Source organism: Rana temporaria, chromosome 10 (assembly GCF_905171775.1).
Source record: "Rana temporaria chromosome 10, aRanTem1.1, whole genome shotgun sequence".
NCBI classification, from domain to species: domain Eukaryota; kingdom Metazoa; phylum Chordata; class Amphibia; order Anura; family Ranidae; genus Rana; species Rana temporaria.
Window position 1 is genome coordinate 74,661,250 of NC_053498.1, and position 72,089 is coordinate 74,733,338.

General features: G+C 42.9%; 2 protein-coding genes across 2 annotated transcripts in view; one reads left to right on the forward strand and one right to left on the reverse strand.

The window, feature by feature from the left end:
- Window positions 1-5,403: 5,403 nt before the first annotated feature.
- Window positions 5,404-25,686, reverse strand: DPAGT1 (dolichyl-phosphate N-acetylglucosaminephosphotransferase 1). Its single transcript, XM_040325500.1, has 9 exons — window positions 25,407-25,686; window positions 20,038-20,158; window positions 18,974-19,187; window positions 15,417-15,563; window positions 15,117-15,201; window positions 9,653-9,841; window positions 9,416-9,503; window positions 7,748-7,900; window positions 5,404-5,902 (listed from the first exon to the last, which is right to left on the reverse strand). Exons 1-9 carry the CDS (start codon window positions 25,550-25,552, stop codon window positions 5,837-5,839), a joined length of 1,209 nt encoding a protein of 402 aa, XP_040181434.1. The 5' UTR covers window positions 25,553-25,686; the 3' UTR covers window positions 5,404-5,836.
- A 6,450-nt stretch (window positions 25,687-32,136) lies between these two features.
- Window positions 32,137-72,089, forward strand: part of C2CD2L (C2CD2 like) — a 53,891-nt gene continuing 13,938 nt past the window's right edge. Inside the window, exons 1-9 of the mRNA XM_040325501.1 lie at window positions 32,137-32,519; window positions 53,395-53,490; window positions 58,542-58,661; window positions 61,612-61,719; window positions 67,131-67,241; window positions 67,321-67,423; window positions 69,715-69,835; window positions 69,996-70,060; window positions 71,149-71,276. Of these exons, the coding sequence (XP_040181435.1) occupies window positions 32,256-32,519; window positions 53,395-53,490; window positions 58,542-58,661; window positions 61,612-61,719; window positions 67,131-67,241; window positions 67,321-67,423; window positions 69,715-69,835; window positions 69,996-70,060; window positions 71,149-71,276 (1,116 nt within the window). The 5' untranslated portion in view covers window positions 32,137-32,255. The remainder of the gene's footprint in view (window positions 32,520-53,394; window positions 53,491-58,541; window positions 58,662-61,611; window positions 61,720-67,130; window positions 67,242-67,320; window positions 67,424-69,714; window positions 69,836-69,995; window positions 70,061-71,148; window positions 71,277-72,089) is intronic.

Genomic DNA, 72,089 nt, shown 5'->3' on the forward strand with positions numbered 1-72,089 from the left:
CATGAACTCGAAACTGCTCTAGTCGAGTGTGCTTTAACAAATGGGGCTTGTAGGCCCTCTAACTCATAAGCCTTCTCTATTGCCATTCTGATCCATCTGGCAATAGAGGATTTTGATGCCTTATGACCCTTCTTACTACCTGAAAAATTAACAAAAAGGGAATCACTCTTCCTAAACTCTTTGGAAGCTTCTAAGTAAACTAAAAGGCACCTCCTCACATCTAGTAAGTTTTGGGGTGCTCCCTCTGAGTCTGAGGTGGAACAAAAAGAAGGAAGGACAATGTCCTGTGTCCTATGGAACTTGGACACAACTTTAGGAAGAAAACTGGGGTCTGTTTTCAAAATAATCCTATCATCAAAAATCAACAAAAAAGGCTCCAAGATTGAAAGAGCCTGTAGCTCACTCACCCGTCTGGCTGAGGTCACTGCCACCAAGAGGACCGTTTTAAGTGTGACCCATTTCAGGATGGATTTCTCCAGAGGTTCAAAAGGTTTGCCTGAGAGTGCTCTGAGCACCAATGAAAGATCCCAAGAAGGACAGGTCGAGACCCTCACTGGCCTAGATCTTGATAAGGCTTTGAAAAAACTCCTAACGTATGAATTCTGCTGAAGGGAACACTGCAAGAAGACACTCAGGGCTGCTACCTGTACCTTTAGAGTGCTAGGGGAGAGACCCAGATCTACCCCAGCCTGCAAAAAATCCAGAATAGCTGGAATACCTGGATGATCTAACTCTTGTTCTCTCATCCAGGAACAAAATCTCTTCCAAAATTTTGCATAGATTGCTCTTGTAACTGGCTTTCTGCACTGTAATAGGGTGTTTATTACTTTCTCTGAGAAACCCTCTGCTCTCAATAACTCTTCCTCAGATACCACGCAGTTAGACTCAATCTGTCTATCTGCGGGTGTAGGATCGGACCCTGCGAGATCAGATCCTTCCGGACTGGAAGGGGAAATGGAGGAAAAATGCATAGTTCCTTCAGGATTGCGAACCAAGGCCTCTTTGGCCACCAGGGCGCGATCAAAATCAAGTCTGTCGCCTCCAACCGAAATTTCTGGAGCACTGCTGCTATCATCCTTACTGGGGGGAAGGCGTAGCAAATGTTGAACCTCCAGGGATTGGAAAATGCGTCTATCCTTAAGGCCTGATCTCTGGGATCTATTGAGAAGAACTGGGTTACTTTCCTGTTCTTTTCTGAGGCAAAAAGATCTATTTCCGGAAGACCCCACCTTTGTGTTATCTGAGCAAATACTTCTTCGTTCAGGGACCATTCGTCCTGTTTCACTGGCTGGCGACTTAAATAATCTGCCAGAGAGTTTTGAGTACCCTTTAGGTGAACTGCTGTCAGCGAAAACAAGTTGGTCTCCGCCCAGGAGAGGATTTTGTTGGATATTTCTTGCAAAGCCGGACTTCTTGTCCCCCCCTGTTTGTTCAGGTACGCAACAGCCGCTGCGTTGTCCGAACGAACTTGCAGGTGATGTCCTACCAACTTTCCCTGAAATGACTCTATGGTTCTTAGAATTGCCAACAGTTCTCTTTGGTTGGAGGAACGACTTGCCTCCACTGGAGACCATGCTCCCTGGGCTACTGCTTCCCCTAGATGGGCTCCCCAGCCCCAGGCACTTGCGTCCGTAGTCACTATTACTTCCACCGGGAAGGACCAGTCTAGACCCTTGCTCAGGTTGTGATGTCTTCGCCACCACCACAACTTCCTTTTTACTTTGGCTGAGATTGGAATCAGTGACTCTAAATCTTGACTTTGGCCGCTCCAGAGACGGAGCATAAGTTCCTGTAATGGGCGTTGATGATGTCTTGCCCAAGGAACTGCAGGGAAGCAGGATGTCATGAACCCCAGGACTCTCATTACCTCTCTGATTGAAATCCACTGATTGGACTGTAGTTGGGCAACAGCCTGACTTACTTTGATAACCTTTTCCTCGGGGAGATACATTTTTCTCCTTACCGAAGATATCCTGTACCCCAGGTAAACCACTTCCTGGGATGGCACCAACTGGGATTTGTCCCGGTTGATTATCCACCCGAGTGAGGAGAGATATTCCTGTGCCACCAGTAAATCCTTCCCTAACTGTTGAGCCGATCTGGCTACAAACAGCAGATCGTCCAGATATGGGATTACCGTGATAGCTTGATCTCTGAGAGGGGCAAGAGCTTCTGCCAGAACCTTGGTAAAAATTCTCGGAGACGAGGATAGACCAAAGGGCAGAGCTTGGAACTGGAAGTGTTGAATCCCTAAAGTTGCCCTCACTGCTACCCTGAGAAATTTCTGGTAATCTGGATGTATAGGGATGTGCAGATAAGCATCCCTGAGATCCAGGGTCGCCATGTAACACCCCGGGAACAGACATCTTGCAACTGTAAAGATCGACTCCATCCTGAACCTTTTGTACTTTACAAACCTGTTCAGGGGCCGAAGGTTCAGGATCATCCTGAACTTCCCTGATGGTTTCTTTACTATGAAGACATGGGAATATACTCCCTGTCCCTGCTCCTCCAGGGGTACCGGAATTAGAACTCTCTGATCGACTAATTCTCCTAGCGACAGCATTAGAGCTTCTGCTTTTGCCTTTTCTCTGGGTGGATGAGTCACCCTGAAGTTCCATTGAGGCAGTGACGCAAACTCCAGTTTGTATCCGTTCTCTATTAAATTTAGAATGAACGGGCTTGAGGTTGCCTTGGTCCATTGTGGGAGGAACTGCCCCAACCTTCCTCCCACGGGGACACAGGAGTCATTGCGGTTTTGGGGGGGGTTGAGGAGGATTAAACAGGATTCCTCCTCTACCACGCCCCTTGTGGCCTGCCCAATGCTTCTTGGGTTGGCCTTCCTTTTTCTGGTTTTGCCAAAAGTTTGAACCCCTGAAGCCACGAAAAAAACTCTTTCCTTCGGCTTTTTTCTTTTTCTCAGGAAAGGCCTTCTTCCTGTCCTGAGTACGTTCTAAAGCCTCTTGGAGGCCGGGTCCAAAAAGGTGATCTCCTGAAAACGGAAGACCACACAATTTTAATTTTGAGGCGGCATCTCCCGTCCAAGTTTTTAGCCATACTGATCTTCTGGCTGCATTGACCAAGGCTGCTGACCTGGCAGCCAACTTTACTGACTCCTCTGAGGCGTCGGCTAGAAAACCCACTGCCTTGAACAAGAGTGGAAAAGATTTTAAAAGCTCTTGTCTAGAGGTACCGGCCAAGATGTGTGCCTGTAACTGGGTGAGCCAACACTCTAAGTTTCTTGCTACACAAGTAGCCGATAGAGCTGGTTTTAAACTGATCGCAGAGGCGTCCCAAGCTCTTTTCAAAAGTAGGTCCCCCCTTTTGTCCATTGGGTCCCTAAGGGAACCTAGGTCATCAAATGCCAAATCTGTCCTCCTGGAGACCTTGGCTAAAGGGGCATCCAGTCTAGGAACCTTGTTCCAAGGATGAGACACATCTGATTCGAATGGAAAGCTACGTTTGAGGCTGCCTGAAAAAAAGGGTCTTCTTTCAGGTTGTTCCCACTCTCGCAGAATCATATCAATCAAAGACTTATGAACCGGAAAAACTTTGGTTCTGGTCGCATTCCCCTGATACATGAGGTCATGCCGTGAGAGCTGAACCTGTTCCTCCTGGATATCTAAAGTGTCATAGATGGCATTCAGGAGATCCCCCACATCATCCAATGACAATTTGTATCTGGCCGCCCTGGAGGAATCCTCCTCTCCCTCTGATTCAGATGCTGAACCTGCCTGAGAGGAAACAACTGATCTGGGAGTTCTGTCTCTAATTTCCTCCTCTTCCTCCTGAATTTGTAAGGAAGGAGTACTAGAGGCCCTAGTTAGGGACGGGGCTGGAACCTGCATCCTATCAATCAGTCCCTTAAACGACTGAAATGTGGATGCCATCTCATCTTTAAAAGATGATAACATTTGGTTACAAGTGGTTAACGAACTTTCTTTAACCAAGCTATTAACACAGTCAGGACATAAAGGCTTATCCCAATTAGAACTTAGCTTTGTCCCACACACTGCACATTTCTTCCTAGGAGGCTGGTTCTTATCATGGGCCTTGACCTGTTAAAATAAACAACACAGTTTGACCACATTACAACCAGCTAAACCTTCATTCACCACTGTGACAAGGTTCCTAGAAGGTGCAAAAGAAAAAACCTCCACCAAACAGGTTCACCACCTAGGGGGGGGGTATCTGGGGTAAAAATCCCCTACCTATCAGAGTAAGCCATGTGCCGTCACCAGGCCTTACCTGAGAGGTACCGGTGCCTGCTGGACCAGGATCGGAAATAGCCGCTGCTGCCTCCATGGTCCTGTGTAATCGTTTTCAGTCTCCCTGAACAAACACCAGCGCCGGGTCCTTCGAGTCTCCTCCGCGCCCTTTTTTGAAGTAGGAACGATACTTCCGGGCGCCCCCTGATGACGCGCTTCCGCCGAGAATACTCCTTCCTCTCTTTGGAACGCATGGAACCCGCCCCCTCAACGAATACCGGAAGCGGCGCGCCGAATCGATGGCGTCTCTCACCCTCGCGGCCACGCCACCCGGATCACCACAGGGAACGGATCCCACCGTCAACGGGGTCCGACTCTCGCCGAGCTCACGGCGGAGGAGACTCCAGCTACGCTCTCTACCCCTAGGGCCAGAGGAGTGCTGAAGGCTGAGGTAGGTTCTCTCACATAAAAAACAAAAACACGTTCCCTGATTGTATCTCCTCCCGTCCGGCAGGAAACACAAAAAACTGAGGAGAGGACCTGGAGGACCGCCTTTTATGATTGGGGGTGATTGTGTTTCCTGTCCCGGAGGGAGGAGCTACATCTACAGGGCTGTCCTGGAAGACGAAAGGGTAAAAACGTGTGCTGAAAACTGCCACCACCAGGCTCCCTTTTGATGAAAACAAATATATTATAAATGTTCCGATTTTGGCTCGAACACAGAGAGGGTAAACAAGATGGCAAATTTCCAAAATTTAAAACGCTAAAAGATAATTAGTGATACCCTGCTCTCAGAACAGCACACTATGAATGCACTCATAGTAGGTTGAGACCGTCTATATGAATTCTGCACCTAGTAACCAGGAAGAAGAGTCTTCAGTTTCTAAAAGAAATGAAGGCTGTATAATTGTGGTCTACACTCCAGAACATCTCATTAAAGTGAGATTATAATATATATATATATATATATATATATATATATATATATATATATATATATATATATATATATATATATATATATATATATATATATATATATATAATTACACACATATACCACATCTATAGTATTTCCCAAATATATACAGGGTATGCTTCCTGCTTAGAAGTGCAGCATAACAGTGGTTTATTGTTTCCATAAAAAAAAACATTATAGCAACGTATGCAAAAAAAAGAAAAAAAAAACACAGAATCAGCTTAAATAATGACATTTAAAAAATATATTAAAATATGTGCTCATGTAACATACAATAGGTTCCTATAATGATAAATGAAACCATACCAGACCAGCATGTAAAACAATGTAAAAAAAATAAAGTTTGCATATTTCTTCAGAAATAAACTTCATTTTCTTCCTTTTTCTTCCTTCAGTACAGATGGATCTCAGCAGCAGTACCCCTCCAACCACTGATCGTCTTAAAAGCGTCACACTTTAGAGCAACAGTACAGAAACAGGCAAGTCCCCAGTTCATAACATTTGCAGTTTTGGACGTTTCTCAGACATGCATGCTCCTATTACACCATTATCAGTGATGAACTTGTGTCAGCAAATTGATCAGAATGGTGTTTCTCAGGGTGGTTTAAACTTCACAGCAGAATCAGTAAAATTCAGTGCATGGTGAATGTCAGACATCATAGAAAAGGCGAACCAACTGATATCGGATTAGAAAGGCACAACAACTTCCTAGGACCTAAAACGTCAAGAAAAAAGGTATTATGTAATGAAGTGAAAAAGACAATTCTAAAATATCATACAGGCTGTAGCAAGCTAGGAGACCACTTTCCCTGTATGTAAAACTTCAGCTTGGGGCTAGAAGACCCTCATTTGACTTGGACCAGAGAGGTTCCAAAGAAAGACATTTAGATATGGCAAAGTCAGAAGGGAGTCGGATTAAGAACAGGGTATACAGAATTCTGAAGAGGCAAAAAATGAATACGATTTTACAGACCAGACTCTCTAAATATGGTGATAACATTTAGAGCTTTGCTTTACATTGCCACTGAGAGCTTCATTCATATATTTAGTTGCCACTAAAAATCTAAATATGAAATACAGAGCAATACATATAGAATAACCATTTGTTAAACACTGCTCTTTTAAGAACAATTATAAATCCCATAAAGCGATTGGTTTTCTTCCAAATCATTCGCCAAGGTAGTTGTAGGATGAGACAATGTTCAGCACTTGTGTTATAAACTACCAGGGCCAGTATCAAGTTTTTATAATTCTTTTATATATTAAAATGTAACGTAGTCGTACTGCGTAATAAGATTTAATTCTAGGGATGCCTCTTTCCTGATACAGATTTCCACTGTCTGGGTAAAAGGGGCACAAAAAACTGGGAGGACAGAAGTTTTTCTATACCATTGATTGAAGAAGGACTAGAGCAGTCCTATCTTACATTGTGATGACAGTAAACCTTTTGCCGTCAGACCACATTTTTTAGTTCAAGTATGCACCTTATACGCAGCCTCTATATACTTTCTTACTACAGCTTTTCCTAAACAATTAGGGCTCATGCACATTTGCACTAGGGGCTGTAAAAGTAAGGTTGAGCTGTGGCTTTATCATCCTCCAAAAACATAGCAAAGCAGCTGGATGGGGTTGTACACATGCTGTGGCTACTATGCTTAGCAGCTGTGGTCAAAAAATAATACCCCTTTGTAGCATTCGGGGGGGAAGAATGGCTGCCAAATTTCAACCATTCAAGTGAACTGCTGCAAATGTAAACAAGCCTTTAAAGGCATTCTAAATGCAGGGGGCCATCTCTTTAAACCCAAAAATCTAAAACAAGCAATGTTTTGACCATCTCTGGGCACACCCTAATCACCTAGTGTGTATTAGCATTATCGCTCTGTGTGCCAGCGGGAGATCAATGTGCCAGGGCCATATACAGTAAAACCTTGGTTTGAGAGCGTTTTACAAGACAAGCAAAATGTTTTAATACATTTTGCCTTGATATACAAGCGATGTCTTAATATAAGAGTAGCGTCATGTCACAACTAAGTATAAAAAAAAACAAAGAAGAGAGGAGCCTAAGTGTAGCAATATGGTTACATTTAATGAAGGTACAACATTTAGCAACGTATTGCTACACTTAGGAGGTGCCTCTCTTCTCTTTTATACCCTGTAAAAAAAATGCTTTGATATACAAGTGCTTTGGATTACAAGCATGTTTCTGGAACGAATTATGCTTGCAAACCAAGGTTTTACTGTATACACGTGTGTGTTTCAGCTTTGGGGTGCACGCCCTAATGCAATGGGCTGAGCATACCTATGGTTTTAACATATTCCAGTTGAGTGAGCAATGTAATCTTTATATTATTAGAATTTTTATTAAAGAGGTTAGAGAATTTTCAAATATAAATAACATATGCAGTCCACTGGTATTACAGGATCAGAATATTTCACACCGAAATGAACACAATTCAGTGAAAAATGTGCTTTTCGAGATATACCAAGAACTGCCATCAAGGGAGATGTGTAACTTTTGTGCAGAGGAGCACTGCTATAAAAACAGTTTTGTATGCATTACCTGAATGAAGAGTAAAACTATTGTTAGGCTCTTCTCAGAAGTTGGTCCAATCAGTTTCAGGACAAAGTTTATTAGGGTCATATTATTTATTTCCATAAATTCCTCATCACTTATATATCGTTTGACATCAATCACATGAAGAGATTCAGCAACCTAAATAGTGACATCACAGTACAAAAAAAAAAAAAAATAAAAGAAGATCTTTATATAAAAAACAATGACAAGCCACATATCTAATTTCAAATAATCCCTAACATTTTTACTTAAAGCGGAGTTCCACCCAAAAATGGAACTTCCGCTTTTCGGAACTCTCCCCTCTTCAGGTGTCACATTTGGCACCTTTCAGGGAAAGGGAGGTGCAGATACCTGTATAATACACCCACGGGGTCACTCCACTCCCCCTGCTTCCTTCTGGGAAACACACTGGTCCCAGGAGACAGCGAGGTCCACTGGGAACGCGCCACAATACTCCCACATGCGCAGTAGGAAACCAGACAGTGAAGCCGCAAGGCTTCACTTCCCAATTCCCTCACCGAGGATGGCGGCGGGGGCAGCAGAGAAACGAGAGATTGCTCGTCTTCTGCTGCCGACATTGTGGGCTCGCTGGACAGGCAAGTGTCCATTTATTAAAAGTCAGCAGCTGCAGTATTTTTTCGCGGGACCTCCGATTTAAAGGTGATCTTGCATGACTCCTTTGCACCCAGTAAAGGACCAGCACCTTGGGGAGAGTGCAGGCCTATACAGAAAAGGTAGGAGGTGAAGCTGTCTGTAAACTTGGGTGGGTACTCAGGAAATCGGCTAGTTTACTGAAAACTTCTACACAGTGGAGAATGGATAAAGCATAGATGTCAGTAAACCTTCCTTATAGACTTAGGGGGTTGTTTACGAAAGGCAAATCAACTTTGCACTACAAGTGCAAAGTGCACTTGAAATTGCACTTGGAAGTGCAGTCGCTGTAGATCCGAGGTTAACATGCAAGAACAATAAAAAAACAAAAAACAAAAAAAAAAAACAGTATTTTAGCTTGCACAAAATTGGATGAAAAAATCAGCAGAGCTTCCCCTCATTTCAGATTTACCCCTCAGATTTACAGCGACTGCACTTTCAAATTCACTTTCAGTGCAATTTCAAGTGCACTTTGCACTTGTAGTGTAAAGTGGATTTGCCTTTCATTAATAACCCCCTTAGTGTTACAGAGCCTAGGGTTTTTTTTTTTTTTTTTTTTTTAAATATATATTATCTGGTTCACATCAGTATGGCTTTGCAATTGCTCTACTCCAGTGTGATTTCAAAGCCGCAGATCAGTGCGTACCTCCGATTTCATTGCGGCTTGAAACTTAATTTCACAGAAGTCTAAGCAAGTTGCAATGAAATCTGAAATTAGTAATGCAGGAACCTTTCTCAAAGCCGCTGCAACATGAGCGGCAATTTGAACAGTTCATTGCTGTCAATGGGGTTCGACTTGTCATGCGATTTGGAACTGTCAAGTTGCATGACAAATCGCACCGGTGTGAATGAGGGCTGACAATCTATGAATTTAAAAGTCAGAGAAACAAACCTAGAAAAACAATGAAGCCAGTAAAGTAATTTATAATCTGCATACTCGTACTAAAATATTAACAAATAGCCTGTATAGATAGGTTATGTGATTCATGAATTTTAAGTCACCTTTACAACTAATGCTCCAATTGCTGATAGATCTTTTGATTTGAATTTGGAGTAACTCATAGTAAGCTTTCCTGTAGGAGGATCAAACCTGCAAAAAAATGAACAGGCCAGTTAGTGTCAATTTGTCATAAGCATTATACAACAATGGAATTTTTGTTTGTGATGCTGTAAAACAACCAATGTGTGCAGACACATAAAATCACATCAGAATCAGAATCATCAGAATCAATGCAATACCTTGGAAGCCGATGCCGTGGACATGGGATTATGTGCAGCAACTGTGGCAGAGAATAGAGGAAATTTAGGACTTGTGGAATGAAGAAAAGCAACATAGTTTTACTGAAGTGCCCAACAATGCCAACAACAGCAAAGGTCATACCAGCAAAATAACAAAAAGTATCACCAACAAAAACCCTGGAAGGGTACCTATGAAAAAGAACAAAAGAAAATGTATTTAGAAAATGTAAAAATGGATAGCAATTGAAAGAACAGATTATAAAGAAACCTTAAAGCGTTTTGTTAACAAAAGGGATCTTGTTCCTTTAAAGCATTTTATACATCACAGTGCTTGTGCTGTGTCATTTGGCCCCCTGTAACACCTGGGTGATCTTGCTTAGCTATACCCTCCCCTTTGTAAACAGACTACAGTGTATCATGGCTGCTGAGCCCTGACACTGGTCAGTTTACGTGCCTCAGTCATCTGCAGCCCTCCTGTCTCCTCTGTACTCTCCCCCGCCCCCCCTCCCTGCCTGTCAGCTCGTGACAGAGCCCACCCCCGCAACTCTTGCTGCTCAAATAACTTTCACATCTTCATACCATCCCCTCTGTGTTCTAATCCTGTGTGCCCCTGTGAGAGCGATTTTGTTCCCCCTTCTACTATAAAAGGGCCTGCTATACCTAATTTCACAGCTCTTCTCAGTGATCACATGATTGTCTGGCTCCCTCTCCTCCTCTCCCGAGTGACATCAGCGGGGGAATCTCAGCCCCGCCCGCTGCATCTGTCAGATGGGGAGAGGAGAAAGCCATCGATCACGTGATCGATGAGAATAACTGTGAAATTAGGTATAATATTAGATATAGATATAGATATAGATATAGATATATATATATATATATATATATATATCACACAGGATTAGAACACAGAGGGGATGGCATGAAGATGTGAAAGTGGCTTAACCACCTCCCAAATTAGCAAAAGATTGTATGTCAACATGTAAAAGAAAACCTGTGGTTGTTACAACAGAAAAAATCTGGCTGAATGTTATGACACAGCAAGTTTTGCAGCAAAGCACCCCAAATTACCTTAAAACACAGAGGAGGCAATGCAAGAGATCTCTTTATCAATGTGTAATTAGCCCCAGTTTGCTCACTTGCAACTTCCCATTGGTCATTAAGGCCATCCACCACACTATGTAGCCAATAGGGAAGTAAACAGAGCAAAAAAGGGGTTTACTATATATCAGTTGGCAAGTAGCCTTTTTCACTGCAGCCCTCCCTCGCCCCTAATATTCATATAGTTCCTGGGGTTTAAAGTGACTACGTAATAAGAAAAGGCTTCCATTGCCAACCTCTACTGTTGTCTGGCTGTCAAGCTTACACTAATTTACAGCATATTTGTTCCAGGTCTGTGATTTAAAGTATTGACACCTATGGACAACTTTCATATCCCCAACACTTTTTGTACAACTTGTCAATTTATAGGTAAGTAGGGTAATTTACAGCAAATCTGTGCAAGCAGACACTGGGAGGTGACTGAGCTACTTTATCATGCAACATACAGTTGCCTGTGGTGGGTACTTTCTTTAAAAAGTGAAAATATTTAGATATACAATACTGTGCAAAAGTTTTGGGCAGGTGTGAAAAAAAAGGTTGTAAATCAACCACTTGCTTACTGGGCACATATACCCCCTTCCTGCCCAGGAGAAATTTCAGCTTTCAGCACAGTCATGCTTTGAATGACAATTGCGCGGTCGTGCGACGTGGCTCCTAAACAAAATTGACGTCCTTTTTTCCCCACAAATAGAGCTTTCTTTTAGTGGTATTTGATCATCTCTGCGTTTTTTATTTTTTGCGATATAAACAAAAATAGGAAAAAAAAAAAAAAAAGGTTTTACTTTTTGCTATAATAAATATCCAATTAAAAAAAAAATATATATATATATATTTTAGGCCGATATAAATTCTTCTACATATTCTTGGTAAAAATAAAAATCGCAATAAGCGTATAGTGATTGGTTGGCGCAAACGTTATAGCGCCTACAAAACAGAGCATAGAATGACATTTTTTTATTATTTTATTTTTTTACTAGTGATGGTGGCGATTTGTGATTTTTGTCAGGACTGCGATATTACGGCGGACACTTTTGGCACATTGGGACCATTCACATTTATACAGAGAACAGTGCTATAAATATGCACTGATTACTGTATAAATGTGACTGGCAAGGAAGGGGTTAACACTAGGGGGCGAGTAAGGGGTTAATGTGTGCCCTGCTAGGTGATTCTTACTGTGGGGGGAGGGGACCGATGGTTATCCCTGTATACAAGGGACACACCATTGGTATCCTCTCCCTGACAGGACGTGGATCTCTGTGTTTACACACAGAGATCCATGTCCCCATCTCTGTGACTGCCGATCGCGGGTGCCTGGCAGATATCGCGGCCGCCAGGCACGCGCATCGGCACCCGAGTGACGTGGCGGGCGTGCGCTCGCGCCCCCCAGTGGCTGGAGGCCGTATATAGACGGCCTCCCTGCATTTTAGAGCCACATTGTGGCCGTAAAAACTCGTCGGGCGGGTGGGAAGTGGTTGAGAATGCTTTCAGACATAGAAGTGTTAAAGTTTATTTTTATCAATTGACAAAATGGAAAGTAAATGAATAGAAGAGAAATCCAAATAAAAATGTGGTGTGACCCTTTGCCTTCAAAACAGCATCAGTTCTTCTAGGTACACTTGCACACTCGGAGAAGATCTTGGAGAACTAATCATAATTCCTCTGTGGATGTAGGCCGACTCAAACCCTTCTGTCTCTTTATGTAATCCCAGACAGACTCGACGATGTTGAAATCGGGGCTCTGTGGAGGCCAAACCACCACTTCCAGAATTTCTTGTTCTTATTTACACTGAAGATAATTCTTAATGTGATACTAAAGTCCCGTTTTCTTTTTTGTGTCAAAATGATAAAAACATGTTATACTTACCTGCTCTGTGCGGTGGTTTTGCACAGAGCAGCCAAGATCCTCCCTTTCTCAGGGTTCCTCTTCGTCGCTCCTGGACCCACCCTCCCTTGAGTGCCCCCACAGAAAGTAGCTTGCTATGGGGGCACCTGAGCCGAGCTGCAGCTCTGTGCGTCCATTCAGATACGGAGCCGTGGCATGGCCCCCGTCCCCTCTCTCCTCATTGACAGCAGCGGGAGCCACTGGCACTTCGCTGCTGTCTCGGTCAATGAGGAGGGAGAGTCCTGAACAGCCGAGTCTCTCATGCAACATCGCTGGATCGAGATGGGGCTCAGGTAAGAATTAGGGGGGCTGCTGCACAAAGAAGGCTTTTTATCTTAATGCATAGAATACATTAAGATAAAAAAAAAAATCTTCTGCCTTTACAACCACTTTATGAGATTGGCTGTATGTTTGGGGTCATTTTCCTGCTGTTGATTAAATTTGGGACCAATCGCACACCTCCCTGATGGTATTGCATGATAGACAAGTATCTGCCTGTATTTCTCAGCAATGAGGACACCATTGATCCTGACCAAATCTCCAACTCTGTTTGCAAAAATGCAGCCCCAAATGTGCACGGACACCTCCACCATGCTTCACTGTTGCCTGCAGACACTCATTGTACCACTCTCTTTTGACTCATCAGTCCAGAGCACTTGCTGTCATTTTTGTGCACCTCAGTTCCTATGTTTTTGTTCACATTCGAGTCTCTTAGCCTTGATGCCACATTGAAGATATGGCTTTTTGGCCGCAATTCTTGCAGGAAGACCACTTCTGGCCAGACTTCTCTGCACAGTAGATGGGTGTACACTAGAGGTAAACCGATATCGGTCGGCCGATATTTGGCATTTTCTTTTTGTGAAATCGTCATCGGCCGATTATTGTGAAAAAAAAAATCAGCCGATTCGCGGCTACAACAATATCTGGCCCGCATGGCCGCCTGCCCTGCAGTACTGACCAGTGCCCCCGCTCCCACACGGCCACTACAGAAGGGACGGAGAGATTTCACTGGCATCGCACCGCCCGCCCCCTCCCTCAGCGTGCTGTATTAGGGAGAAACAATCATTGGCTTATTACAACTGCCGCCTGACTTAGTAACTCCCCCAAGCAGGAAATCGTGGCCAGCAATAGCTCGGTCTTCCTTCCCTGCTGAGGCGGAGCCTGCTGGCTGCTTGTATTACACTAAGTTGTACTCAATGATTGGCTGGTTAGCTCATCAGCATGCACTGTGCCCCCCTTAAAAGTGAAACCTGGCTGAGGCTGGCATTGAGAAAATGGATGAGGGTGACTCTGGGTGTATATCAGAGTTACATTGTGGAGATCCTCTTCACAATGTAACTCTCATCCTCATTCATTTTCACAATGCACTGCATATCAATTATTTTCATTACCACAACGCACCACCACCCAGCCCTCTCCACAACGCACCACCACCCAGCCCTCTCCACAACGCACCACCACCCAGCCCTCTCCACAACGCACCACCACCCAGCCCTCTCCACAACGCACCACCACCCAGCCCTCGCCACAACGCACCACCACCCAGCCCTCGCCACAACGCACCACCACCCATCCCTCTCCACAACGCACCACCACCTACGCCTAGCAAAAAATAAAAATAAATCGGCCGCAAAAATCGGCATTATATATCGGCCGCCATGATTTCTGAATAAAGGCATCGGCCATAGAAAAACCCATATCGGTCGACCTCTAGTGTACACAAGTCCCACTGGTGCCAGTTCTGTGCGGATGGCACTGCTGGATATCTTCTGATGTTGAAGGGAATTAAGCATGTCCTTCATCTGCTGCATTAAATTTCTTTGGACGACCACTGCATCTATGGTCCTCAATGTTGCCCAATCAATAGTATCCTAATGCCGAGAAATAATTTCATCATGCCATACCATCAGGGAGTGTGAATGACTCCAAATGTATTCTGCAGTAGGACAATGACCCAAAACATACAGCCAATATCGTTAAGAACTAACTTCAGTGTAAATAAGAACAAGGAGTCCTGGAAGTAATGGTTTGGCCCCCACAGAGCCCTGATCTCAACATCATTGAGTCTGTCTGGGATTAAAAAAAAAAAAAAGAGACAGAAGGATTTGAGGCAGCCTACATCCACAGAAGATCTGTGGTTAGTTTTCCAAGATGTTTGGAACTACCTACCTGCTAAATTCCTTCTTTTAAACACTGTGTGCATGTAAAAGAATTGGTGCTGGTTTGAAACTAAAGAGTAGTCACACCAAATATTGATTTAATCAATTTTTTTTGTTATGTTCACTAACTTTTGTAAATTGATGAATATATATTTTTATGAAGTAGGCTTACTTTATAGCACTTCTCCACACCTGCCTAAAACCTTTGTACAGTACCAGATGTCTGCAAATCACTGGATTAATGCAAATTAAAACAAGACTGTAAAAAATGTAAATGCGATAAACACAATTCTTGATATGCAATTTCAGAATTAAATCTTACCAGTTATGGTACAGTAATCCCAGGGTGGTGAAGAAAAATGGAATAAGAAAGTAAAGTGAAAAGAGATGATCGTCATGGCAGTCACCTATTAGAGACAAGATCAAAATATCTGTAAGTAATAGAAAACATTTAAGCCTGCAAAAATCACTACAAAAAAAAATATATATATTTTATTATTATATACCAAGCAAAAAAATAAATAAAACATTTAAATAAAAAATATTCAGCCTTTAAGCAACAACAGGGAACAAGTTCATGCATCAGATATATATTTGATATTCACAAACACCACTTACTCACCACTGAGCTCTGCAATGTTAAACACAATGATAGAGCCAGCTATAATTAAAGATTGGCCAGCTTCAAGACCATTGATTCCTGCCAGAATGTTGATTGCATTGGTACAGAAGACAGCTAGCATACCCATGTAAACATAGTAAAGAATCCCTGTAGGAAAAAAATAAAATAAAAATTATCAAGATTTAATGTCAAATCAAACCTAAATCATTTTATCAAATGACACGACATGCTACAGCCCCACACGAAAATATAACTGTACTCTAAAATAATTTTCTCTATCCAGTTGCCATCGGATAACATGAGATCAGGCAGGAGAGTGTATGCTGGCAGATCAACTTCATATACACACATATCCTTGTGGCTAAGGCACACGCCATGAGCCGTGCCTACTTCAATGTGAACATCTATGCGATTCGATTCTGGTGCGGACCAAAAAAAAAAGGGTCCTGTGCGAGTTTGGTCCGAATGCGACGCGATATTAGCCATACTATCTGTATGGCTGAAATTACATTGCAGGGACATTGCGGCTCGGTTCACACTGTTGCCGCATCTGTTGCACAGCAGGGGTCCGGTGCGTACTGGTTCACCGTTTCAGGTCCGATTTCAGCCCAAACTGTGGGCTGAAATCGAACCTGAAAGGCACCAAAAAAAGCATGCGTTTTTTCCTGCACACTGCACCACTAGCTGCGGAGATTGTTGAACCGGCTCCATAGATAGCCAGTCCCATTCTCCTGCTATGCAAATTGGATGCAGGGAAACATGCATTCAATTCGCATAGATGTGAACCGAGCCTGCATGTGATTTGCACTGAAGTTTGAATCACATTTGATCTCGTAGAGCGCAAAAGTGTTCATTTTCATTGGAAACTGATTGACACAAAGAGGAGCGACAGTACACAATGATGCACGATTATTATTGGCATATACAGCGGGTAAAATAAGTACTGAACACGTCACCATTTTTCTAGGTAAATAGATTCAGAAAAGGTGCCATTGACAAGAAATTTTCACCACATCGGTAAAAACCCATACAATCCATACATACAAAGAAACCAAAAATAATTTCAGAAATAAAAGTTGTGTATTAAAATGGAATGACACAGGGAAAAGGAATTGAACACATGTAGAAAGGGAAGTGCAAAAAGGCATGGAAATACACCAGCTAAAACCTATAAGTAATTAGAAAGCAATCCTGCCCCTTGTCAGTGCAAATTATCAGGTGGTGGCCTATAAAAAGGTGTCTCATTACCAAGGTGTCACACGAGAGACATCTCATGATGGGTAAAAGTAAAGAGTTCTCGCAAGTCCTTTGCAACATTATTGTTGCAAAACATACTGATAACATTAGTTACAGAAGGATTTCTAAACTTCTGAATGTTCTAGTGAACACTGTTGGGGTCATAATCCGGAAGTGGAAAGAACATAATTTCACCATAAACCAGCCACAACCAGGTGCTCTCCATTTCTGACAGAGGAGTGAAAAAAATTATCAGAACAGTTGTCCAATAACCACTTGTGGAGAGCTTCAGAAAGAGCTGGAATTAGCAGGTACAATTGTTTCAAAGAAAACACAAAGTGTTTCACTTAACCATCATGGCCTGTACTTATTTTACCCGCTGTATATGTGAGGGAATGGATTAATCTTGTGTGCATTCCTGGTCCTCTGAAGTGGGTTCATTACTGTTGGTCTGTCTGTAAGGGTGGAAGGCACTTCATCCATCAGAAATCTCTGCTTTTGCTGTTTTTACATTGTATCAGCTAGAATAAGGAAACATCTTTCACTATAAATGATACAGTATCAGCTTTTTACAGGCACGTGAAGACTGTGTGCCAGAATACAGATGAAGTGCTGTGTTTCTAGAGGACAAGTGGGGTGGTCAATACCCCTTTATTTTAGTCATTTTGTTGTGGATTAAAGATTCCCTATCAAGTAATAAGATAGGATCGTTAGAGGATCATTTATACAACACATTATATATATATATATATATATATATATATATATATATATATATATATATATATATATATATATATATACACACACACACACACACACACACAATTGTTTGCCATTTTCCTGTATAATTGTGCAATAAAATGGGGTAACTGCAGAACAGTTTAGGATCTTAGGTTTTTCTGTCTTCCATCACAGATCGTGCTGCTGCACAGCCCCTAGGGGGCACGAGTAGAAGGATGTCATATGGTGTCCTCCTGGAATAATGGTACTCTGCCCGGCCGTAATATTATAATAGGCTGGGCAGGAGGTGGCGATTAATAAAGTGTATTCCAGGGAAATGCAATTAGTGGACCTCCAGCTGTTGCAAACCATGCCTCTGCTTCTGGGTGTCATACTTACAGGCCGTCAGAGTCTTGCTATGCCTCATGGAACTTGTAGTTCTTTAACAGCTGGAGGTCCGCTAATTGTATATCCCTGGTGTATTCGATAAATTAGTGTGCTCATTAGTCTGCTATATTATTCTTATTTGTGGGTTTACTACATATGGAATGTTTGGTGTAACAAACCCCACCAACATTGGTGGCAGCTTCGGGTGAGTGGCAAATGCATTTTTTTTCTTATTTATGATACAAGTAAAACAATGTTGAAAGGCCTGTGGAGATAGTGCCCCTGGAGTGGCAGTCCAGGGGTGCCATACATTGCACTGAGTTTGTGAGGGGCACTCAATGTGTGGCACCTTTTTGGTCACTAATCTCCACATACACCTTTTTGACACCTGCCGCTAGGGCCGGGCCTTTTGGCTAGGACCAGTGGAATTTTTGTTTCCTGGCCGGAGGGCCGGCCAACGTATTGCACGTTGGTCACTTTACCTCACTCTCCCATCTTCCTTTTCCCCACTTTCCTTTTTTATTTTACCCCGTGTTTGTCTTGTTTTGTCACTTTTTTTGTTTGGTGCTTGCACTTTTAGTGTGGCGAGTAGGGTGCTGGTCCTCGGGCCTGCCTCTGAAAGTCTTGGGAGTTGGTGGACATGGCCTTCTGGCTTAGTTCGCCTGCTCTCATGGGGTCTCCCTTCGGGGGAGCCTCACCGAGGAGGGTTCTGTTTCGGCAGTCCCTCCGAGGATGTTGGGTCCTTGTGGCTTCGGCTGCTTGGACCAAGATGGGTCCATATGGCTACGGCTGTATGGACCACTGTTACTCTTTTTCCTGTCAGGAGCCTAACGCCCCGGGGAATCAGAGCTGGGTCCTCTTTTGAGGACCATTTGACGATGGCACCCGTCGCAGTTTTTTGTGTTTCACTCTTTATGTGTGTGCACATTTTTTCCTGTACCGGGTGGAGTTTTTGGGTTGTGTTTTGCACGCCACAGTAAAACAATGTTTGTGGGGGATTCACATATGGAAGCTTCCACAAACAAATATGCATATTCAGTGGCCTCACATTTCACTAGTGCAACATTATCATTTTAATTAGCTTTAAAATCTAAGAATTGGATGTTAGAACACTGTCAGGATCAGTACACTGTCCTATTTTGGTGCAGAGTCCATGAATGTCATCTCTTGTATTGCCAAAACACTACTAAACAAGTATAAAGCCAACTCACCGAGATCCACATGAAGCCCCAGAAGAGGTCTGAATGGCTTGGGTACTACAATGGTAGTATTGCCAAATGTAATAAAGTACACCATAAGAAGTGGCAGTGAGGCTGCAGTGGGCAGCAGCAACTTGTGTCGCCATCGCAAGTTCAAGACATCATCCGCAAAACCCAGAAAGATCATACAGCAAATGGCAAGTAATGAGCCAATAAGAGCAACAAACTAGAAGTAAAACATTGAAATAGAAAAAGTGAGACGATGCAAAAAGTAAGATAAAATCTCAATATACAAAACTCACATTAAGCCCAGGTTCACACTGGGCTGCGGGAGTGAAGCGGTGCGAGTTCAGCTGAACTCGCACGGTTTCACTCCCGCTGGCAGTCCCGATTTCAGCCGTGATTACAGAGACATCTGTGCAGGTTTCAATGTAAATTGCGTGCCGAAATCGCAAAAAGTAGTACATAAACTACTTTTTGAAATCGGTGCAGTGCCACAGATGCAGCTTCGCACCGATTAGGATGGTGTCATTGCTGGCAAATGCCACCGATTTGACATGTCAAAACGCAGCAGTGTGAACCAGGGTACAAGGCTATTCCATCATGTCTGTATTGTCTGATGCTACAACAGCTAGAGCTCTGCAATCAGTGGGGACCAGAATTTGGCCAATTATAGAGCTCTACCTGTAACTAGGGGGGTAAGCATCCAATGCTCTCATACACAGCAGAGGTCAATCTCTACAGCTCAAAAACATGTCAGACAATAGTAAAGCCTTTATAAATGCATGTTTTTGCTGCACCCTCTGGTTTTATGTTTCATCTAACGTTGATTGACCTTTAGGTGTTTAACAGAGCTCAAGCAGATCCACGCATACAAGCTGATTCAATAAAGCATTACAATGCATAGTCAGTAACTGTAAATTAACTCTAATTTTCTGTGAGCAGCGATAATCAATTCTGGGATTGGTTGCTTTGCACCATATATCCCCTTTAACATACAAAGTAGTTTGTAATGAAGTTTAATAGTCAATAAGATCTAATGGAAAGAGGAGAACAAGGTAGAACAAAACCATTACCTCATGGTGTGGGAATTCTCTACACTGCTCTTCAATGAAACAGCTCAAGAAAGGAACAGGAATGAAGAAGAAAAGGATCAGCAGAAACACTGCCCCGCTAATCACTCCTTGAGACTCTGGGCTGTAAAAACATAAAAAACATACAAACTAGTTTATTGCAGGGGATACAAAACAATGAAAAATCAAACTATCATTAAACCACCAAACCCCAAAAAGCATCATTCCCACACTTCTCATATTGCTGATGCGTTCTTTTCAGCAGAATCTTCCATCCAAACTGATGTCTTCTTCACTTCCCCCTATAGGGTGCCAATTCTGCCATTCAGAGTCTCCCTGGAGCCCCAGTGTAGCCTCCCTAATGTGCACAATCCCAGTTGGGGTCATGTGCTGCAGCACTAAATTAGTCTGTGTGCCAACCAAAGCCCATGTGCCAACCCATCCCCTGCTCCTCCCTCAAGGCCAGCGATTGTTGACAGCTCTGTTCTAGATACACTCCTGGGCAAAAACATGGCTGTTTAGGGTGTTGCCATACACTCTCCAAACAGAATTTGGGGAAGCATAGAAAAAGACTAAAAGGCATCCAAGTACTGCTAAAGAACATGTTTGGGGCAAATGGGTGATTTATTATTAAAGCACATGAATGATTCAAGTGGAGCTAGAGAGATTGATGGGTTCTTTTTAATGAGGGTTTACTTCTATTCTAACATTAAAGGCAGACTTGAATTTGAGGGGAAATAAAATCATAACTGTAAGGGACCTTCAGGGTCAAGGTTACACCGACAGATGGACCACAGCCCTGGACAATACCCTGTGGCTAACTTATTTTATTACACTATGTGCCTAGGTGAGCACCTAATGCAGGGTCCAGTGCCTGGAATATCTTTACAAGCTGACCCCCTTTCTTCCAGGGGAAGTCCAAGTATGCATCCAAGAAGTCACCAATCCGGAAAGCTTCAAGTTGAAAACTGCTACGGCAATGTAGCACCTAGTAAACATGCTACTCAAGTCTTGATTAAAAGGTAATAAAGAAAAAATAAAATAAAAAGCAATGTTTTTTTTTTCTCAGTGCTGAGAGAAGTTAATTCGCAACCTGTTTATTCAAAACAATTACATTCAAACTCCAGGTTTTGTGTTATTTTAGTCGGGCCAAGCTGGCCCAAACAAGCCATTTCCTTCACGAAGAATTGTGGTCACTGTATAAACAGTATGTAGCCTCAGATGTGTTCTAGCAGCAATATGGAGACTTCCCGTTCCATCCGATGAACAAAACTGAGTTGAGCCGAGCAGTGCTCTGCCATTTACATGAAGCCTTGAATTTTTTTTTAATGAATACAGGGCTTGCTCTGATTGGCCAGGGTTAAAACATGATGTAATTTATCTGCCTCTCCACCTCAGGTAATCAGAGGAAGCTTTGTATTAATTTAAAAAAATACAAAGCTTTCTGTAAATGACTGAGCAGCACGATTTTCTTTCGGAAAAGGGATATGAAATTCCCTTACCACTGCTGAAACAAAGCACTGTATGCAGCCAATACTAGGGGTGTTAAATAAAATCGCAGCATCACGATTCAGACGTTTAGGATATTGTATGTCGGGCCGAATCAATCTCTGATGACGTCATCCTTCGCTCCGTGCAGTGCTCTGTGCCTCTCCAGGAGAATCACAGATGCAGAGCCTGTATAGTGGATAAAGCTCCCTCCCCTTCACTGAAGCAGGATGTCAGCTGACGAGCTGACAGCCAGTACAGTGCATGGGGGAGGAGCTTGAGGAGACCCGACATCAGGAGAAGCTTCACTGGAGGCACTGGACGGGGGGGGCGGGGGGGAATCGACTGACACCGAGAGCTGGTGAGTGCCAGTGTCACTGATCTCACCCCTCCACTATCATCACCCCTCTGCCCCTGATCCCACCATCCCTCTGCCACAGTAATCGTGATGCATCAGGATAATCAAATCTTGAGACCAGTGGAGATGTGCACCCCTAGCTAATACTACACACAGTTTATACAGCACAGACAACAACCGCATTTATTAGTAAAATAAATGGTTAATTTGCGCCAGCTTGGCCCAAAAAAAATTAAAACTTTTTTTTTTAAAAGTGATAGTAAAGCTGGAGTTGGGCTTTAAGACTTGACATGTTGCGTATTTATCTCCTTGGTACAACCTAAACTTTTCATAGTTTATCCAGAAATTGCGTAATATATTGTGTTTGTGTGCATTAAGATTACCTTTAGTGTATTGTTTACTGAAGTTTTGCCCTTGATAAACCATTGTGCTAATATTGTGCAACAAACAATTGAAACGGAACTACCAACATTTTATTCTCCAGGTTCTCGGCTTTCAAATATATAATGTTCTGGATGTTTTAGGAAATCTTCAGATCTAAAATACATTTTTTAAACATATAAAAACGGCTCTAGCAGCAAAAATGCTTAAAAGCTTCCATCATGCTCTTTAAAAGATCCATAACTCTACCCAACATCATTGAGATCTCCCTGCCCTAAGGTCTAATATACACTTGTGGCAGGAAGGGGGCTTCTGTAAAAATAGATGGTTCAATGATGGTATTACAACCCCCCCCCCCCCCTTGATCCAACATAGCTGCCACAGGGGGGGGTTATACTCATCATGGCAGCAAAGCTATTCCCAATGGCCACAGCAAAACTTCTACCCAGTTGCCTTCAGTGGACAGTGCTGCTGCTGATTAAGGATGAGCTCTGGCGTGTTCGCACAGTACACCTGCAGAGCCCGCCAGGAAGTCCGCACCCGCGCTAATCACAGCCAGGCAGACATTACCCGATCTCTGCAGCCGAACATCGCACAATGTCTCCCTGGCTGTGATTAGCGCAGTGCGGGTGTCGACTTCCTGGCGGGCTCTGCACGTGTACTGTGCGAACACGCCAGGGCTCATCCTTACTGCTGATCAAGACCCATTCAAGTGAATGAAACCTGCATGCAATGCACACGATTGTGGCGTGGGCTTACAGGGTTAAAACTGGCAGTGAGAAGAGGACATATCACCCCAGCTATGGTCAACCACCTTCTTAAAAGCAATTCATCATGGAACACTTTTCAGAGGGGTGGCGAGGAGAGAGGAGAAAGAACCCCTTCTTGCTGACTGTACACTGCAGCCTCACAGAATTGGGTCTGCATATCTGAGTAGCTGTTCTCAGAACAGAGAGACTGAGCTCTCATCAAGAGTCCCGGATCCTGCACAAAATATCGAATACCCAGAGGCCCAGTTCCTGTTTAAGGATGAGCTCTGGCGTGTTCGCATATGACACGTGCAGAGCCCGCCAGGAATTGTGCACGGCGCTGCGCTAATCACAGCCCGGGAGACATTTCACGATCCCTGCAGCCGAGCATCGGGACAATGTCTCCCTGGCTGTGATTAGCACAGCGCCGTGCACACTTCCTGGCGGGCTCTGCACGTGTACTATGCGAACACGCCAGAGCTCATCCTTATTCCTGATCACCTGATTGCTGGGATAGCCTCCAATTGGCCGATTGCCACTGTACAGCCCAGTCATGCGTTTGTTTTCTCCACTTGACTGGAGAAAAAAAAAAAAAAAAAAAGATACATTGTATGATACAGCTGTACTTTGCCAGAGAAGAAAAAAGTGAAAACAAAGCAGGGCATGTAAAAATAAATACATAAGGAATAAGAAAAATAACTAGGTCAGGGTTTGATCCAAGTCAGGGTCAGTGCTAAGCTTAGGGTGAAAAGGTCATGGTCAGAGTCAAAGGTTAGAGATGTATTTTAGGCAGAATTATTATTTATTTTTATATAGTGTCAGTGTGTTTTAGGCAGGATAAAAAAAACAAAATGTGCACTATTGTTTCTATATGTGGCATCGCTGCAATTGTCAGCAGCTGAAGAATTTATTTTAGGTTGTTCTTTTGTGGTAGATTATGGTAATAGCAAGAAATATACAGCTTAAAGTGATTGTAAAAGGAAAAATTTGTATTTAAAACACAAACAAAAAAACAACAACAACAAAACAACCATGTCATACTTACCTGCTCTGCGCAGTGGTTTTGCACATAGCAGCCTCTTCTGGGGTCCCCGCTGGCACTCTGGGCCCCTCCCCCACTCAACCCGCTTGCTGTGGGGGCAATAGTGCGTGATCACTCCCGAGCCGCCACATGCATCCATAAGACACACAGAGCGCACGCTCAGCCCTGCCCCCCACTGGCTGTGATTGACAGCAGTGAGAGCCAATGTCTCCTGTATCTCAGCCAATCAGGGGGGAGAGCCTCAGGATGTAGATGGGGCTTATGTTGGTATTGGGGGGCTGAGAGGGGGAGCTGCACACTGAAGGATCTTCAAACTTCATGCATAAAATTCAGCCTTCACAACCACTTCTAATTTTAATCTAGTGATATCCATTACCATTTACCACCAAATGAAAGGCCAGATTCAGGTGTTAGGATTCGTTTCATTGTCGGTTACCAAGGGGTTATATACCATGGGCTAGATTCAGGTAGGGGCGCGCAATCTAACGGCGGCGCAGCGTATCGTATTTACGCTACGCCGCCGCAACTTACAGGAGCAAGTGCAGTATTCACAAAGCACTTGCTCCGTAAGTTGCGGCGGCGTAGCGTAAATTGGGCCGGCGTAATTCAAATGTGTAAGGGGGGGGCGTGTTTTATGTTAATGTATGTTGACCTGACGTGATTGACGTTTTGTACGAACAGCGCATGCGCCGTCCGTGTACATATCCCAGTGTGCATTGCTCCAAATGACGTCGCAAGGACGTCCAGCCCTATTCGCGAACGACTTACGCAAAAAATTCAAAAATCAAAGCGGGAACGACGTCCATACTTAACATCGAGTGCGCCTCACAGAAGCAGGCACAACGTTACGCCGAAAAAGCCTTACGCAAACGACGTAAAAAACGAACGCCGGGCGCACGTACGTTTGTGAATCGGCGCTATCTAGGTATTTTGCATACTCTCCGCCGAAAAACAACGGAAGCGCCACCTAGCGGCCAGCGTGAGAATGCACCCTAAGATACGACGGCGTAAGAGACTTATGCCAGTCGTATCTTAGGCTAATGTCGGCGTATCTTGCTTTCTGAATACAGAAAGAAGATACGCCGGCGCAGCTTTGAATTTACGCGGCGTATATAGATACGCCGCCGTAAATCATTGCTGAATCTAGCCCCATGAGTGTAATTCTAGCTCTAATAAGTTCTAACCATGAAGTAGAATGTTAGAAGTGCCGACACCTCCATGTATCTCCTATCAGAATACTTATAATAAGAGCTGTACTGTGCCAGTCTATTAGTGGAGTGCAGTGACGGGAGATCCCCAGTCCTTGTATACTCGGTGCTGGCTGTCAGTGTATACAGGCATCCCATAGACTTACACGGGCTCTCTGCTGGATTTGTTCATGTCCACCCCATACAGCTTAGCGGAGATGAAGTGTTGCTTGAAGGCAGGGATGAGGGCGGCCGTGGCCAGGCCGCCCAGTACAGAACCGGCCACATTGACAAGCAGCGGCACTATAGCCATAGTGAGAAGACAGACTACACACAGTTCTTCCTGCTCCAACTCTGCCCATACACATCATTCTCTTCCTACTTCCGCCCTCTCCTCAGCTTCCAGCACCGTACGTGCACACGTGTTCCTAACCCAGACCTGCGTGCTCGTCTCCATGCGCGTCCCCGTGTCCCTAAGTCACAAAACGCATGCGCTGTGTCCAGCTCTTCTTACTGCTGACATTGCTGAATAGATGACATTTAACTGAACACTCACTATGATCAGGGAGCAGAGTCTAACTGGAGTTACACTTGTTTTCCCCCTTTGCTGCCTGTAGTTGGGATAGATTCACATTACTGCGGGTGGGAAGAGTGCAAACTGGAGCAGTGCTATTTAAAATAGATTTATTTTGCTCCTTGTTTCATCATTGAAATGAATAGGCGCCTTACACATGGGCCCAGGGCAGCCATTACAAATTTTGGTGCCCCTGTATTGTCACATTCTGCTGCCTATCGTAGAATGCTGCGGAAGTGACGTGGCTGCCAACTGCGCATGCACAGTGCGTTCCAAACGCAAGTGCGATGCGTTCCAATAGATTTACGACAGTACACACCAGCGAACCCGGCATTCAGGGCGACGTGGAATTAGAGGAAAGTGGCTCTGCTCGCTCGGCCTCCTGACTCTTTTTTTTAACATCCTCCAATCCACGGGGATGTTAAGGAAAGAGCCTGGATGCCGACCGAGGTTTCACTGGTGTGTACTGTCGTGAACCCATTGGAGCGCATCGCACTTGCGTTTGGAACACATCGCGCCATCGCAGTTGGCCGCCACGTGACTTCCGCAGCATTCTACGATAGACAGCAGAATGTGACAACTAACCCCCTTACACAGCTTTAGGCAGGAGCAGAGAACCTGGGGGGGCCTCCTCTCTCCTGGCGCAAGATGATAAGAAAGTGGTGTCATCTCTTCTCTCTCCCTCTCTCCTGTCACAAGATGATAAGCGGGATGGGGATGGTGCTGACGAACAAAACAAAGTCAAGTCTTCTCTTCTCTCTCCTGCTGTGAGTTGCTAAAGTCAGATGAAAAAAAATAATAAAAAACCGGGGGGGAGTCAAAACGAAAAAATAGAATTAACTAAAAAAATAAAATGGGAGGGGGCGACCGGGCCCTTGGGGATCATCGGGCCCCTTACAGGTGTAATAGCTGTACCCCTCTGATGGCGGCCCTACATGGGCTGCAATGGTCTGAACCAAGCAAGTATGCTCACACCAGCCCCATAGTGATAAGCTCAGGCATATTCAGATCCTAGTCCAAACCCACCCGAGTGATCCCGCCAGGAATTTGTCCCTCTACTAAGCCAATCATAGGCGGTTGAGGCATTCCTTGTCCAACAGCCGCAACATATACAAGGGGCATGTATACGTGTGCCAGAAGGGCCGAGGCGGCCTCCTGTGACTGGCAGCGTGCAGTGACAGCTTTCTGAATGCTTCATTCCGCTGGGTTCAGACTAGGATCCAAACAAGCCTGAGCTCATCCCTAATGAGGTAATACTTCACACCGATGCAACGCATTGATTTTTACTGAAAAAATAGGACAGGTTGCATTCTTACAACATATTACATCACACCTCGTTCTGTGCGGTGCATGAGATGAGATTTGTGACATTTCAATGTTAAAGTACCCAACAAACTGCAATGGGCACATTATAAAGCGCATAACATGTGCCTGCTGGTGAGAGCGTGCCCATATACTCATCTGGAAGAGTACATTCATCCAGTGAGTAAAGCCCTGTACACACGGGCCAGAATCTCGTCAGGAAAAAAACGTAGTTTTTCCTGACGAGATTCTTGGCAAGAATCTCTTGCCGCCCGAGTGTACAGACACTCTTTTCCAAAGAACCGCGGTTCTTTTGAATGGCAAGAACGCGGTGACGTCATCGCGTACGACGAGCATGGGCACGTCACATTCGATGCCGTTGCCTCCATCTTGCTGCACCCTACCTATGCCTAGGAAGCTACCGTGCATGCGTCAAAGTCATTTCGAGCATGCGCGGGTTTCCAAGGCGACAGGTAAGTATACACACTCTCGGGTTTCTCGTCAGGGAAACACTGCCGAGAATCACAACAAGAAAATAAAGAGCAGGTTCTCTATTTTTCTCGTCGAAAGATTAGGCAGTTTTCTTGACGAGAAACCTGAGAAACCTGAAAGCCTCGTACACACGTTGGGTATATTCGGCAGGAAAGCTCTGCCAGCAGTTTTCTTGCTGGTTCTTGCCAAGTAAACCGAGCGTGTGTACGAGGCTTGAGCTTTAACAAACTCCACATTTCTTAGAGAGCAGCCTGCTTCTGTTTGTGTATTCAAATTTTGGTTTCACCCATAGACTTTTTATTTCATACATTTAGTTTATTTTTTGGGCTTTGTGTACAATTTTGAATATTCAGTCTCAAAGCAGAATTCCACCCAAAAATGGAACTTCCGTTTTTCGGAATCCTGCCCCCCTTCAGCGTCACATTTGGCACCTTTCAGGGGGGAGGTGGGAGAAGATACCTGTCTAATACAGGTATTTTGCTCCCACTTCCATGCATAGATACCTGAGCCACCCGTGGGTATCTATGCCATTTCCGGCGCCTGAGCCACCCGTGGGTATCTACGCCACTTCCGGCGCCTTCTTCTTCCCCCCTCCTGCTCTTCCCCCATACAGGTCCCAGAAGACAGCAGGGACCAGTGGGATCGCGCAGCACGAGTCGCGCATGCGCATTAGAGAACCAGGAAGTGAAGCCGCAGGGCTTCACTTCCTGATTTCCTTACCGAAGATGGCAGCGCCCCCCACCCGAGAGCCGAGTGACAGATCGGCTTTGGGTTCTGATATTGCGGGCGCCCTGGACAGATAAGTGTCCTTATTTTAAAAGTCAGCAGCTGCAGTATTTGTAAAAAAAATAGGCGGAACTCCGCTTAAAGAAGAACTAAACCCTTTAAGACAAAGGTACAATGAGCTAGTATGCATAGCATACTAGCTCATTGTGAAGATGGCGGCGCCTCCACCCGAGAGCCGAGTGACAGATCGGCTTCGGGTTCTGACATCGTGGGCGCCCTGGACAGGTAAGTGTCCTTATTTTAAAAGTCAGCAGCTGCAGTATTTGTAAAAAAAAAAAATAGGCGGAACTCCGCTTAAAGAGGAAGTAAACCCTTTAAGACAAAGGCACAATGAGCTAGTATGCATAGCATATGCATACTACGCATAGCATAGCATGCGTATTTGTACTTTCGACTTTTGTGTGATGGATTTGTGTACTAACCATCAGAAAATCTGCCAACAAACTGTTGTCCGCTGAAAATTTACAAGCCTATCATCCAAAATTTTTTTGGCCGAAGGTTTGGCAACAATTGTCAAAAGGAGCGTACTAAGGCCCCTTTCACACTGGGGCGGGAGGCGCGGTGGCGGTATAAAAATAGCGGCGCTATACTGTCGGAATTGCCGCGGGATTCGGCCGCTAGCGGTGTGGTATTAACCCCTGCTAGCGGCCGATAAAGGGTTAATACCGCCCGCAATGCGCCTCTGCAGAGGCGCATTGCGAGCGGTATTGCCGCAGTTTCCCATTGCAAAGATATGTTGGCGTTCTGAAATAATGCCGAATGTCGTCCTATAACAGCACTAATACATGATTTTATAGATGTTTTTTATTTATTTTGTGTAATAAATATTGTAATTTTGTACCATCAAAGGTGTGGCCATTCCTCTCTTGGTACCAGTAAAGTCCAATATTTCATTGTTTTTTCCTAGCAGAATTTCCAAATAGACGAGGTACCCCTCTCACAGCCTAACTTCTTCCTTATCGATCTGTTTAAGTTTAAAGGGGTTGTAAAGGTTTGTTTTTTTATTTTATAAATAGGTTCCTATAACCACTTGCTTACTGGGCACTTAAACCCCCTTCCTGCCCAGACGAAATTTCAGCTTCTGGCACTGCGTCGCTTTAACTGAATTGCGCGGTCGTGCGACGTAGCTCCCAAACAAAATTGACGTCCTTTTTTTCCCACAAATAGAGCTTTCTTTTGGTGGTATTTGATCACCTCTTACTATAATAAATATCCCAATTTTTTTTTAAAAAAAAAACTTTTTTTTTTTTTTTAGTTTAGGCCGATACATATTCTTCTACGTATTTTTGTTAAAATAAAAATACAAATCGCAATAAGCGACTGGTTTAACCAATCTTATTTTTTTGTACAATTCTCCTTTAAGGGGGCGTGGCAAGGGGTGTGTCCTATGCCTGCATACTTTTGCTGATAGGTGTCCCTCATTCCCATCTCAGAAAGTTGGGAGGTATGTATATACTGTGATTCTATACTTTCCAAATATGCTGCAGAAACCTCCCGCCACTGAGTTTGGCTGCAGCCATTTTAACTGTGGGCAGCTGAAGCTGCTGCCTGTTTTCTTCATGGATTTATACAGACACACAGAGGCACACCTCCAGCTCTGCAGCTCTCATTGACCCTCGTATGACTCACCCCCTCCCTTCCTGGCAAGAGTGAGATAGCTGTGCATGATGTCATAAGCCCAGGCTAATGACCAGACAAGAAACAGGAAGTGGGCTGTATAAGGTATTTACTGGCAAAAAAAAATGTTGTACTATCCAAAGTTAAAACAAGTGCAGAAGAGTTAATAGGTGGAAAGATGAAAAAATTACTGAAGGTCTGATTTAACTCATAATACTGAGGATGATGATGAGGGCATAATACTGAGGATGATGATGAGGATATTATACTGAGGATGATGATGATGAGGATATTATACTGAGGATGATGATGAGGACATAATACTGAGGATGATGATGAGGATATAATACTGAGGATGATGAGGATATAATACTGAGGATGATGATGAGGACATAATACTGAGGACGATGATGAGGATATAATACTGAGGATGAGGATATAATACCAAGGGTGATGATGAGGGCATAATACTGAGGATGATGAGGATATAATACTGAGGATGATGAGGATATTATACTGAGGATGATGAGGATATAATACTTAGGATGATGAGGATATTATACTGAGGATGATGATGAGGGCATAATACTGAGGACGATGATGAGGATATTATACTGAGGATGATGATGAGAATATAATACTGAGGATGGTGATGAGGATATTATACTGAGGATGATGATGAGGACATAATACTGAGCATGATGATGAGGATATAATACTGAGGATGATGAGGATATAATACTGAGGATGATGATGAGGATATAATACTGAGGATGATGATGAGGATATAATACTGAGGATGATGATGAGGATATTATACTGAGGATGATGATGAGGATATAATACTGAGGATGATGATGAGGATATAATACTGAGGATGATGATGAGGATATAATACTGAGGATGATGATGAGGATATAATACTGGGGATGATGATGAGGATATTATACTGAGGATGGTGAGGAGGACATTATAATGAGGACGATGATGAGAACACTTTTTTTTTGAGGATGAGGACATAATAGTGAGGATGATGATGAGGAATCTATTCTGAGGAAGAGAACATAATATGGAAGAAGAAGATGATGATGAGGACATAATACCGAGGATGATGATGAGGGCATAATACTGAGGATGATGATGAGGACATAATACTGAGGATGATGATGAGGACATAATACTGAGGATGATGATGAGGACATAATACTGAGGATGATGAGGATATAATACTGAGGATGATGAGGATATTATACTGAGGATGATGATGAGGGCATAATACTGAGGACGATGATGAGGATATAATACTGAGGATGATGATGAGGACATAATACTGAGGATGATGATGAGGACATAATACTGAGGATGATGATGAGGATATAATACTGAGGATGGTGATGAGGATATTATACTGAGGATGATGATGAGGACATAATACTGAGCATGATGATGAGGATATAATACTGAGGATGATGAGGATATAATACTGAGGATGATGATGAGGATATAATACTGAGGATGATGATGAGGATATAATACTGAGGATGATGATGAGGATATAATACTGAGGATGATGATGAAGATATAATACTGAGGATGATGATGAGGACATTATAATGAGGATGATGATGATGAGGACACTTTATTGAGGATGAGGACATAATACTGGGGATGATGATGAGGAATCTATTCTGAGGAAGAGAACATAATATGGAAGAAGATGATGATGAGGACATAACACTGGGGATGATGATGAGGACATAACACTGGGGATGATAATTAGGATATAATACTGAGGACAAAATATTGAGGATGATGATGCGGACATAGTAATGATGATGAGGAAAAAACACTGAAGATGATGATGAGGACATAGTACTAAAGCTGATGATGAAGAAATAGTAGTGAGAATGATAATAAAGACTGAGGATGAGGATATAGTAGTGAGGAGGATGATGGAAAGCAGCGAGTATACATGATGATGATGAGGAGGAGGAGGAGTGGGAGTAGTGAGGAGGATGATGGAAAGCAGCGAGTATACATGATGATGATGAGGAGGAGGAGTGGGAGTAGTGAGGAGGATGATGGAAAGCAGTGAGTATACATGATGATGATGAGGAGTGGGAGGGGGAGGGTCGTGTGAGGACGTCAATCCTGAACACATGTGAGGAGCGGATCAGGATACAGACAGGTGCAGAGGAGCTCGGTGTTGGGTGACCGGGACTTGTATGGTCCTCTCCTCGGAGGAATGGAGGGTGATCAGCCCCCTGTGCCCGGCTCTCTTGCCCCCGATGATGGGGTGACACCGGTGTTCGTCACTCAGCTGCTGATCTTCGCGGTGTCGGTGGTGACAGTGCTGGCCTGGTTGGTGCAGATGGCTCGGAGGTCTCGCCGCTCCCCAGCCGCCGGTGCCCGGAGCCTCCTGTCCGCTGTGTCCGGCTTCCCTTCCATAGGAGAGATGTGGAGCACAGCCTGGGCTCAGGCCCTGAACCTGGAGACCCGGAGGAGCCAGGCAAGTCACCTCCCCACCCCCCGACCACTGACACTGTGTGCTGCCTGGGATCTGACATGTCTATAGGGTGATACATATCATGGGGGGATTTACTAGACTGGACACACACTCTGCAGCATTGGACGTGGCAGCCAATAAGCTTATAGCTTTCATTTTCAAAGCTTAAAGCTGAACTCTAGCAAAATAATGTATTGCATGATTATATTGCTCCAGCTTGGACCAATGTTGGTATGCATGATCAGAGCCGCCATCAGAAATTATGGGGCCCCTTACACAGCTTCAGGCATGGGCCCCCTGGAGCTGCCGTCGCAAATTGAAAAGTGGGGGGTGTCGCCGCTAATTGAGAGGGGGGGGGGAATTGAGAAGCGGGGGTGCCACGAATTCAGAAGTGGGGGTGCTGCCGCTGCAAATTGAGGTCGTTGGGGGCTTTGGGTGCTGACGACAAAAAAGGGGACCTCTGGGCCCCTTACAAAAAATGATATAAAAAAAAAAGGGGGGGGGGTAGCCATCTGTGTCCCTGGGGACCTCTGGGCCCTTTAACCTCTTGACCACTGGGCACTTAAACCCCCTTCCTCACCAGACCAATTTTCAGCTTTCGGTGCTCTCACAATTTGAATGACAATTACTCAGTCATACAACATTGTACCCATTTGAATTTTTTTTCACACAAATAGAGCTTTCTTTTGGTGGTATTTGATCACCTCTGGGATTTTAATTTTTTTGCACTATAAAAGAAAAACGACTGAAAATTCTGTGTTAAAAAAAAAAAAAAAAAAAAAAAAAAAAAATCTTGTTTCTGTCATATTAGCAGGTTATTTCTCACACACAGCATATGCATAGCACAAATTACACCTCAAAACACATTCTGCTATTCCTCCCGAGTATGGCAATACCACATGTGTGCGACTTTTAAACAGCGTGGCCACATACAGAGGCCCAACATGCAGGGAGCACCATCAGGCGTTCTGGAGCACCAAGGCCAATTCTGACATTTCTCTCCTACATGTAAAAATCATCATTTATTTGCTAGAAAATTACATAGAACCCCAAAACATTATATATGTTTCTTTAGCAAAGACCCTAGAGAATACAATGGCGGCTGTTACAACTTTTTATCTCGCATGGTATTTTCGCAGAAATATTTTGAACGCGTGTTTTTAAAAAAAAATGTTTTGTGCTTAAAAAAAAAATAAACAGTAAAGTTAGCCCAATTTTTTTTCATAATGTGAAAGATGAAGTTACGCCGAGTAAATAGATACCTAACATGTCACACTTCAAAATGGCGCACACTCATGGCATGGCGCCAAACTTCGCTACTTAAAAATCCCCATAGGCGACGCTTTAATTACTTTTATTGGTTACATGTTTTTAGTTACAGAGGAGGTCTAGGGCCAAAATGATTACTCTCGCTCTAACGTTCGCAGAGATACCTCACGTGTTGCTTGAACACCGTTTTCATATGTGGGCGGGACTTACGTATGCGTTCGCTTCTGCATGTGAGCACACAGGGACAGGGGCGCTTTAAAAAAATGGGTATTGCAGAGTATCGCGCGGGGTATTGCAGAGTATCGCGCGGGGTATTGCAGAGTATCGCGCGGGGTATTGCAGAGTATCGCGGTATTGCAGCGTATCGTGCAGAGTTTTGGGGTGTTGCAGAGTATTGGGGTATTGCAGAATATTGGGGTATTGCACAGGGTATTGCAGAGTATTGGGGTATTGCACAGGGATAGCTGAGCTGGGATGGATGGATGGCTGGATCTGTGACTGCATTTGTCACAGATCCAGCCCCCAGTGCTGCTGCTGACACCCGCTCCCCCCCCCCCCTCCTCTCACACTGTACCGAACGGTACAGAGAGGAGAGGGAGGAACCGGCGTCATCAAATGACGCCGGTTTGTTTACAAGTGATCGCTCTGTCATTTGACTGAGCGATCACGTGGTAAACGGCCGCTATCAGCGCCAATTTACTGCGATCCGTGATGATTCCAGGAGCGCGAGTGAAGGATTCTGGGAGGACGTCCTCCCAGAATAACTCCACCGCGCTGTAGCAGTAAAATGTCTATGGCGCGGTGGGCAAGTGGTTAATAAAAATAAAAAAAAAATAAAGAAAATTATTTTATAAACAGAAAAAAAGGGGGGTAACCATCCGGGGACCCCTGGACCTTTTAATAAAAAAAGATATATAAAAAAAAGGTGGGGGGCCCTGGGGACCTTTGGGCCCTTTATAAAAAAATATTTTTTTTTTATATATATATATATATATATATATAATGTGTATGTATGTATGTATGTATGTGTGTGTGTGTGTGTGTGTGTGTGTGTAAAAAATCCTAAGGAAAAACCAGAGGAAAACACTGCGCTAATACGTGATGAAAAAATATGATAATAATAAGTGACAAAAGCAGCTAGTACCTATTGCTCTAAATACCCAAAGCAAAAAAACGTACAACCAAAAAGAAGGTACAGCGCTGATGTGGATGAAATAAGTTATGAATAAACCAGATAAATTATGAAAAATAATAATCAGTGACTTGATGAACAAAACAAATTGATAATGTGGTGAAAAAGTTCATAAAAATATCCAAAGATGAAAAGGTGAATGTGCTGATCCTTCACCAATCAAGGATTGAATATAAGTGATAAAATAGCAAATATGAATCAGTGAAAAAAAAGTCCAATGGTAAAAACAAACGAAATTCTTAATCTTCCACCAAGAGAAAACACCCGTGTGATGGTATTCCAATCTGCTTACCAGATTCACTGACCGTAATTGCGGTCAGATAGAGCCCAGAGATCTTTTAAAGTCCTCTCAAGTGGACTATATAACAGCAGGTTACACAGATCGAATCGTCTACTGCTCCAAAACTCCAGATAAAATAAGGATGCGCTCATATATTCAAAGAGAAGAAACGAGAAATAGCTCCATGGTGAAGTACTGTATGTAAGGATGGTTTATTAAGGAAATAATAGCACTTACAATTCAGTCGATATAAACAGGCTTGTCACAGATCCCAGCGCATGCAGCGCGTACTGACAATCGAATCCTGGTGGCTGTGTTCAGTGTGTATAGCTCTCTCCGTACGAGCGATGACAAGGTACGCTTTAGGCCACTCCTACGTACGTTTCGTCGTAAGACGTCGTCGGGGATGGACCAATAGCGCGCCGGCCATCGCTAGAGCATTATATAGTGTCCGGCCGCCATTTTGATTGTGGGCGAACGCTAAGGGCAAGCGGAAATAGCTGTATACACACTAAGAAAGAACTGATGGAGAATCGAATCAAGATGCAGATGACTGCCATCTTGTGGAGAAAAAGGAGAAGAGTCTTACCACACACTGAGACACAGCTTTTAGGAAACGAGTGGGACATAGTGTACAAAATATAATTGTATAAGTTAAATAGACAAATGATAGTCCATTAATACAAAAGCATAAAAAAGCCTGAATATCTTAATGTAACAATATAAAATCTATAATAATATCTTTAATTGAATAAAATTAATTAAAACATTTATATATATCTCACATATTAAAATATATAAAATATTAAAAAATATATTATAAAAATACAGTAAAAAATGGAGAAGCTATGTATTGCTGAGGAAACAATTTATGTCCCACTCTACGTTCAACCCGAAAGGGACAAAACTTTTCATATTAAAAATCCATTGAGTTTCAGATTTGGATATAGAACGTACTTTGTTTGTACCCCTCCAGGGAGCATTGAGTTTTTCAATAGGAAGAAATAGAGTTCCTGCAATCTGTTTATTATGGTATTTAGCATAATGCTTAGACAGATTGTGTTTAGAAAACCCTCGCCCTACATTGCCAACATGTTCTTCCAATCTGACATGTAATGCCCGTTTTGTACGTCCTATATATTGTTTAGAACAGGGGCATTGTACAAGATAGACTACATGATCACTGGTGCAAGTGATGAATGAGTCTATATTATATGTCCTTTTAGTCTGAGTAGACTGGAAAGACAAAAGCTTTTGTCCGCGGAAAGAATTTATTTTACAAATATTGCACTTTCTGCAAGGATAGAAACCTTTCATATCTTGGAAAAACCCTATTGTGTTTGGCGGGTCAATTACATTCGGGGCAACTTTTAAACGCAATGGCGGTGCTCCTCTAAAGATGACAACTGGTTGATCCGGAATAACTGCCCCCAAAACGCGATCATTTTTTAAAATCTTCCAATGTTTCTTTAAGATTTTTTTAACAGAAAAGTGCTGATTAGAGTAACCAGTAATCATGGCGTAACTAAATTTTGGATCTATATTATTTCTTGGAGCTCTTTTAGTGCCGAGTAACTGATTTCTATCGATTGTCCCCACCTGTTGGACAATATCATCAATAGTGGCCTGATCATAACCTTTTTCCAAAAACTTAGTTTTTAAGATGCCAGCCTGTTGAAAATAATCATCTGATGATGTGCAATTTCGCCTAATCCTTTGGAGTTGGCCCTTTGGTATGGCCTTAAGCCATTGGGCATGATGGCAACTATTCAGAGGAATATAGGCATTGCGATCTGTCGGTTTGAAATGGGTTGTGGTTTTAACAACTCCGTCATGAACCAAAATATTTAAGTCTAAGAAGTGAATCTCAGAATCGCTGGCCTCATACGTTAAAATTATGCCCTTATTATTCCCATTCAGTCTGGCAAAAAAACTTTCCAATGAAGGGAGATCTCCTTCCCAAATTATCAAAACATCATCGATATATCTTTTCCACAACCTCAGCTCGTTGGGGGGATTGATGTCTATTAGATCCCTCTCCCAAAAAGCTAAAAAAAGGTTAGCCAGGCTCGGGGCAAATTTAGCCCCCATTGCCACGCCCCTTGTTTGTAAATAAAAATTCTTTCCAAACCAAAAATAATTATGAGTGGTTGCAAAAATCAACAAATTAATAATGAAATCTCTTTGAATAATAGAAAGAGTGGAGTCTTGTTGAATATAAAAACGAACGGCCTCTAGTCCATCATCATGCGAAATGATCGTGTATAAGGAATTTACATCCGCAGTTGCGAGGATATAACCATCCTTCCAACCACATTCACTAAGCAAATTGATCACTTGTGTTGTGTCACGCAAATATGATGGTGTGGTGATGACCAGAGGTTGTAAGAACTCGTCAATATATTTTCCCAGGCGTGCCGTTATTGAGTCCAATCCACTAATAATTGGACGCCCTGGCGGATGGGTAGAGTTTTTATGCACCTTGGGCAGGTAGTACATAATAGGAATTCTTGGTGCTGAGGGCACCAAAAAAGCTGTCTCTTTCTTATTTAATACTCCAAGAGAATAACCCTCATTGATCAAAGTTTTGAGTTCCTTTTTAAATTTAACTGTGGGGTTAATGGCAAGCTTGCTATAAGTGGCAGTATCAGACGGCAACCTTTCCATCTCAGAAATGTAGTCAGCTTTATTTAATATCACGACACCACCACCTTTGTCCGCTGGACGTATGACGATGTCATTGCGTACACAAATTGATTTTAAATTGCTATGAAATTCAGTGTTGTTTTTGATCCGCGGGATTTTAAGGTCAATTATATCCTTCATAACTAACTCTTTAAAAGTTTGAATGGATGGGGCTGTGAATCCTGGGGGGTTAAACACAGACGCATTAGATAAACGTGAGTGTTTAATTGGAACAATGTTATCGTTCAACATAGAAGCCCTAGGCTGAAGTCCAATATTATGGGAAACAGGTTGAGCTGTGACTGAACTCCCATATGGGTTGAGCATAAAGTGTCGCTTTATACTCAATTTGCGTATCAGTTTATGTGCATCGATAAAAGTCTCAAATTTATTCAATGCTCGTGGGGGTGCAAATTTGAGGCCATGACTTAGCACTGACTGTTCCCCTGTAGTTAATTGGGCGGAACTCAAATTAAACACCCCACTGATATTCACTGTTTTCTTCTCTTTGGCCCTGATGCGCCTCCCCCCTCTGAGGCCCCTCTGTCGTCGTGAGCCCTTTTGGGGGTGGCGTTGGCCCTGGGAAAAAAATGAACAGACTCATTTCTATTCGGCATAGACGGTGAGTCATGTTCTCGTCTGAATCTGGTAGAGTGGTTAATATATTGAACCGGGTGTCTAGAAATAGTTGGATCTATTACCGGTTCAACTCTTTGATGGTGCATAAGGGGTGAGAATCTATTATGCGTAGTGGTTCTATTTTCCCTGGGATAAAACCTGGGATTACGATCCCTTGAACGATCTCTATGGTCATCTCTAGGATGACTATGTTCCGGCTGACTGCCATGGAAAGAGCCATGGTCGTCACGATAATCTGCATGTCCTCTGTTACGTTGATAATCATCATGGTCAAAAGGACCACGGCGACCATTGCCCCTTTCGGCATAATACCCTCTATCACTATTAGGTGGCCCTCGAACATGGGTAGCCCGAGGGCTCTCTCTATAGTGTACATGGTCGTATTGAGGGCCAGGTTTCTTTTTTTTACCTTTATTGTTTTTAGGTCTCACCGTAGTATAACCCGGTGGAATCTGAGTTGGAGGGTTGAAAACAGCCTGTCCTGCCATGTCCATGGCAGGACAGACCGCTGAACATTGATCCCCCTGTTCAGAAGGTAATATCACCGGAGTGCCAATCCACGAGGGTAAAATAGGGGCGGAAGAAGCCTCCATTTCCTCAACTAACTTGGCTTGCCATTTGAAAACCATGCCATTAGAGTAATCGAGAAAATCTCCATTATATTTCTTCTTCTTTTTTAATTTCTGTTCATGATCTTCTTTCTCTAAATATGTTTTCAAGGTATCAGATTTGTGTTTATAACTGTCAAGTTCTTTAAAGGGGATGAGCTTCTCCTTCAACAGAATTACCTCTTCATTGAGTGATCTGAGCTTACTCTTTTTTTTATCAATCAAAAACTCTAAAAATCTAACACCTGTATCATTGAAATACACATGCCAACTATCAAGATCAGTTTCCCCCTTTTGCGGGCTAACTTCCCATCTTAAGCTCCGTGGTACCATTTTTTGGGACACATATTGCTCAAGATAGGCTATGTCCCAACCGGTATGTAACTCTGAAACAAGTAAATTCTTTAATCGCAAAAAAATTCCTCCTATTTCGTCAGTCTGGATGGCATTGTTACCATCGAACACACCTTCAGAGTTCAATTTATATTGAGTGCGAAATTCAAAAATGTCCATGATGGACAGTGAGCAGCAATGTTGTGGTATAGAAAAAATCAAATGTAAAAAATCCTAAGGAAAAACCAGAGGAAAACTGCGCTAATACGTGATGAAAAAATATGATAATAAGTGACAAAAGCAGCTAGTACCTATTGCTCTAAATACCCAAAGCAAAAAAACGTACAACCAAAAAGAAGGTACAGCGCTGATGTGGATGAAATAAGTTATGAATAAACCAGATAAATTATGAAAAATAATAATCAGTGACTTGATGAACAAAACAAATTGATAATGTGGTGAAAAAGTTCATAAAAATATCCAAAGATGAAAAGGTGAATGTGCTGATCCTTCACCAATCAAGGATTGAATATAAGTGATAAAATAGCAAATATGAATCAGTGAAATCAGTGTGTGGTAAGACTCTTCTCCTTTTTCTCCACAAGATGGCAGTCATCTGCATCTTGATTTGATTCTCCATCAGTTCTTTCTTAGTGTGTATACAGCTATTTCCGCTTGCCCTTAGCGTTCGCCCACAATCAAAATGGCGGCCGGACACTATATAATGCTCTAGCGATGGCCGGCGCGCTATTGGTCCATCCCCGACGACGTCTTACGACGAAACGTACGTAGGAGTGGCCTAAAGCGTACCTTGTCATCGCTCGTACGGAGAGAGCTATACACACTGAACACAGCCACCAGGATTCGATTGTCAGTACGCGCTGCATGCGCTGGGATCTGTGACAAGCCTGTTTATATCGACTGAATTGTAAGTGCTATTATTTCCTTAATAAACCATCCTTACATACAGTACTTCACCATGGAGCTATTTCTCGTTTCTTCTCTTTGAATATATGAGCGCATCCTTATTTTATCTGGAGTTTTGGAGCAGTAGACGATTCGATCTGTGTAACCTGCTGTTATATAGTCCACTTGAGAGGACTTTAAAAGATCTCTGGGCTCTATCTGACCGCAATTACGGTCAGTGAATCTGGTAAGCAGATTGGAATACCATCACACGGGTGTTTTCTCTTGGTGGAAGATTAAGAATTTCGTTTGTTTTTACCATTGGACTTTTTTTTCACTGATTCATATTTGCTATTTTATCACTTATATTCAATCCTTGATTGGTGAAGGATCAGCACATTCACCTTTTCATCTTTGGATATTTTTATGAACTTTTTCACCACATTATCAATTTGTTTTGTTCATCAAGTCACTGATTATTATTTTTCATAATTTATCTGGTTTATTCATAACTTATTTCATCCACATCAGCGCTGTACCTTCTTTTTGGTTATATATATATATATATATATATATATATATATATATATATATATATATATATATATATATATATATATATATATATATATATATATATATATATATATATATATATATATATAAATTTTTTTTATTGTGTGTATGTATAAAAAAGAAAAGGGGTTGCCATCCGGGCCCCTTGCAGGTGTACTGCCTGTACCCCCCTGATGGCGGCCCTGTGCATGATCCATAGTTGGCCGATCCCAGTGGAAGTGAGGCCCCACTAACGCCTAAACGTTCCCGGTACACGCAAAAAAAATGTGCGTCACACAGTTCTATTCTGCCCCAAATTTGGTTAGTAGACACGCAAGGCTCACTGGGGCTGATTTATAATCAGATTGTGCAGAGCCCCCCTATGTTGAGGGAATGCGGTCTGGTATTTTGAAGGGGGGGGACCCCAGAATAATTATGTCCCTGGGCTATTGTCTCAGATGCACTGCGCATGCGCCGTCGCCACAGCTGATCGGGAAATCAGCTGTTGTGCCATTCCGTACTGCGAATGTGCAGCCCATAGCGGGTATTTTTTGATAGGGGCACTATTTGACAGGCTTTTTTTTTTTTTTTTTACATTCAGCTGTCAGCAGGGAAGCCCGCTGACAGCTGACTCATCGGTTGCTAAGGACGCGGCAGCCGGCTTCCTGACCCCCTCCTAAGGAACCAGCTATATACAGTGAATGTGTAAAAAAAAAAAAAAAAAACACACAAATCGCGGTAAAAACATGCGTTCCAGACCTGCAGGCAAAATGCATTGCTCTTTACCAGATCCTCAGGGGTGCTATTAATTCGTATTGGAACCCCCAGACCAGGCCCATCTTTAATATTGATTGGACCCTAGATAAACATTTTCTTTTCCCCATGCAATTTCATTCTCCACCCAACATCCCAAAAAACAAACCCCTTTTGCCCCGCATTAAAGATGGCCCTGATTCGCTAAGAGGTATAATAAATAGGAGCTAGAAATCAGTTTACTGCAGAAGATCGCGAATAGGTCACAGCCTATCATTACCGCTTACTGACTGGTTGCTAGAGGTTACAGTACATCATTAGGGCCCCCTGATTGGTTGCTGAAGGTTAAAGCGCATCATCTTTTCCATGGACTGGAGAGGTGAGGGGACCCACTAATTAGAGCTGCACGATTCTGGTCAAAATGAGAATCGCGATTCTTTTGCTTAGACTAAAGATTACGATTCTCAAAAATTGATTGCCAGAACCCCCCCCCCCCCAAATAAATAAACCTGTGATTTATTTGAAAATACGAATATATAAAAAACAGACCAGTGATATGTCTATAATGTTAAAGACCATATAACTCCTTTGAAAAAAGCAGAATCAAACTTTGATTCTGCTTTTTTCATGGGAGTTATATGGTCTTTAAAGCGGGGGTTCCGCGAAAAGGATATTTTTATAAAAATTTATGATGGACATTGCGGGCACTCTGAAGCCCTCCTGTACATACTTCCGGGATGTGGTGAATGCTGTCCCAGCATTCACCGCTCTATCCCGCGCATGCGCAGTGTGACGGCGAGCTGCGCCGTCAACACTGCATAGTTGCTATGACAACGGCCGGCAGCGTCCTGAAAAGGACACTCCCCGCTGTGACCAGCAGACAAGTTCTTGTGCTCGTCATCGTGAAGAGACACATGTGATCAATCCCATAATCCATTGGGGTGATCGCCGACATGCCCAGTCCCGCACAGCTAAAACCAGGAAGTGCCTGGTTGAAGACAGATAAATAAGGTATCCTTTTTTTTTTTTATTATTTAAACTGCGAACTAGTGATGTACATCGGGGGGACTACTATTTAAGCAAAAGTCATAAAATCGGGTGAACCTCCACTTTAACCACTTCCCTACCGGCCCATAGTAAAATGACGTCCACAAAGAACCTCTGCCGTTCAGAGTGGACGTCATATGACGTCCTGGGCTTTGTGGGGGGGTATCTGAATGATGCCTGCATCTAGAGGCATCATTCAGATATCCTTCTCTTGTGCCGGCGATTCTGCACAACGTAAGAACGATCATAGCGGCGGTTCCGCCGCTAGATCGTTCTTACAGGCGGCGGGAGGGGACATCCCCCCCCCTCCCGCCGCCATCCGGTGCTTCTCCGGGCTCTCCCGTGCCATCGGGGGCCCGGAGAACGAATCGTCCGGCGCTCGCAGGAAGCATAGAGATGACTGGTGACCAGATGGTCACCAGTCATCTCTTTGACCGTCGGAGGACCCGGGCGCGATGTGATGACGTCACGCCCGGGTCCCCGTAAGTAAACAAAGTCGCGATTAAGCAACGGTAAACATGAGATCTGCAAAAATTTTTTCACGATCTCATGCTTTCAGGTCTGGAGGAGAGATGTGGGGTCTTATTGACCCCGCATCTCTCCATAAAGAGTACCTGTCACACACATTCCTATTACAAGGGATGTTTACATTCCTTGTAATAGGAATAAAAGTGATAATAAAAAAAATAAAAAAAAAATAAAAAAGTGTAAAAAAAGAAATAAATATGTAAAAAAAAAAAAAAAATTTTTTAACGCCCCTGTCCCCAGTAGCTTGCGCGCAGAAGCGAACGCACACGCAAGTCCCGCCGAAATATGTAAACGCCGTTTAAACCACATATGTGAGGTATCGCCGCGTGCGCTAGAGTGCCAGCAACAATTCTTGCACTAGATCTCCTCTGTAAATCTAAACTGGTAACCTGTAAAAATTTTCAAAGCGTTGCCTATGGAGATTTTTAAGTACCGAAGTTTGGCGCCATTCCATGAGTGTGCGCAATTTTAAAGCGTGACATGTTAGTTATCTATTTACTCGGTGTAACATAATCTTTCATATTTTACCAAAAAATTGGGCTAACTTTACTGTTTTGTTATTTTTTTAATTCATGAAACAATTTTTTTCCAAAAAAAAGGCGTTTGAAAAATTATTGCGCAAATACCGTGCAGAATAAAAGGTTTCAATGACCGTCGTTTTATTCCCTAGGGTGTCTGCTAAAAAAACATATATAATGTTTGGGGGTTCTGCGTAATTTTCTAGCAAAAAAATTATGATTTGTACATGTAGGAGAGAAGTGCCAGAATAGGCCCGGTATGGATGGGTGTATAACTGCCCTGTATGGAAGAGGTTAACAATATAGACATATCACTGGTCTGTTTTTTATACATCAGAAGCAGTACCGCCGGCAACCACTGGGTGGCGCATGGATACACACAGTTGTACAGAACTGTGAGAAAGATAAATACATCAGAAGCAGTACCGCCGGAAACCACTGGGTGGCGCATGGATACACACTAGAGTTGTATTGAACTGTGAGAGAAGCCCAGGCTGCTGACGTCTGTTCCGATAACGGCGGCATTTGCGTTCCACGCTGGTTACGTGGAATGGCGGTGACACAAAAGAATCGCGGGGAGATCGCAGGCGGGGAGAATCGAGATCGCGATTCTCTCTGCGATTAATCGTGCAGCTCTACCACTAATAGACAGAAAACTCCTAGAACTTATTATTATCAATGAGCAGAGCACACACTCGGCTAAGGTTAAATGGGTGCTTGTAGGAACAGAGCCCAGTGTGAGGAGCATCCCTGAGGATGGGCTCAACCCACTCAAGTCAGCGCAGGCCTGGCCAGGCACACCAGCGATCCGGAGCCCCGTCCTCCTTTCCGCCAACACTGGCTGTGGCCACTCTGCTATCTGAGCCAGACCATCGCTCTCATTGGGCCTTGCACTGTCCATCTACCATCAAGCCGCTGCTGATTGGGCAGGACGCTTCAGACTCCCAGGGTGGAGGCCGCGTGTGTTGTGTGTCTGTACATTGCGGAGTATGTGCTCTGGAAAGTAAAAGCAGGGAAAAATATTTGTGGGCCCCACAAGATTGTCTGGGACTGGGGCAACTTCCCCTTTTGCATCATATTAAAGACAGCCCTACCCCGCACATTTCTTGCATGGACAAAACTGCATGGTACTGCAGCACCATGCGATTCTGTGTGATCTTAAAAAAAAAAAAGGGGGGGGGGGTATGGGACATCTCTACGCAGGTCTCACAGATGTGCACAGAGCCTTACAGGGGAACGGACCGCAATAAAAACCTGACAGGTGTTCTCATCTCTCTCCACTCTATCCCAAAAAAGATGGTGATAAAACTTTGTTTTTACATTATATATAGACTGGTAATGACAATTATGCTGGCTATAGATGGATTGCCCCCCTAAGTTGGCCTGAAATGCTGGTTTGAAACCCAGTGTGAACCTAGGCTTAGTGCTCCTAATTGAGACAATTGCACACTATAGAGGGATGTGCTTTGTTCATGTTTCATGTCTGAGGTTTACAACCACTTTAAAGGAGTTGTAAAGGAAAACATTGCGTATAGACTGCGTAGAGATGTCCCATACCCCCCCATCAATTGCTGCCAGTGTGCCCATCAATTGCCACTACTGTGCCCATCAATTTGCCCTGCACTTACCTTCTCTCGGTGGGGCAGCGGTGTCCTCCATGCTCCTCGATACCGTCTCTTTCTGTCCTCTGCGATAGGCGTCCAATCACAGCGCCTGTCGTTTCAGCCAATCAGGTAACAGACCCGAGCACCTGATTGGCTGAGAGACGGTTCAGTGTTAGGAAAGTGAATTAATATTTGCTTTCCTAACACAACGCTGAGTGAACAGCAAGCGCCCAGCATGGCGTCCGCTGTTAACCTTTTTGGACGCCTATTAGAGCCGCTGTATTTCAGGTGCCCGATAAGAAGCTGGGCACCTGAATAGGGGGTGTCAGCGGCGATCATAGATTCATGCAATGCATGAATCTATCTATGGTGATAGACAGGTGGCAAGAGAGAGGGGGCGGCGCCCGTGCGCCCTTTACGGACGCACCGCCACTGTTCTATATTCTATCAAAAACGGAATAAATCTAAAAAAAATCGTCTGAAGTTGGACTCCCAGTCTTGTGTTGGCATTTACAGGGTAGCAAGTCTTGCTACAATCTTATTAATCTTTTATATAGATACATGGTAGGTACAAATTATAGTTTTGCTCCAGGTATTCTAACGTATGTCAGAATATAAATAAATATTACAAATTATACCTGCATTCAAATTCGTTTGTTTTTTTACTTTAGTTTCCTTAAATTGCTTTAACTGATTATTCCCCTCGTGTCTCTTCTCCTGAATGGATTTGCTTTTATTAAACAAATGAATTTGCTATTTTGGGTTCCTCCTGTTTTTCTAAACCAGCTGCTTTGACTATGGTTATGACGGCTGTTTTACATATCATTCTTCCTCCAGAAGCCTACAGTGCACAGGGAAAGGAAGCACCATGGTGTGGGCAGAATTGGATTCTCCTGCCTCAACTGTACATCACCAACTCCGCGCCATATTGCTTGACGCATTCCCACCCTACCAGACAGCTGGGTCCTCCACGCCATTTTCATTACAACATAGCCTTCTCCCTCGGAGTGCTGTATTTTACAGTTAAGGTCAAAAGCCAGACCTTTTCTTCAAATTCTAGATAGAGCGAAGAGTTAACATTTGTCTTGTTTTTATTTCTCTCTCTGATTGAGCTATTTAGGTAAGGGTAACATTTTAAAGAAATTATTTAACATTCATCCAACTCTGTGGGATATTCTCAAAAAAAAAAAAAAGTTCCACTCTCCTTAGGATAACGAGAATTGTTAAAAAATAAAATTAATACATGGGATAGCAGACAGGAATAACCTTAACACTTTAATAAATAAATAAATAAAAGACAAGACCACTGTTGGATTTTAAAGGCCGCGGTTATTTAATATTGGTAAAAAATAACACCACAGCTCCAAGTCTTCTGAGGCGAATGAGCCTGGGCTGGACGGAACCCGCTTTAAATAGCCCAGAAATGGGCTAAAACCCACTGGTTCTGACTAGTTTGAACTGACCCTTCCCGGGCTTTCTGTCCAGAAGTCCAGGAAGGGTCACCCAAAGTTCAAAGAGCTCGCCAAAATTCCGCCAGAAAGGTCACCTGGGGGACAAATGACTAAATTTGAACTGACCTTTCCCAGGCATTCGATTCAGGCCCAGGAAAGGTCACCCAAAGGCTACTAATCCATTTCCTACCACAGGGGAGAGGAATTTTAAACCCCCCCCCCCCTTTCCAGGAGAAAACTACTGTCCCCCGTCGCTCTCCCATGAGGAAAAGGGGGCTAAAATTGCCCCTTTTCCTGTCATTTCGATTTTTTTTTCCCTTGCATATATGTAAGTTGCAGTGTGGTCTACTACTGCAGACAGTGCCAATCCTGACCTCACTGGGGCCCTAAGCAAAATGACATGTCACATTAAAGTTGAGAAGCGGGGGGAGGGGGTGCTCTGCTGTCGGAAATGACATCTTACATTAAAGTGAGAAGTGGGGGTTGCTGACTTCTTACCTCTTCTCCCATGCAGCCAGCGAGTTGAGAAGTGGGGTGAGGGGCCGAAAATGACTTCTCACCAGGCAGGGCCTCTAGTAATTTAGGGGGGCCCTCCACAGCTTTGCGGGGCCCTAAGCGGCTTGCATAGTGAGCCTATAGGGCAGATAGGCCCTGACTAGAGATGAATGGAAACAATGTGCTTGCTACTCCTAACTCATGAAGGCATTAGGCCTTCAAAGAACGAAAATCAACTCTGGTGTTTCCTAGTCCAGTGTTTCCCAACTCCAGTCCTCAAGGCACACCAACAGGTCATGTTTTCAGGCTTTCCATTATTTTGCACAGGTGATTTGATCAGTTTCACTGCCTTAGTATTTGCCACAGCCGTTTCATCTGAGGGAAATCCTGAAAACATGACCTGTTGGTGTGCCTTGAGGACTGGAGTTGGGAAACACTGTCCTAGTCAATAGTATCCAGACTTCTAATTCAAGTTAAATGCAAGGTTACCAAAAAACTTTAAAGCAGAGGTTCTGATTGTCCCTCGGCCGCACCGCCGCTATCTTCGGTTAGGGAATTGGGAAGTGAAGCGTTGCGGTTTCACTGCCCGGTTCCCTACTGCGCATGCGTGAGTAGCGCGCCAAGCCGTCACTGTTCCCTGCTCTCTTCTGGAAACAGTGTGTTTCCCTGAAGACAGCAGAGGCTGTGGGTAGAGGCGTGTCTGCCACAGTCTGGTATTCCCGGAAGTGGGTGCAAATACCTGTCTTGGACAGGTATCTGCACCCCCTCCACCCTGAAAGGTTCCAAATGTGACACCGGATGGGGGAGGGTTCCTGAAAAGCGGAAGCTCCATTTTTGGGTGGAGCTCCGCTTTAAATTTAATGTTCTGAGAAAATGTCACTCTTTTGATGAATTGGTGGTATTGATGTCTTAAAAAAAGCATTGCTGGTTGTTTTTAGTTCAGAGCTGTTGGTACAGAGACTATTACCCTTACTTACAAGCGGGTTTCATTCCCTGGTGGTCCTATCTTCAAATGAAACGTCACTTGACAGCTACTTACACAATGACACATTTTGAAAAAAGGTGAGGTCTCCCCTTCACATGCTTAGTATCCTGGCTTTGCTCCTGGCAGGGAAAAAAATGTAAGTGTTCTACCACACTAATGCCGCTTACACGCGTAAATTCCATCAACAAAACCGTGGTTTTTTTTTTTTTTTTCAAAGGAATGTTGGCACAAACTTGTGTTGCATACACACGGTCACACAAATGTTGTCAAATTCCAAACGTCAAGAACGCGGTCACGTACAACACTATGACAAGCCGAGAAAAATGAAGTTCAATGATTCCGAGCATGCGTAGGGTTTTTGTGCGTTGGAATTGCATACAGACGATTTTCGGAAAATTTGAGAACCAGCTCTCAAGTTTTTGTTGTCGGAAATTCCGACAGCAAATGTCCGATGGAGCCTACACACGGTTGGAATTTCTGACAAAAAGCTCACATCGAACATTTGTTGTCAGAATTCCTGATCGTGTGTACGCGGCATTAAACGGGAACTGGACACTACCATATCAGACAAATTTTTACACAGGATCTGCCCTCAATTAAATCAAACATGCTGGAGACTTTGAGGCATTGGAGGTCAGCCTGGACCCCCTCCATGATAGAATGAATAGCTTAGCTAACCCACATCTGTGAGATAGAGGAGGATTTTTTTTTTTTTTACTAAGCAGGATATACTGGATGAGTTTACCACTATATTGTATTTCTGAAAACACGTTGCTCACTCCTAAACATATAGGTACGTGGGAGGAAACTTACTAAAACTAGTACACACAGAATTCTGGTGCAGCTGTGCATAGTAACCAACTTTACACTCCACCATCCAGCGTGTATCTCCTCTAAACTAAGTGCCGGTTCACACTACCGCGACTTGGGATCAGACTTGTGACGCCCGACATGAGAAATTACATTAAAGTGAATGAGAGCCGTCTTGGGCCCCATGCACACGAGAAGCAAATGCAAACACATGTAAACGCAAGTTTTCAAAGGCAAAAACCGGCGTTTAAAACGCCCATTTTTGCCGCAAATTTTGCCGCGTTTAGCAGCGTTTTACCGCTTTTGCGGCTATCGGCGTTCAGAACAAAGACATTGTAGACCCTCCCACAGCTTTGAAACGCAAAAACGTTTGCGTCTGAACCCAAGATTTTGCGTCTGAAAAAACGAGCCTAAACCCAACTGCTTTAAAATGCAAAAAAACGTGAATGTGTGCATGGACACATAGGATAACATTAAATGTGTTCAGGGGCAGTAGAAAAAAATGCCCAAATGCCTCTGAACTCGAGTTTACCAGCGTCTCGTGTGCATGGGGCCTAAATGTACACTACTGAAGTCGCTCCGACTTCAGAAAAGGTTCCTGTACTACTTCATGGCCACTTGTGTACGTACCCATTGATTTCAATGGAAGTCGCCTCCAAAGTCGGATCCCCTGTCTTAACTGAAGCAACCTTACAGGAAGAGAAAATAGTTTTCTCAGGCAAACTCCTCCCTCCCACAGAGCTGATTACTGTTTGATTGGCCACTGGCAAAGTCGCCTGTCCTGGAGGCGACTTGAAGTCACGTTGTTGTGCTGAAGTCGCCTCGCAAAGTCGCGCCCAGAGTCGTGTTGCCCCTGTGTGAACCGGCACTTACCGTGGTTGGAGCAAAAAAATTATCCTCTTGATTTAGTTCTTTCAGTTTCACTTTTTTATCTTCTTTTACTATGTCCACAGTGGTTTATTTTATGTAACAAAAGTATTGTGCATATAAATATTTGACTACTGTATACACAAATGTAGTTTTATGTAACAAAAATCTGTGAAGTAAATGTGTATATAATATATATATATACACACACACACACACACACACACACACACACACACACAAATGTAGTTTTATGTAACAAAAATCTGTGAAGTAAATGTGTATATAATATATATATATACACACACACACACACACACACACACACACACACACACACACGTCTTGTTTTGGAAAGTTTTTTTCTTTTTTTCAGATGAAACAATTATAATTTATTTGTATTTTTTTTTTCAGTGGCATTATTTCAGTTTATTATAAATGTGATGTTATTTTGTATGCATTTGTAAAAAAAAAAAAAAAATTAAATAAGTATGTTAACTCCAATGCCATCTTTATGTTTTAGTTTGATTTAGAAACAGAAAAGAGATGGCAGTGAAAAGAGTAGTCCACCTAGTCTGGTCTGCCCATTCATGTTTTGTGTGTGTGTGTGTGTGTATGTATGTATGTATGTACAGGGGCGGACTGACAACTCATGGGGGCCCCGGGCAATAGGAGATTATGGGGCCCCCAGGCAATAGGAGATTATGGGGCCCCCAGGGAAATTGAGATTATGGGGCCCCCAGGCAATAGATTTTGGGGCCATGGTATACATACACACATAATATACATACACACACTGAAAAGGTACTGTAGAGGCAGGACAGCTATAATCTTGGGATTTTTAGACCAAAAGAATGTCGGTAAGGGACATTTCAGGGACAGATGTAAAAAAAACACAGATTTTTACATACTGTCCTTGGTTTTACTGAGGCTGGCAACCCTGGTGGGGCCCCCTAGTGGCATGGGGCCCTCGGGCCCCATGCCCTCGGGCGTGTGTGTGTGTGTGTGTGTGTGTGTGTGTGTGTGTGTGTGTGTGTATGTGTGTATGTGTATATATGTATGTATGTATATATATATATATATATATATATATATATATATATATATATATATATATATATATATATATATATATATATATATATATATATATATATATATATATATATATATATATTACAGGGTGTACAGAATTATTAAGCAAGTTGTATTTTTGAGGATTAATTTTATTATTGAACAACAACCATGTTCTCAATGAACCCAAAAAACTCATTAATATCAAGCCCATTTCAATTATTTATTTTTACCAGTGAAACCAATATAACATCTCAACATTCACAAATATACATTTCTGACATTCAAAAACAAAACAAAAACAAATCAGTGACCAATATAGCCACCTTTCTTTGCAAGGACACTCAAAAGCCTGCCATCCATGGATTCTGTCAGTGTTTTGATCTGTTCACCATCAACATTGCGTGCAGCAGCAACCACAGCCTCCCAGACACTGTTCAGAGAGGTGTACTGTTTTCCCTCCTTGTAAATCCCACATTTGATGATGGACCACAGGTTCTCAATGGGGTTCAGATCAGGTGAACAAGGAGGCCATGTCATTAGTTTTTCTTCTTTTATACCCTTTCTTGCCAGCCACGCTGTGGAGTACTTGGACGCGTGTGATGGAGCATTGTCCTGCATGAAAATCATGTTTTTCTTGAAGGATGCAGACTTCTTCCTGTACCACTGCTTGAAGAAGGTGTCTTCCAGAAACTGGCAGTAGGACTGGGAGTTGAGCTTGACTCCATCCTCAATCCGAAAAGGCCCCACAAGCTCATCTTTGATGATACCAGCCCAAACCAGTACTCCACCTCCACCTTGCTGGCGTCTGAGTCGGACTGGAGCTCTCTGCCCTTTACCAATCCAGCCACGGGCCCATCCATCTGGCCCATCAAGACTCACTCTCATTTCATCAGTCCATAAAACCTTAGAAAAATCAGTCTTGAGATATTTCTTGGCCCAGTCTTGACGTTTCAGCTTGTGTGTCTTGTTCAGTGGTGGTCGTCTTTCAGCCTTTCTTACCTTGACCATGTCTCTGAGTATTGCACACCTTGTGCTTTTGGGCACTCCAGTGATGTTGCAGCTCTGAAATATGGCCAAACTGGTGGCATCTTGGCAGCTGCACGCTTGACTTTTCTCAGTTCATGGGCAGTTATTTTGCGCCTTGGTTTTTCCACACGCTTCTTGCGACCCTGTTGACTATTTTGAATGAAACGCTTGATTGTTCGATGATCACGCTTCAGAAGCTTTGCAATTTTAAGAGTGCTGCATCCCTCTGCAAGATATCTCACTATTTTTGACTTTTCTGAGCCTGTCAAGTCCTTCTTTTGACCCATTTTGCCAAAGGAAAGGAAGTTGACTAATTATGCACACCTGATATAGGGTGTTGATGTCATTAGACCACACACCTTCTCATTACAGAGATGTACATTACCTAATATGCCTAATTGGTAGTAGGCTTTCGAGCCTCTACAGCTTGGAGTAAGACAACATGCATAAAGAGGATGATGTGGTCAAAATACTCATTTGCCTAATAATTCTGCACTCCCTGTGTGTGTGTGTGTGTGTGTGTGTGTGTGTGTGTATATATATATATATATATATATATATATATATATATATAAATTATACCGTATTTATCGGCGTATAACACGCACAGGTGTATAACTTTAAGAGGGAAGTTTCAGGAAAAAATAAATAAATTTCCACAGCCCTCTGTGTATAACACGCAGGCACAGTTTACTCCTCTATTTTCAGGGTAAAGAAGTGAGTGTTATACGCCAATAAATACAGTATATATAATATTATATAATTTTTTTTCGTTAATTTTAAAGTACACTGATTTATTGATCATAAAAATCCATGTTCTTGTGATACTGCATGAAAGACATTTATTTGGATATGCAAATTATTTTGAGTGATGCACACCTGTAAAATCCCATTGTTTTATCACTGTTGTCCTAAGACATACAATTTGCCACCAGATATCGGGATGTGGCGCTTAATTCTTCACTGATAACCCCCCCCCCCCCCTAACCTTTTTGTGAAAGTTTATTTCTCTGAGAACATTTACCTTTTTAGGTGTTTTATGAATACTGAGCCCAAGACCCAGTGCTGTGAGACCACAGTGCTTACCACAGAGTCACATTATTTAATTGTCCTACTCCTGTAAATGACTAGGGAAGGCAGGGCACATCCTTTTTACTTTTGTCATGACAGGTAATTTCAGAAGTCTTACCTTTTAATGTAAACTAAAGTGTATTTTGCAGTGTGATATTTTGTATCTGTTTCTCATTTAGAGTTCCTTAAAGATGCAGTTTGAAGAGAATTTCCACCTTCAGCAAAATGTGCGGATCCACAACATTACCAATACAAAGCATTGTGACAACTACATGGTGAGAACATTGCTAGCAGATCACATCAATGGTTAGCGGTGGAAAAATTTAGAAAATAATGCACTTTCATTTTTTAATTCAACATTCGTTTATTTATAGTGGAAGTAAACCCTCTCTATACCCAGTGAAGTGAACAGCCTCAGATGACATACAGAGACTAAGCAAATTTCCCTACTTAAATTTTACATAGATAACTCCTGCCTTTCCCTTTCTATATTCTTTAGAAAGTGTACAAACCTTTCTTCCTTTTTCAGCAGCGGGTGTGAAGTCTAGACATACACTGTGTGAGAGCTTATTGGAGAAAAGGCACACCCCCCCCCTCCACATAATCAGAGGAATGAACAAATATGCAGAGCTGTTGTCTGAATAGACAAGCTCTCTGCTAATCTGTCTCTAAGTTCTCTCCCCAACACATATTTCCAGGTGCTTTTACCGCCTGTGTCGGAGAACTCATCAGAAGTTATCAGGCTGATAACAGAGGAATGGAGCAGCAGAAAGACACAGGACTTAGGGCTTTGGAGAGAGAGAGAGAGATAAGTAAACCCTACAGATATGTGCTTAGGTCAGATTTCATTAATAGGTTTACATCCACTTTAAAGTGGTTGTAAAGGCAGACGCATTTTTATCTTAATGCATTTTATTCTATAAAAAACCTTCTGTGTGCAGCAGCCCCAATAACACTTACCTGAGGTCCCTCTCTGTCCAGCGATGTCCATGAGTGTCTTGACCATCTGAGATTCTCCCTCCTGATTGGCTGAGACAAAGCAGCAGCACTTTTGGCTGCCACTGTTGTCCATCAAAGTCAGCTAGCCAATCAGGAGAAAGAGGGGGTGGGGCAGGGTCGGGGATCCGTGTCTGAATGGACACAGGGACCTGTGACTCGGCTCAGGTGCCCCTATAGCAAGCTGTTTGCTGTGGGGGCACTGAACAGGATGGAGAGGCCTGGATCACAGAAGAGGGACCCGAGAAGAGGAGGATCCAGGCTGCTCTGTGCAAATCTAATGCACAGAGTAGGTAAGTATAATCACTTTAAGCTCTTTATAGATTACAAGAAAATGGTATAATGGGGTTTACTTTGAAAGAATACTCAATCATTTGCAAGGGGGAAAAAATGGATTTTGCTTACACATGATTGGATGATTGAAGTCAGCATAACTCCACCTCATTCACTAAGCAAGATGAAAATTCAGTTTGCAAAGAGAATGTCACTTAGCTTAGTGAATGAAGCAAAGTTTTTTTTTTTTTCTTTTCTCCTTGCCCCTTTCTAGGTATCTTTTTTGAAAACGACATTTTCATTCACTCGCCTCATACACTGAGAACAGTAAAAATTCACTTGCCAAAGTTCATATTGAAAGTGGAAATGCTCTACTCGTCTTACATCCATGTTGTACCCGCAGGACAAACAAATTGTGTGATTGCTCTGTATGATAATTGTGTACATGACTGTGTCACGTGCTCACACAAGCGCACATGATGTCATTCAGTTGGCAGGCCTTTGAAAATGGTGCCCCAACAACAATTCTGTATGCAGAAATCTGACTTGATTTTTCTGATTAGTGTTACACAGATGGTTTATGTTTGTATATTGTAATACAATGCAATATAATGCCAAGGGGGGGGGGGGGGGGGGCTCTAAAATAAATTGAAAGGCAAGTTTAAATCTGGGATTTCCCATTTGTTAGGTTAATCTCACTTTTGTGAAAACCATATACATGAAAGACTGATTATATTTTATAGTGAAAATTGGGTCTTCAGGAGTTATTTAAACATGTTATGCAGTCTGTATGAATTATTGGTAGTCCTACTGGTTAACTCTTCTCCTAAAGCTAAACTATGGGAATTTTTTGCATGCTTAGATTGGGCCAGCTTGGCTCGAAGTAAGTATGCATTTTTGATAATTGGGAAGAGGGGGGGTTAATACAGATCATATAGTAGTCAGAGCTACCTACCTTTTTCTTCTGGGTTCCCCTCTGTACGCTGATTACAAGGGGTCCTTGATCGCCATTCATAGAACACATTATGTATATTTTCCAGTGAAAGGCATTCTCTGATTGGACAGGGGGGCAGGTTTGGGGGATGGGGTGGCAAGACCATCTCCACCTTATTATTTCACATGCAGTTAGAGAAGTCGGAGATTTCTTGTTTTGAAGCTCTTTTATTGCTTGCTAAGAATGCATTCATATCCATAGTCTGTGCATAGGTGCTCCTTAGGAGGGTAGGTGTTACAATACAAACGAGAAACCTCTTCTATGTGCGGTGTACAATATACTTGTTGCAATCTACTGGTTTTCTAAAGGTCTTTGTTAAACTTACATTGTCCTCAATGAAAATATCAACTGGACTCTTATGGGGAGTGACATGAAGGTTACCGTATTTATCGGCGTATACCGCGCACTTTTTTCCCCCTTAAAATAAGGGGAAAATCGTGGGTGCGCGATATACGCTGATACCCGCTTCCCGCGCTCAGTTTGAATGCCTGCGCCGACATATACCGAGTGCAGTACACTCGGCTACATTCGGCCAGGCTCGGCTTCGCTTGTGCTCACGCGAAGCCGAGCCTGGCCGAATGTAGCCGAGTGTACTGCACTCGGTATATGTCGGCGGAGGTATTCAAACTGAGTGCGGGAAGCAGCGATTGGACGGGAAGACAGCGTGGGAGAAGCCGGGAGGACACCACCAAAGCCGCCGCCGATGGACGCCGCGCAAGACACCAAAACTGTAAGTACTAAAATGTTTTTTTTTTTTTTACAGGAATTGCGGGTCCACATTAGGGGTGCGCGCTATACGCAGGAGTGCGCAATACCCCTATAATTACGGTATATGAAGTCTTATTTTTCAGGAAGACATCCAATTATTCCCCTGTATGCAAATTCTATCACCATAGATGTGCACAGCCTCTTGCATTAGGGTGTGCACCCCAAATCTCAAACACACATGACTGCCACCTGCTGTCACAGGGAGGAGGTGGTGGGAGGCAGTTGATTGGGAGCCGATTATGTTACACCCTAAATACAGGTGTAACGTGTTCCTACAGGTGAACCTAGCCTTTTAATATAATGGGGGGAATTTACACTGGAGACTAGCTCCCCCAACAACCCACCTGTTGCCACCCCTGGATAATGCACATGGGGTGATTAGGGTGTGCCCAGGCACATTGGACACACCCTGTGCGCACGCCTATGTCATTTATCTATAAATCTTTTTACAGAAAACAAGGCTGTCTTTCTTATAAAACCAAATGAAATTGGATTCCCAATCTGCTATATACAGATCTGGCAAAACGTTGTGCCCAAAGCTGTTGCTAATGTTAAAAAAAAAAAAAAAAAATCAGTAAAGTCTGGGCGATCAAGGGGTAAGTGATCAGGATGTGAAATGCAAATAAGGTACTCCCCTAGTGTCAGAAGCCTTACCATGAAAAAGGTTGACATATTCCAATTGAACCACGTCGGATTTAGGCGTTTTTACAGATGCTTTTGGCAGTGTCAGATGTCTTTTTTTTTTTTTTTTTTTTTTTTTTTTGCAGCTTAAAAACACCTCCATGCTCTATGTCCTCATGCGCGCGCGCACACAGGCTTTTAGGATCTGTAAGTGACATAAGCATTTTCAAGCTGCAAAAGAAAAAAAACGTTGCGTTCTGAGGATCAGCGTTACAGCTGTAAAAACGTCTGACACTACTAAACACGACTTAATGTAGTGTGACGTCATCCGGAGACCCCTCCCTCTTGTGATGTTACTGCCCGAGACATGATGGGGTGGTGATGTCACAAGGGATCGGGGTCTCTGGATGACAGCACCGGCTGGCCATGCCCGATTGCTATATAAGTAACAGTGTTTCGTCAGATTAGACGACCCGTCAGAATTTGTAACAGAAGTGCTACACCGCACAATCGTCCACAGCACGGGTACAGTGAGAAGGCGGCAAGCGGACGTTTTGTTACACCCACAAAGTCTTGCATTTCACAGTTATTTTTAACAGTAAGCTCTGCTTATATAGTGAAATTCAGTATTTTGAAATCCCTCAGACTGTTTTGGTGTTGATTTTTCAAGCAGCGGTGTTCTGTCAGATCAAAACTGTGATGAACTGGTATGAATTTTGTGGGGCCCCATGCCGTTTTGATTTTTGTTTCCATTTTGGTAAGGGGTTCCCCTTCAAGATCCTCAGTACACATGTCACACCACAAGTCGGATCATCCTTGGATGTGACTTCTATTCAAATCAATGGGCTCTCTCTCATAGGGAACCATTGATTTTGAATAGAGGCAAAGAAATGCTGCTAAAAGCTAGCGTGGCTAAACACGCATTAACGCCAATGCAAAAAGCTACTAAAAAGCAAGTTTTTAAAGCCTTTTTCCTGGCATTGGTAGTGGCTTTGCAGCTCGTTTTTTTCTAATTCTCTGTGTTTGAGGTCTTGGGGTCTAGTGGTGATGCCACCGGGTGAGGAGAGTCTTTTTCCTTTTTGTTGCTGTAGCGGCAGCACTTGTATGTAAACTGTGCTTTCTGTGGGGATGGCTGTTCTCCCAGCATGGAGGGGAATTGGGGCTTCTGGACTCCTGATTGGACGGGGGTGTATTGACCCCCTGTTTTTTGAAGTGGAGTTCTATATCTGAGAAACGCATTAAGAAATTTTTCATTCCATTTCCACTGCACCGGCAGCTTGTAAAGGCTGTGCACAACATGTATGGGAAGGCTTGTATTTACCCACATGAGCATGTGTAGTATAGTGTTAACAGGGTCACATATATGTTTAAGTACGGCTATTATTTTTTTTTAAAGAATTTGTTGTTGTTTTCTTATTTTCATTTTTGTCTGAGTTTTGCACTAATAATAAAATATATATACTTTAAATACTTTAAAGACACATTTTATAAAGTCCTCCATTTTGTACATATTCCTTCTGTAACTTTCCCCTTTCATACCCATCGGTACCTGATTAGATGAAGTTTGGACCCTACCCTTTTTGGGCACGTTATTTTATAGAAATGTTTTTTTTTTTTTTTTTTTTTTTTTTTTTTTTTATAGAATTGTTTTTGATAAATTAATTTCTCCTCCAGGTATTCCTCTGCAGTATTTCTGCAGATGCTGTCAAATTTCCAGTCTTCGTTACCCAAGAGTCTCTTGCTGCTGTATCCTGTGAGACTTACCAGGTATCCTTAACTATACAACAGGCACAGGTATGTTTTCCTACAATGTCATTTGTAACAGACTACCTTTTAAAATAAGTTATTGTGACAACAAGCACATAGATGTCAGAAACCTGTTCTGTTCTAAAAAACAAAAATCTGCCAGATAAGTGAATAAAGCATGCTGGTGAATGTGTATCGCTTGCTGTCTTATACTGTGTACCTAGGGATTGACTTATTTTTTTTAAAATATAATTCTTTATTAAAAAAAAAATATATATATATATACTTTGGTCGGATGGCTAGAATTGTTTCTGTATTGTTTTTTTTTTTATATCGTATCATAGATATATTCTTTTTCTTGATACTGTCGAAAACTTATCTGCAGTAGGCAAACCTTGCCTGTGCATTTTTGTAACAACAGGTTATCTGTTTTTTTTTTTTTTTTTTTTTTTTTTTTTATATATCATTTATCCTGTTTTATAACTAGGGAGCATAATCTACAAAGCATTCATTGGTACATTTGCTAGCATGCCTGCTCATTAGCCCAGTGGTGTAGCGTGGGTTGTCGGCGCCCAGGGCAAAGCAAGTAATTTGCACCCCCTAACCCATGGACTTTTAAATACCCCCACTCTGATCACACTCCCCAGATTCTTCCTCCACTCTAATCACATCCCTAGAGCCCAGACCAGATCCCTTCCTTCTGATTAAACCTCCATATCTCCTCCCCAGACCTCTCCACTTTGATCAAACCCCCAAATCCCCCCACCAGATCTCTTAATTTTGATCATACCCCCCAGATAACACCCTCCCCCATCCCTGCACAGCGTGGCACCCACTGCCTGCACACATTCGGGATCCACCGGCCCCTCTGCCCTCATCTGCATGCTTGGATTTGTTCTTCCCGATTTCTCTGTGACAGCAGCTAAACAGCAGGTAAACTAAAACCTCCATGCTGTGCCCTCTCTCCTACCGGGCACAGCGTGGAGGTTTTAGTTTGCCTGATGTGGAGGAAAGATATTTTCAAAATCCAGCAAGTGCCCCCCCCCGCCATGCTGCCACCTAAGATGCCTTATGGTGGCACTGACCCTGTCTACATACCTCTAAATGTTGTGCCCGGGACGACTGCACCGCTCCCCTCCCATTATGCCACTGATTCACCCTATTTATAAACTGTTACTGTGCTCTTCTCTGCACCTTATGCTCAGCTCACTGTCCTCAGTCTTCTCAGATCTCTGCTGTGGGCCACAATCTCCATTCAATACTATGGGGAGTTTGCTAAAAGGAGATTGTGCCACATATGTGCAGGCCAATGGAGAAGATTCTGATGAAGTCTATGCATCAACACTTATAAGGTTCATTTACACTTGTAGTTAGTGCAGTGTTTCTCAATTCCAGTCCTCGGGCCCCCCCCCCAACAGGTCAGGTTTTCAGGATTTCCATTATTTTGCACAGGTGATTTGATCAGTTTCACTGCCTTAGTAATCACCACAGCCTTTTCATCTGAGGGAAATCCTGAAAACCTGACCTGTTGGGGGGGCCTGAGGACTGGAATTGAGAAACACTGTGTTAGTGGGAGGTGGTAAAAACATGTGTTTTTACTGCCTCCCAACCGCTCCCATTTAAGCTTCAAAGGCAAATGGAAGAAGTATACACCTGCTGCGGCCCTGATGCTTTGCAGCTGCTACAAAAAAATAACTTCCCTGTTGTATTTTGTAGGCAGTACTGCCTGCTAAAAGCGACCCGTTCATCTGCAATGCATGGTGCTGTAGTGTGTTGGTGCAGGCTTTTAGGGGTTAAAACAGGCAGTGACAAGGTGACCCAACACCTTCTCACTGCCTGTTAAACACCCTCTGAAAAGTGATTCCCCGCTGATCTTTTTTCAGTGGTCTGCTGCATGTGTAAGCTTGCCCTTAGAGCAGTTACTTACGTATTTTTCAGGCAAGTAAGAATGTCAAACACATTTCTTTAAATACAAAAATGTATTTTTCAAGTTTTCAAGTTTTCACGCTTTCACTTCAAAACATTTCTCCTAACTATGTGTGGTAAACATTTGTTTCAAAACTAGATCAGGAGAGGGTTACAGTATATACCTAGCAATCCTGCCAGTGCATATTTCTTTCCTGCTCAGCGTGGTAACAGTATGCTGGCCGATTCAGTGTTACCACTGTGTCTGCACATGCTCCTGTTCCAGGCCATACTCTTCCTCTATTTTCACGTGACAAACCTGCAGGGCTACAGCATAATGACTGGGGGCGGAGCTCTTCTGCAGCTGTCACATGACTACCTATTAAATAAATACATCTAAATAGCAAAAGCTTTGTTTGGAAAAAAAACTCAGTTTTTTTTAAGTTATGTTTGGCAAGTTTGATAAACCCTTTTTTTCATTAAATATACCTTCTTTTTTAATCTAAGTGGTGCCCCTTACAACAGTCTTTATGGGATGGTGCCAGGGCTGTGATTGACAGCGCAGTACTTTGTTTTACGGAGTTTATGTGCCGGATGAAAGGAAGAGAGAATAGGAGGGTACTGCACGTGTCCCAGAACTATTGCTATTTTAGATGAATTTCCTTTCCACAAATAGTCACGTGACCGGCAGAGAACCAGTTGGCTCTGCATGGCCCCGGGCAAATGTGCCAACCACACTGGCAGAGGAACCAGAAGAAGATCACTTGACCAAGTTACAGAAAACAAAAAAGAAAAAAGTATTTGCAATCATTCTAATGCTGTGATATGTGAATCTTAATGCTTTGTATGTTTCACATATGTCAAAGCATGTATGACTAGGTTTAGAAACAATAGAACAATAGTTGGCATAGAAAGTTTTTTTTTTTTCCCACAACAAAATGTATTATATGGGATTTGGTAGATCCCCGAGTAGGCTGACTATTGAATCTGGCGTTTCATTATTCCACAACTGTTGCAGAATTTAGAATTTTATTTTTTTTGCTAACCAGAGGAAAAAAGCAAATGCAATGATTTCTTTATATTGTGTGTCCAGGTAGAAGTTAAACTACAGGAACAGGTACCGGAAGGGCTGCTGGTCTCCTGGAGTTTCATGGACCGACCTGAGATGGTGCTTGAGATTATGCCTAGTCGGTCACATCAGGTAAACAAGCTAACATGGTTCAATAATTTTGATTACCGATTTTATATTTTTAGCTTTTAAGTATCACTTTAAATCAAGGTAAGTAAATTATAAAAAAATAGTCTATGGTAGCCTTTCCCCACATTTAAAATTCCTAACCAAGCTGACCTGTTTTTTCTTTTGTGCACACCTATTGTCTGGTTCATCTGCAAATCATACATAAAATAATGTGTTTTAATAAGTAGGACAGATTAAAACAACTTTTCCTTCAGGAGTAAAAAAAGTGAGGGTTATCCTAGGAAATTATATGAACCCTTTATGAGTAACGTTTGGTTAGTCTTTGGTTGTAAATCAGCAAGTTCGCTCTTCGTTGTTGTTGGCCATTTAGTATTGTACCTTCGTATAGCACATTCACCAGATTGCGTCTTTTACCACACATTTTGATTTCCCATTCCGCAATGGGTAACTGGGATCTTGTTAAGTCACCATATTTATAATAGTAAATTCAATGAATCCTTCATCCAAAACCTGCCTGTAGGCACCCAACAATCTATATAGTTTCCAATATACCCAATGATACCGAACTAGACTGTTAACCAACTGATCCTTCACGTTACTCAAAATACGCTTTAAAACCCAGGAATCAAGACCTCCCCCTTCCTTCTCCACCTGCTATTTGTTTGACCGACTGCCATCCATCCTGGTACTTAATGCGACTGACTGATTTCTAGACCCAGCACTATTAGTCTATATTCAAACTATATTTACAAACTGTACATTGTCCACTAGCATTCTTAATCCATTCTCACATAAAAATAAAGAAATAAAAATGCTACAGCAATGAGCTTTCTCGTGACATTTGATATTTTAGAGATGGTAAATACAGTATCTCACAAAAGTGAGTACACCCCTCACATTTTTGTAAATATTTTTTTTTTCCATGTGACAACACTGAAGAAATTAGACTTTGCTACAATGTAAATTAGTGAGTGTACAGCTTGTAAAACGGCGTACATTTTCTGTCCCCTCAAAATAACACGGCCATTAAAGTCTAAACCACTGACAACAAAAGTGAGTACACCCCCCTAAGTGAAAATGTCCAAATTGCGCCCAAAGTGTCAATATTTTGTGTGGCCACCATTATTTTCCAGCACTGCCTTAACCCTCTTGGGCATGGAGATCACCAGAGCTTCACAGGTTGCCACTGGCATCCTCTTCCACTCCTCCATGATGACATCACAGAACTGGTGGATGTTGGAGACCTTGCGCTCCTCCACCTTCCGTTTGAAGATGCCCCACAGATGCTTAATAGGGTTTAGGTCTGGAGACATGCTTGGTCAGTCCATCACCTTTACCCTCAGCTTCTTTAGCAAGGCAGTGGTCGTCTTGGAGATGTGTTTGGGGTTATTATCATATTGGAATACTGCTCTATGAAGTCAAGGTGAAATCAGTGCAGCACAAAAAAATGTATATAACGATACTGCTCTATGGCCCAGTCTCCAAAGGGAGGGGATCATGCTCTGCTTCAGTATGTCACAGTACATATTGGCATTCATGGTTCCCTCAATAAACTGTAGCTCCCCAGTGCCGGCAGCACTCATGCAGCCCCAGACCATGACACTCCCACCACCATGCTTGACTGTAGGCAAGACACAGATTTGTCTTTGTACTCCTCACCTGGTTGCCGCCACACACGCTTGACACCATCTGAACCAAATACGTTTATCTTGGTCTCATCTGACCACAGGACATGGTTCCAGTAATCCATGTCCTTAGTCTGCTTGTCTTCAGCAAACTCTTTGCTGGCTTTATTGTGCATCGTCTTTAGAAGAGGCTTCCTTCTGGCATGACAGCCATGCAGACCAATTTAATGCAGTATGTGGCGTATGGTCTGAGCACAGTCAGGCTGACCCCACCCCCTCAACCTCTGCAGCAATGCTGGCAGCACTCATTCCTCTATTTCCCCAACGACAACCTCTGGATATGACGCTGAGCATGTTCACTCAACTTCTTTGGTCGACCATGGTGAAGCCTGTTCTGAGTGGAACCTGTCCTGTTAAACAGCTGTATGGTCTTGGTCATCATGCTGCAGCTCAGTTTCAGGGTCTTGGCAATCTTCTTATAGCCTAGGCCATCTTTATGTAGAGCAACAATTCTTTTTTTTCAGATCCTCAGAGTTCTTTGCCATGAGGTGGCATGTTGAACATCCAGTGACCAGTATGAGAGAGTGAAAGTGATAACGCCAAATTTAAAACGCCTGGTCCCCATTCACACCTGAGACATTGTAACACTAACGAGCGTATCGTTTTCAGGCTGAAAGGCGCGTGTTTTTGCAGTGATTCTGCTACGACTTTGTTTAGGTCAAAAGGTCACCAATGTAAAAAGCAGAAAAATGACCAAATCTGCCCGAATTGAGCTATAAATAAGCTCCAGAACTTTTTTGAGCTTTAGGCGTTTGGCTTCAGGCGGCATGGAGTGGAAATGTGAACCATCCTTATATAGAATAGATTTTTTTCTCCTTCAGCGTTTTGGAGCTTCAGGCTACAAAACGCTGAGGTGTGAATGAAGCCTTAGTAACCTTTGGCAATTTTCTTCTTTAAATACTCTGATTTCCATTCATCACATGGTTTTCTGATTGTTGTACTCCTACTATGTCTATCGGGTCATATCTTGGAATATTGTTTTGTGTATCAGACAATATAACTCCTGGTAACTTTTAATATTTGGAATATTTTCTTTTATATACAATCTAATAAAGCAGTGTTAGTTTATTTTCATTCAGTCAGTGGGGAAGATTTCTCTATCCACACAAACCAGGTGGATGGAAAAATTCACCCCACCTCCTACCGGGGCATTGTATCCTGTCAGTGGGACCTGCTGGTGGCAGAATACAATTCTCAGTGGCTACAGCTGCTGATCAAGAAACATTTTCCAACAAATGATTGACTTCTGTCAAGTTGGGGTGGCCACACACACACACACAGCCACATCAAAATTCAGACCGTCCCTGCTGAACCAGCTGAATTTCGATCAGTCTATGGCCAGCATAAATCTTGACACTCCTGTACGCTGAAATCTCCACAATCCTGAATTTCATGAAACTCCAGCATGTTGTTTGCTTCAAGCAAAGCACAAAGAAGTATTAAAAAGGTAAATTGGCAGCCTGGGATTTTTAATTGGCACCAAGAATACAAACAACTGTTAAAAATTCCTTACCTTTTTTGATACCACTATATAGGGATGTGGCATCTTGAAACTACTTTGGGTCTAATTAAGACCATCAGGAGCAAGCGCCCACGATAGCCCCCCCCCCCCTGTCCATACCAGGTCACATCCTCTTAACATGGTGGGGGGGGCTTAGGTGCTTTGGGGCAGGGGGGCTCTCTGCCTCCCACATGTTGATGGAGACAAGGGCCTCTTCCCGTCAACCCTGGGCTGTGGTTGTGGGGGGTCTGTGGGTAGGGGGTTTATTTGAATCTGGAAGCCCCCCTTTAACTCATTCACCCAAAAAAGTGTCAAAACCAGTACACAGGTTTTTGACAAAGTCCTTTATTAAAGTAGCTCCAACGTTTCTTCCCCCTTTCAATTTCTTCTCCCTCCTGTTCTGACATCACCGGATTGCCACGCTCCATGGCTAAATAAGTAATGGCACATGCTGGAGCAAACAAAACAGTAGTAACTAGTGTCAGTAGAAGAACTGGAGGAAGAACCAGAAGAAGACAGCAGAGCAAGAAGAACCTGGTGGAAGGACCAAAGGAAGAAGACATTAGCGCAGCGAGAAGAACCGGAGGAAGAAGACCTCATCGGAGAGGGGAGAACCAGAGGGAGAAGAAATCAGAGGGAAAAGACAAGTTGGAGGTACTTTGTCAAAAACCTGTGTACTGGTTTTATTTATTTTTCACACTTTTTTGGTAAATCAGTAGTCTATTTTTTTTTTTTGCGTGGGGTTCCCCCTCAAGATCCTTGGAGCACAAGTTGCATGCCACAAGTCGGATCAGTTAAGACGATGATCTAACTTGAATGCGACTTGCATACAAATCAATGGACTGAAATTGTGCCCAAGTCAGATCAAAGTAGTGCAGGAACCTTTTTCAAAGTTGGACCAGTTAAGATATGTCTCATAGGGAACCATTGATTTATACACGTAATGCGACATGTGCTCCCAAAGTTGTAGCATATGTCGCACCAGTGTGGACCGGGCCTTAACACCTATTCATAAGTGTACTGGCTCCAATGAGGGGGCATAGTCTACATCGACCAGATCAAAAACATAAAGTTATCTCCTCCATATTGTGATATTCTATTGTATAGCTTATACTTGATGTTTTTGGGATTTCTAGTAAGGGATCCTTTTTTAAAATATATTTCCAGGCTGGTTTAAAGTAAAATTTTATTCCAAGTCCATTAAAAGATCTTATGGGTGTACAGAAATCCAAACCACATGTGGAAAATATTGCCCCTGTATGGCCAGTAGTGTTGTAATTCCTATGAGCTGTAACATGAAATCAACAAGTATAAATGATGAGTGAATAATGGCATGTGTATCAGACGTCAGATATAACTGAAAAACTTTCAGGGAGAGGTGCCCCCTGTCATGACACTTGTGTAGCTTATAGCATGGCATCTTTTGCCCTCCCTTTTGATGACAATTACATACCACACAGTTGGAGGAGTTCTCCAATGTCTATGTAATTCATCATTGCTCAATGTAGGAGCCTTGAGTTTAAATCAAGAGAATTTCCAAGCCATATAACACTTAAATAGAAAAAGTGTACTTCGCCATCCATGTGGTTCTTATAAGATCCAAGCTGTACTTGTAACAAATGGTAGCTTGAGTCCATAGCCAGAGAAATATTAGTCCCTTAGAAGAATGGAGGAGATAGGGGAGGAGGTATACCAGAAGCTGGCAACATAGGAGCAAAGCTGGAAGCCTTAGAGGCAATTAATCCTTTATCGTTTATACATATGCGAATTGGAATGCAGATTTCCTCACATCCAATTCGCATGACAGGAGACTGTGACCAGCTCTTAATGGAGCCAGTTCATTCACGCAGCACCAGGGTCCACATTGGCAAAGGGTCCTGTGCGTCTTTGGCTCTGTTTTCAGGTGAGAATTCAGGCAAAAAATCTGACCTGATTTGCACCTGAATCGGTGTACAGGGACGCACCGGAACCCCTGCTATGAACCGCGGCCGCATCAGTGTGAACCCAGCCTTAGTATAGCTCTAAATTTCATAATAGAAGATCTATTTTGTTTTGATCCAGAATTTTTTGCTGCTTTTGAGAGGTATTTTTTTTTTTTTTTTTTTTTAAAGAAAAGTAAATTCTTTGCTGTATACCCTTTAAATATTTCAGAATTTACTGTGATTTAAAAGTACAGTTATCCATCCACAACGGATCTGGCTGAGCATCTTTTTTTCCCCCACACACAGAGCACAGAGAGGAGTGCAGATCTTTGCACATTACAAGATCTAATACAGAATGTTCTTTTCTCAGCGGAACCTGCCATGATGTTCACCATAAATGCGAATAATGGCGATACGGTGAGTCACATTTCTGCTGCCTTTTATTTTCCTTTATTTTATTTATCTTTCTTATAAAAAAAAATTCTGTCCTGCACAGGGTATTTGTGACAAACTGCTGACAGAATCCTCCTCCAAAGCAGAGCCTTTCAGACTAATTGTTCAACAGCTGCGTCTACACAACGTAATGCTGCTAGAGGCGGGTAAGGCCTTCTTTTCTTATACCAGTGCCTGTACTTAGTGCCCCTTCTTATACTAGGCTTATTATAGGTGAGCCTACCAATCTAAAAATATGGTGTAGGCCACAGGTGTGTTTTCCCCAAATGATTAATATACAAAATGGTGTATAAAAAGTGGCATAAATAATCTCACTTGTGTTTTTCTAATATACTCCTTTATTTTACAAGTCATATGTTCTGTTTTGAACATATAAATGGCACCTTTTACATTGGTGCTCTGAGCAGAGAGCGTATCCACAGCCATTGGCACTATGCCGGGGGGGGGGGGGGGGGGGGGGGTACTAATGACTACACTTTACCACTATATAATCAGGTCTTGCGTTACTAATCAAAACAAGAATACACAACTATGTGCTAATACGTAATACCTAACCTACATGACATGCTGTAATTAAGGAAAGTGGAAAAATGGTGCTGAATTTGTAAGGTTATCTTATTGGAGTTACTATTTATAATGTAATGTTGTTGATGTAAGTGATCTGGCTCCTGGGTAAGGATGAGCTCTGGCGTTCGCATAGAACACGTGCAGAGCCCACCAGGAAGTCTGCACGGCGCTGCGCTAATAACAGCCAGGGAGACATTTCACGATCCCTGCAGCCGAGCATCGGGACAATGTCTCCCTGGCTGTGATTAGCACAGCGCCGTGCTCACTTCCTGGCGGGCTCTGCACGTGTTCTATGTGAACATGCCGGAGCTCATCCTTACTCCTGGGCAAGCAGATTTTACACCCCAGAGGATCCTCACGGTCTCCTTGGCTTGTACTGTACTGAAACAAAAATGTGAATGGAAGGTCCAAATATGACTTTATTGCAATAAGAGTTGAGGGGACAAAAGAACTCCCAGCATGTTTTTGGGGTCCATAAATACCACCTGCATCAGGGTTTGAGATTGAAAACAAAGTATAGGGTCTATATAACTTAACTGAACCTTTTTAATGGTATTTCTTCCAGTAATCTTTCTGCGCAAGTCTTGTCAGATCATGACTGATTGTTCTTATCAGAATGTTGTATTTGGTCACTGTAAATCTTTTAATAATAATCCTACCACTGTTGACCAAGAACACAACCAGGGTGAGAACCTTCTAAGGCAGGGGTGTCAAACTCCATTTCATTGTGGGCCGCATCAGCAATATGATTGCCCTCAAAAGGGCCGGTTGTATCTGTAAGATTAGATATCCAGCGCCTCCCCTCCCCTTACATTAGATGTTAAGAGCCACCCCACCATCAGAAGTTGAGTGCCCCACTCTCCCTTACATCAGTGTACCCCCCTTTCCTTATGCTGCTGCTGGGAAGAAGCTGGAAGTAGGGGTCTGGAGTAGGACCAGAGGAGGGCTGGAGCTCTCCTGCAGCTGCAGGAGAGGTTGCGAGGGCCACATTGGCATTGAGGGCTGGATTCAGCCCGCTGGCCTTGTGTTTGACACCTGTGTTCTAAGGCAGTGTTTCTCAACTCCAGTCCTCAAGGCACACCAACAGGTCATGTTTTCAGGCTTTCCATTATTTTGAACAGGTGATTTGATCAGTTTCACTGCCTTAGTAATCACCACAGTCGTTTCATCTAAAGGAAATCCTGAAAACATGACCTGTTAGTGTGCCTTGAGGACTGGAGTTGAGAAACCCTGTTCTAAGGTATCACAAGCAGCTAACAACTCACAGATCAGTGCCTCTAATGATAGGACGGTGTGAGTAAACTGCATGGCAGATAGCCTACACATTTCCATACCTTCAAGTACAATGGAGGGGGCTTTAAGAAAGTAGGACAGCCTCATTTGCAGATCTGTCAATCTATGGAATAACTTGGCTTCATGTAATAAACAGGATATCAGAAGAACATCAGTGTATGGAGAATGTTTAATGTCACATTCGGTTCTGACCCAGATTATAACTATATGCATACAGCAGGAACACCTCACTTCAAGAAGATGACAAAAGTGAAGACTCTCCAATTTGCTGACCTGTTTATACAGTACTTTCCTCATGGAAGTTGCCTATCTACGGAGTGGTGGCTAGGATGAATACTGCAATGAAACAGTGCTGTATAGTATATTGAACAATAGCTTTTCACTCCCATTGCCATCTGTCTGTTGGATTTATTTTGTTTTAACTTCTGGATAATGAGCAAATGGACAGCAGAGTACTGTAAAAATGTGTTTTTTCACTTCATTTTTTTATGTGAATTATCTTACAACATTGGATGTTGCTCTTGTATTAATGCTTCTTTGTTTTCTGTAACGTGTGATTTTGATGATCCTCTTTTAGATGTTCAGTTGATGTGTGAAGCCGAGTTGGACAATCCCTTCCAAAGAAAACAGACCCGAGCGATCAGATTGCAGAACAAAGGGGAGGTCTGCAGTGTCTCATGGAGTGAGGAACTGACATTGTGAGCAGGTGTAATGGGAAATAAAATGTGTCCATGTTCAATAGAAAAATAGCTTTTATAGGGTTGAGTGCCTGAAAGTTTTTGGTTTGCATTAGTTGCCCTGCGAGATAATATTCTTTTGACTGAAGATCTGAGGATAACTGTTGTTTTTCTTGTACAGTGACCTTACCCTTCAGAGTAAGGGACTTTCTTTGAAGGTATGGCAGCTGTCCAAGTGTACAGAGAGTAAGTATTGATTTGAATTTTACTGATGGATTAAATCAGGGCTCGACAAATCCCCCGTCGCCAGGTCCCAATGGCGACTAGAAATAGCATCCTGGCGAGTGGGGTATTGGCTGGGAAGGTGGACATGGCCCGGGCCTCGTAGGCCTTCCAGAATCAGTGGGGATGGATCAGTGAGAGTGCTCAGCGTGGCAGCCACTGATGTTTGTTTAGATTTTTTTTTTTTGTTCCATAGGAACAAGGCTGAAGCTGCGGCCTCGCTTAAAACATCCTGCTCGCCGCGATCCTGGGAAAAGGCCACAAGCAGCATTTGGCCGGAAGCCACTCGCTGCCTTTTCCCAGGATCGCGGCGAGCTGCGGGCAGGATGTTTTAGGCGAGGCCGCGGCTTCGGCCTAGTCAGTGGAGCGCCGGTTCTGAGTTTTTAGGCGAGGCCGCGGCTAGAAAATTGCTTGATTGCCCCATCATCAACACATGCAGTTTTGATGGGGAATTTTCTCCCGTGGAGCGTCTCGGGAAGTCATCCCTACTGGGAGAACAGTGATTAGATGCTAGCAATTGCCATCAGGAAAAAAAAAAACTCGATTCGAATCATGAATCAAGTTTTTTTTTTTTTTTGTGTTCGCTGATTTTTTGGGGGGCCAAAATCGCCTAAGATCTAGAGGTCATCCCCTGCTTGCCGGCATTTCGGGGACACAGCAAAAGTTTTTTTTTTTTTTTTTTTATTAGTTAGATGCAGAATTTATAAATCTGTGTTTTTTTTTTTTTGTTTTTTTTTATATATATATATTTTTTTTCCTTTTTATAAATGCTTTATCATATCCTATATTTTGAAAATCGTGGCAAAAACGACGGTAAACTTTACCGCCAACGCCTGCGACGCCCCAGTGTGAAAGTACCCTAATACTAAAAAAAAAAAAAACTGGCTCCTAACTTTTTTAGCTGGCTCCTAGATTCAAGCTAATTTTGTCAAACCCTGGGTTAAATCATTGGTCTTGAAAAAAGAATGAATAATAATTGATGATCTTGATAAAATATGCACATGCTTCCATTCAACCATCTGTGCTACCCTTTTTTTTTTTTTTCTGGACAGATGTCCTTTTGGGGTACACCTTAGTGGCTCTGTGTTCACCCGGTAGAGAAATGAGTCGAAGGCATGTATACCCTCTGACTCCAAGTCCAGTGTTGCCTAAAACAACAGTGCAAGCCATCTCTGTGGAGGTGAGAAATGCTAAACGATAGACAATCTGGAATGTACATATTTGGTATATGTCGCTTTACACTTGGGGACTGGATGCAGAAGAGCATACACTGCCTTTGCACATCTGGGCTGAGTTCTGCCTAGCTTTCAAATGTCCTCCTGTTTGGTGGAAATAGGCGGTGTCAGTTCATATGCTCTCTCATGGACCAAGTTGCAGTACAGTAGCACTGCAATCTGATTTGGAATAGGGCTTGGTTATACTTAAATTCATAGCGTTTGGGGAACTTTTATTAGCTATTTAAAGTACATCTATTTACATTTTTTCGAAACTGCATGAAATCTATAAGGCTTGATTCACATATGCAAATTGGATGCGTTTTCAACCTCATCCGATTTGCATAACATGAACCAGACCAGCTTTTAATAGAGCTGGTTCACATAAATTCAGGCCGGCTGCGGTGCAATTTTTAAAAAGAGTCCTGTGCGTTTTTCACCTGAATCGCACCTGAACTGCGGAATGGAAACCGTACCGAACTCTGTACAGAAACCAGTCCCGCATATATGTGAACCCAGCCTAACTTGTACACATTTACATCTGTAAAGTCACTATGTCGAGTCTACAGAGGAGGATCTTGAGAGATCATCATCTTCATCATCATCATCATCATCATCATCAGTCTGCTGCAAGTAGGAGCTGTCCAGTTTTATTTGCAATCTATACTTCAGTAGAGAGATTTCTCTTCACAAGTGAAAATCTCTTCAAACAGAGGGAAATCCTCTTAGGCCCACAACAAGCATGGGAAGTTTTCTTCTTTACAGTATTCCTGTTCTTG

What these genes read in the sequence shown, in the direction of transcription:
- DPAGT1 (XM_040325500.1), bottom strand. Translation starts at nt 25,552, where the DNA reads ATGGCTATAGTGCCGCTGCTTGTCAATGTGGCCGGTTCTGTACTGGGC. An exon ending in AAATCCAGCAGAGAGCCCGT is followed by an intron (nt 20,159 to 25,406) that starts GTAAGTCTATGG and finishes ATGTTTTTACAG; the next exon opens with CCCAGAGTCTCAAGGAGTGA. An exon ending in TAACATTGCAGAGCTCAGTG is followed by an intron (nt 15,202 to 15,416) that starts GTGAGTAAGTGG and finishes TGTCTCTAATAG; the next exon opens with GTGACTGCCATGACGATCAT.